Below are 72,089 nucleotides of genomic sequence, written 5' to 3'. Positions count from 1 at the left end.
CCCTTGGTTATCAATGAGGCCTCTACAGTTGCCTTGAATTCCGATATGAACTATGGTAAGATGGTGGCATTTTCTCAAGCCACAGAGACCCACAAATTGAAGAATAGAATGGAGCGTCAGAATAGCAGCAAGGCCCGGTCCGTGGGCAACTTTGGTGGTTCTTCCGGTGGTGGTGGTGGTAGTTCGGCGTTCAGAAGTGCGTCATCAAGACCTTCCCAATCATTCGCCCAGTCTTCGATGGGTGCACAGTCATATGGACCCAGTCAGGGCAATATGGGACCCCACCAGCAGGGTCGGCCCGACAGAAGGTTTCAGCAGCGGAGGCTTCCATGCCCTAAGTGTGGAAGGATGCACTTTGGGTCCTGCTTCATAGACCTACCCGTATGCTATGGGTGTGGTGTGAGGGGTCACATTCAGAGAGATTGTCGCTCATCCCACCGAAATATGGGCAGAGGTGCGGCACAACCAGCTAATTCTGCAGCTACTACATCCACAGCACCTCCAGCTCGAGGTACCCCAGCGCCCGCGGGGCGTGGTGCAGCTAGGAGTGGTGCACAAAATTCGGGAGGACCCAGCAGATTTTATGCTATGCGGAGACGTCGGGAATCAGAGGCTTCTCCAGATGTTGTCACAGGTATATTAACTGTCCAATCTCATGATGTATATGCTATTATTGATCCTGGTTCCACTTTGTCATATGTCACTCCTTATGTTGCTATGGAATTTAGGATAGAACCAGAACAACTTCATGAGCCGTTCTCTGTATCTACTCCGGTTGGTGAGTCTATTTTGGCCGCGCGAGTTTATAGGGATTGTATTGTCACGTTGCATGGTCGGGGCACCATGGCCGATCTTATTGAATTGAGAATGGTCGATTTTGATGTGATAATGGGGATGGATTGGCTTTACTCTTGTTTTGCCACGCTTAATTGCCGAACCAGAACTGTTAGGTTCGAATTTCCAAATGAGCCAGTTATTGAGTGGAAGGGTGATGATGTAGTTCCAAAGGGTAGGTTTATTTCTTAGCTTAAGGCCACAAAGATGATCAACAAGGGATGTATTTACCATTTGGTCCGGGTTATGGACACTGATGCCGAGGCACCTACACTTGAGTCTGTGCCTGTTGTGAATGAATTTCCGACAGTCTTTCCGGATGAACTCCCTGGGATCCCACCAAACATGGAGATTGATTTTGGGATTGATGTGATGCCAGACACACATCCTATATCTATTCCACCCTACAGAATGGCACCGGCAGAATTGAAGGAGCTAAAGGAACAATTAAGAGATTTGTTAGAAAAGGGTTTTATCCGGCCAAGTGTGTCGCTTGGGGCGCACCGGTCCTTTTTGTAAGAAAGAAAGATGGGTCACTGAGAATGTGTATTGACTATCGACAGCTTAATAAGGTCACAATCAAGAATAAGTACTCGGTGCCAAGGATAGATGACTTGTTTGATCAATTGCAAGGTGCCAGGTACTTCTCCAAAATTGATTTAAGATCTGGGTATCACCAATTGAAGATCAGGGAGCGGGATATTCCGAAAACAGATTTTAGGACTCGGTATGGGCATTTTGAATTTCTGGTGATGTCTTTTGGGCTAACAAATGCCCTAACACCTTTCATGGATCTTATGAATCGAGTTTTTAAGCCATTCCTCAACTCTTTTGTGATAGTGTTTATTGATGATATTCTTGTATTTTCACAAAGTCGAGAAGACCATGCCGATTATCTCAGGGTAGTTCTGCAAACCCTGCATCAGCACCAGTCATATGCAAAGTTTTCAAAGTGTGAATTTTGGCTTGAATCAGTCATATTCTTGGTTCATGTAGTTTCTAGTGAGGGAATTAAGGTTGATCCTCAGAAAATTTAAGCTGTGAAGAATTGGCCGAGGCCTACAACTCCAACAGAGATTCGCAGTTTCTTAGGCTTAGCTAGGTATTACAGAAAGTTTGTGGAGGGGTTTTCTACTCTTGCCTCTCCATTGACTAAATTGACGCAGAAGGCAATTAAGTTCCAATGGTCGGATGCTTGTGAAAGGAGTTTCCAGGAATTGAAAGCAAGATTGACTACGGCGCCGGTGTTGACTCTACCAGAAGGTATAGAGGAATTAGTGGTATATTGTGATGCTTCAAGAATCGGGCTTGGGTATGTATTAATACAACATGGGAAGGTGATAGCTTATGCTTCTAGGCAACTAAATAATCATGAAAAGAACTATCCAATACATGATTTAGAACTTGCGGCGGTGGTATTTACATTGAAAATTTGGTGTCATTATTTATATGGGGTCCATGTGGATATATTCACCGACCATAAGAGCCTTTAATATATTTTCAAACATAAGAAATTGAATCTGAGGCAGAGAAGATGGCTTGAATTACTCAAGAATTATGACATTGATATTTTATACCACCCAGGGAAGGCTAATGTTGTGGTGGATGCTCTTAGCCGAAAATTTATGGGTAGCTTAGCACACTTGGAGGCATATCAAAGGCCATTGGCCAAAGAAGTTCACCGATTAGCTAGTTTGGGAGTTCGTCTTGCGGACTCTAGTGAATGAGGGGTAATTATGCTAAATAGGGCTGAATCATCACTTGTAGTGGAAGTCAAAGAAAAACAATACAACGATCCATTGTTGGTGCAATTGAAAGAGGGGATTCATAAACATAAGACCATTGCCTTTTCTCTTGGCATGGATGATGGTACACTAAGGTACCAAGGGCGACTATGTGTTCCAAATGTGGATGGTCTCCGTGAAAGAATTTTGACCGAAGCTCACACTACTAGGTATTCCGTGCACCTAGGTTCTACAAAAATGTATCATGATCTTAAGAAAGTCTATTGGTGGAATGATATGAAGAGGAATGTGGCAGACTTTGTGCCAAGATGTCCGAATTGTTAGCAAGTGAAGGCCGAACACCAAAGGCCCGATGAGTTGGCATATAACATAGAAATTCCAATGTGGAAATGGGAAATGATTAATATGGACTTTGTGGTAGGATTACCGCGCACTCCGCGCAAGTTTGACTCAATTTGGGTGATTATGGATCGACTCACGAAGTCAGCACACTTTTTTCCGGTTAAGTTTACCAACACAGCGGAGCAGTATGCTCAGTTGTATATCAAAGAAATAGTCAGGTTGCATGGAACCCCAGTTTCCATCATTTCTGATCGGGGAGCACAATTCACTGCTAATTTTTGGAAGAAATTTCAGCAAGGTTTGGGTACTCAGGTGAATCTCAGTACAGCCTTTCACCCGCAAACTGACGGGCAGGCAGAGCGGACTATTCAAACGCTTGAGGATTTGTTGCGTGCTTGTGTGCTAGACTTCAAAGGTAGCTGGGATGATTATTTACCACTTATAGAATTTGCGTACAATAATAGCTATCATGCTAGCATTCAGATGGCACCGTTCGAGGCTTTATATAGTAGGAGATGTAGATCTCCCATTGGGTGGTTTGAAATTGGGGAAGCAGATTTGATAGGGCTAGACCTTGTGCATCAGGCTATGGAAAAAGTTAAAATCATTAAGGAGCGGTTGAAGACTACTCAGAGTCGTCAGAAATCCTATTCGAATGTTCGTCGTAGGGATTTGGAGTTCAAAGAAGATTATTGGGTATTCTTAAAAGTTTCCCCCATGAAGGGTGTAATACGATTTGGTAAGAAAGGGAAATTGGGTCCGAGGTATGTCGGACCGTACAAAATCATTCAGAGGATCGGTGAGGTGGCGTACAAGCTTGAGCTACCACCTGAGATGTCATTAGTACACCCGGTGTTTCATGTGTCTATGTTAAAGAAAGTAGTTGGAGACCCGACAACCATTGTTCCGGTTGAAACTATTTAGGTAAATGAAGAATTGACTTATGAAGAGATTCCAGTTTCTATTATTGATCGACAAGTCCGAAAGTTGAGAAACAAAGAAATTGCATCCGTGAAAGTGCTATGGCGAAACTAACAGGTTGAAGAGGCTACTTGGGAGGCCGAAGAAGAAATGAAGAAAAAGTATCTTTATATATTTGAATAACCATGTAATTATGAGTTGTGCCTTATAAAAATGCTAATGGATATTCCTATGAAACATGTATGACTTGTACATTTGGTGTTAAGGGTGTTCCTTTCTGAAAATATATTGCTTATGTGGCCATATTTGTTGTTGTTTTGTATTATGTTACATCTTTGGAATATGTATATGTTGTTTCGATGTGTTTCTGGGGCTCTCTGACAGGTGGATAGGCCTAATTACAAAGGAAACTCTGGCAAAATGTTTTAGTCAAATTTGGGGTTACTAGTGCGTGGTATGAAAGACTGAGTTGCATAAGATGCTAATAACAGAATTCGACCCTCATTCGAGGACGAATGATCCTAAGCGGGGGAGAATGTAACACCCCAAAAAATTTCAAAGTACTTAAGTGTAAAGCCCGGTAAAATATACAAAGAAAATAATGTTTCATGGGTTCGACCTCGGTACTGCTTTATCCTTCACCTCTGACCTCGACCTTTCGAAGTCACATGTCACCACCATCGTATGCTTTATTACAGTTAACTGGGCCAAATATGTCAAATGAAGTTTTTACTCATACAGTTAGTCCCTCCGCTTGTCGAGGTCGTCCTTAGGGATGGGCTGGATAAGTGGATAATGATGGACTTGGTCGTCGTCAAAGGTGGACGACATGGCTTTATGAGAGCCGCATATTTCGAATTCGTGTCGTCTTGATTTTCCCGGGTGACCTTTGGAGGGAACCTGACATGGCTGAGACGTGACGTCAGTCATCATGATGGAGTCTATTCCCGATGTGTCATGTTAGAACACGTGTAGCTCTCAGATTGGCTCTGCCATTTTGACTATGGCTGTAATCATGACGAGTCGTTTCAAATCCTAAGGTCCCTCTTTTAAAAGGGGCGGATGATCACCGCCATTTGAATTCATTCTTCATTTTCGCTGCCGGAATCTTCTTCATCTTTTCCAAATTTTCTTACTTTTCCCATTATCCTCTAAAGTTCTATTCCATTCTCTCAACTTTCTTCCTTTCTAAATTCCATATCTTCACAAGCATGTCTAGCTCTCCTTCTGGTGCTCGTGGCAGAGATGTTCCCGGTATGAATAAGGGGGATCCGGCCACCCCACTAACTTTTACGATCTCTGTCTGTGGGGGAGACACTGCCATTGTCGTTGAAGCATAGGTTCTTCCATCGGTGGATGAGATAATTCCTCGCAATCCTGACGTGAAATCGAACTTGCAACGGAAGGCAAAGGTGGTGGTTGAGGCTTTTCGGTCTTCTTTAACGGCAAAGTGTTTGGCGAAATTTAAGGTCAAATATGGTGTTCCCAACCAAGTGGAGCTCACACATGCGGGCGACGATGAAGTGTACACTCACCGTCCAGGGTACTGTGCCCTTTTTTCCTACCCCTTCACCATCAGCAATTCATTTCCTCTTCCCTTTTTGGTGGAAGAATTCTGCCGCTATTATCGGGTCTGCCCAACTCGCGCCCTTGATGTATAAGATAATCAAGATGCTGTCTAAGTTCGCTGAGTTGGCCAGCGTCGAGATTACTCTATGGCAGTTTGTGCACCTGTATATGCCTAGCTTCTATCGGGGCATGATGTTGAACGTTCTTCACCGCGGAAGAAAAAACATGGTCGTTAAGATGGATGACAAGGGTAGTCGGCAATTTTAAATTGACTTCTTCTTTGTCAAGACCGAGCCATTGTGGCTGATGTCACGAACTTCCCGGAGGCTTGGAACCGTGTTCATAAGTGTTTCTACTAGCTCATGTTCCTTTATATGATCATGTGTGTTTGATTCTTCTCGTTCTGCAGCTACTGCCCAGAACCTGCAGGTGGCGTCGCACCTTGTTGACTGGGTCAGGTAGGTCCTTCCTCATACTGTGGGGATCTGGGATTGGCCCAGCTTTTGGCAAAAATACAAACCGGCTCCCCCTCAAGAGGTAAGGTTAGTACTTCGTCTGCAGTTGATGTTGCATTCAGATTCGTCAGTCTTATTGTGTTTATCTTTGTGTTTCTTTCTAGGTCCCGCCAGGAGGGTTGTCAGGAGAAACTTGGCGCCGACACATCCTTTCAGGAAAAAAGAGTGGCATTGTCTCTTCTACTCCTGCCTCTATTTCTACTACTGCATATGTTCTCCTGTCGTCTCCTTCCCTGGTTGAGGACGACGATGTTTCCCCATGCGGCACGGACTTGAGGCCCCGAAAGAGGAAGGTCGTAGATTGGGGAGCTGGTGTATTTGCTGTGCCGAGGTGCAAGATGTTGCACAACCTTTGTCGAGGGGGATGTAGGGGTGGACCTAGAGGTGCCTCGGTTGGAGGAAGTCGACGCTGCAACTTCTTTGCGATCTGAAGGGAATGAGGCTGTCATGAATGTCTTTAGCGATGATCCCACCATTCCTGAGCGCGAGGAGGCTCCATCCGCCGAACTAGCCTAGGCAGCTTCCCCGGCTGATAAGGGAAAAGGCAAATTGCCGGCCGAGCACTGTGATGAGCGGGCTGAGCCCATTAGAGATGAGTCTTATTTTGACTAAAATCCTAAAGAGCTTGAGATGATTGATAGCGGGACGACTTAAATCTAGGTGAGAGTAGAAGGAGGGTCGAGGACCATCACGATCCCGGTGATTTACGACCTGCTTAAAAATACTGAGGATGTGATTCAGGCATTCAACCCATTCTATTCCGATGTTGAGCATCAGACTCTCGGGAAGTTGAGTGAAAACACTCTTTATAAGAGCATCGCCGGTCTTACTCTCAAGGTAAGTAGCCATTTTGTTTTCTTCTCGGCTTTTGGTTCGCTCTTGAATCTTATTTTGTTTCCTCTTTTTTTTTTTATGTATACGCCATTATCTTGGAGATCGAGAGTGTGCGGAGAGAGCAGAAGCAAAAGTAGATCTACTACAAGATGAGGGCGAAGTTTGAGGAGTACCGAGGGCGGTACAAGGAAGTTGAGAGAAGGCTCCGTGAGGGGGTAACATGACCTCCCTGACAGAGGAGCTAAAAAAGAAAGATGAAGAGTCGATCGTATACGTGGAACGACTCAGTGCTCTAGAAGGGGCATTGAAGAGAAAAGACGAAGAGCTTGAGCTGAGCAGGGGTGCTGAGGCTCTATGCCGTGATCTCCAGAGTCGGGTCGACTAGCTGCATGATCGGTTGGATGAGCGCTAATTTGAAGTGGACGGGCTCAGGGAAGAGGTAGCTGGTAAGCAGAAGCTGTTCGAGGAGATGAAGTCTTCCCCGAGACAAGCTCGGGGGAGGGATGCCCTTTTTGAGTTGGTAAATAGAAGTCTCTGTCTGACCGGGATAACGTTCAGTCGACGATTAATGCTAAAGAGGCTCAGCTTGAGGAGAGGATTGGTGAGTTGGATAAAGAGAATGTTGAGCTATATAAACGGGCTTCTGTTGTAGAGAGAGAGAATGCTAAATAGATTGAACGGCCCTCCACTTCTCATGCCTTTGAGTTCCCGACCATTCCGCGAGAATAGTACATGAGGTGGACTCTTGTCGAGGCTCGAGTAGAGGTGGTCCGATAGTTGGGCCAGACGAGCTTCGTCTATGAGACTACCTTGGAGGAGGCTCGAGTTAAAGCTCGTGAAGCTCGGTTGACTTGCGGCATGTCACGACCCAAACCGATAGGCCGTGATGAGTGCCCGAGTTCTACCTATCGAACACCCATAAGCATTCGTCTAAGATATAAACATGAAATAAGTGTAGGTCATGTATAACGTCTGAAAATAAACTATTAATTCATATGAACAACCTACTGTCACGCCCCAAAACCGAGGAGCGCGACCGGCGCTCAACCGAGTGAACCCGACCGAGCAAGCCTATTAGATTCCTTCTACCCAAACTCATTCATGAATAAAGAGAATATATGTTTTCCTTAATTAAACTATAAAGTGGTCATGTCTGCAATTACCAATTTCTTACCAATAGTTTCATCATTTTTAATGTCTCAAATGGACAAGTAATACAACTACAACATAACATAGTTTGTCTTTCCCCAACACCAATACACAACCCACACTATGTCTACAGAGCCTCTATAGATAAAGAAGAGTACAATGATAATGCCGGCAACAAGGCCCCGGCTATACCTCAACCATAATACATAAAGATCAAAAGATACATGACCCCGGAATGAAGTAGGGCTCACCAAGTCAGCTGGGAAGAAGGTGTACTGCTATCACTTATCCATGTCTCCTGTTGTGGAACCACCTGCATCCATTTAAAGATGCAGCGTCCCCGGCAAAAGGGACGTTAGTACCGTCGAATAGTACTAGTATGAAAACTAAACACCAATTTAAGAATTTAGAAATATAAGATAATTATGATGAACCAGTACGGCAATAGAATAATATAGATAACCATCTCAACCATAGCAAGCTTATTAAAAGCTATCAACAACATTTATAGGATTTAAGATGAGATCCTATGTAACCATCTTCACACAAAGCGGCCCCGCCGCCTCACCCGATGTATGCAGGTGGAGGTGTACGTACAATACCACAACTCTAATCAAGCGGCCCTGCTGCCTCACCCTAATGTATGCGGGTGGATATATAACCACAGTAGTAAGAACTTATACAAAGCGGCTATGCTGCCTCACCCCAATATATACGGGTGGTGGTGCCACAACAATACCAAAACCATACACAAAGCGGTCATGCCGCCTCACCCCAATATATATGCGGGTGGAGGTGTATCACAATCGCAATCTCTATATCACAATCCCCATACAAAGCGGTCATGCCGCCTCACCCCAATATATGCGGGTGGAGGTGTATCACAATCACAATCTCTACACAACTTGGCATAATAACTTTCACATAAATTACGACTAGAAATTATAACATGTGGATACAGAATCCATAGTTTGGGACACATGCTCAATTTATAATGCAATATGATAAGAGCATTTGAAATACGGATTGAACATATATCTTCATCACAAAACTTATCGGGATACTCGATTTATAATCAACATCTCTGAACTTATAAGGATAATGGGAATTCTAATTCTCAAAGAAGAGTTTAGCCAACATACCTCACTTGAGATTCCTTACACTCTAAATGTTTCAAAATTTTTAGCAACTTAAATCTATTATAGAAATATACAAATTAAACCAAAATTAGGAAGATGATCATGGTTCTAGCTCATTTGAGCATTTTATCAAACACTATATGTGCATTAAGGTTTCAAGATCCTTTTATGGAGGATTCCATCATCCCACAACCCAACCTTTACCATTTTTAGCTCAACAATCTTTCTACACCCTTTGATAACACATGCATATAAAATATCCAACCCTCTTGCCTAGAAATTATCTTGCTTATTATCCATTTCTACACAAAATTCGAAATTGAGGGTTAGGGTGTAGAATCTTACCTCTAGGATGAAGACCTAGTGAGTTTCCCTTCTCAATCTTCCAAAATTTGAGCAAGAATTGAAGAACAATTATTGGAGAATACCTTCTCACTCTAGGGCACCCTCTCTCACTCTAAAATGTCAGATAATAGCTCAAAAATGACCCAAAGAGTGTATTTAACGAAATAGAGTTGGGTTTTAAAAACCCAAAAATGAAGCTCCGGAACAGGTTCTGCGGTCGCATATGCGACCACATAATAGTTATGCGGACCGCATATCGGTCGCATAATTGGTTACAAAATAGCCAAAAGAACTGCCTATGTATGCGGTCACTATGCGGTCCACATAACTGTTATGCGGTCGCATAATGCACTGCATAACAGTTTTGCGGTCACATAATCGACCGCATAGCTGCTTCCAGAATAGCCCTCTCCTGCTTACTTCTGCGGCTATTATGTGGCCCGCAGAGTGATTATGCGGTCGCATAATGGACCGCATAAACACACTTTTTCGGCAAAAATTTTTCTTTACTTCCTTGTGACGTAAGGCTAGTTCGGCAGGTTTGACAGATGACGAGGACGAGCATTTATCCTAGACATGAGGTGATGGCTAACCTTAGAATTTAGATTCCCTAGGGAATATTCTATGGATATTCCCTTCTATTGTACTATCTAGGGTTTTGTGGCTCATGTGCTCTTATAAATAGGAAGAGATGTAGATCAAAAAAGGATTTTGGATCTTTGGTAAAGAATTTCATCAACATTCTCTGTACAAGATTCCCACTTTATTGAATAGAAACAAAGCTTGATTTTACACTCTCCTTTTATCCCTCTCTCCTGATCCAAGAAAGATCGGAATATACGGCTGTTTATCATCATCCATCATTATCAGAAAGACATATGGGGAACTCATCCTTGTCGGGTTATCTTTGTCTCATTCACTATTTGAAATTCATTTATTGTCATTTATTGCTCTCTTTTATATTTTCAAGTCATTATTGCTCCATTATTGTCCCAAGTTGTTTTCTTTAATGTTATATATTAAATATTCACGGTAAAATATTAGATCTATTCTTGGATATTAATGTTGATTATGATTAACCCTATTTTTCAACAAATCTAATTGGATAAAATCAAAATCTTTTTTGGTTCATACAGCATGCCACACATCCGTTGTCCAAAAATAAATTTTTGACCTGTTGGTACAAATATTCAACCACACATCTGTTGGTACAAATTTTCGATTAAATATACATTGTCGAACAAATTTTTTTACACTATTACGTTGTCCAAAAAATATTTACATAATACATGAGTTTAATAAATCTATATATCTATATAAGGTAGGACATAAAGGAATGATATGGCATCTCCAATAAATAAATCAGTATTCTATAAAGCTAGGACATAAAGGAGTAATGTGGCACCTCCCATAAATCAGTATCCATATTTTTCTTTTTCTGGTTTGTTTGGTCAAATTTTTTCCTAACCGAATGTTCCATCCGAAGCTGTTCTCTCATCCAATTCGTCTGGTGGGTCTGTCGGCATTTCGGAGTGTCAATACGGTTGACACAGTTAAACTTTTGATTATTATTTTTTGTTTCTGTTGAGAATCTCAAATAAACAGAAGTTCTGCTAAAAAATAAAAAGAAAAGTATATTCCTCAATCATCCAGTAGCCAAGAATACGTTCACATTCTCTATTTTCTGTCAGTTTTGGAATGTGATATGCATGCTCTGGTTTATTTCATTCCTTTGGGTTTGTATGATTGTGAAATGACTTTTGGTTCTTAAAATTCTTGCGTATAACTCAATGACATGTTAACAAATACTAAAATTCTTGTGTATTACTCGGCCAAAAAGGATTATGGACTTATGGCTAGCTAATATTGCAGAAAGGCCAAACCTTAACGAAGGGTTTAATTTACCTTCTTCAAATGAGAAGGGTTCTGAACATTAGACCAATGACTCCGACAAAGTAAGCGTTATTTTGTTGTTGACAAACTCTTTCTTCTTCTTTTCTTGTGAAAAAGGTAATGTCCACGTCACTAACAAATATATCTTTAAGGAGGTGCTTTATGTATTTGATTTTCAATTTAACATGGGTAATGCTGCACAATATTTTTATTGAAGTCCATTCACATATTAAAAGATAGTCTTACGTGATTAGCTCAGCCTTAATCAAGAATTCAACATAAATCAAGGTACGTCTACTCTACCTTATCTTAGAGAGGAGCGTTGTGGGATTTGAAAAGATTTTGTGTAAATGCAAAAATGGTCAAAGATCTCCCCCCCCCCCTCCCCCAAAAAAAAAAAAACGCGAGAGAGAGAAAAAGGTTAGCTATAGTATTAAATTCCTTATTTAATGGGATTTCTTAATTGTGGAGGCGGTTTATTTTGGCTATATTAATTATTTATTTTTTCTAGCAATATGCATAGATTATACATTAATTATATATAATTATACACATACAATACATAAATTATGCATATATTATACCTTTACCGGCAATTTTTAATTTAAGTTATTGGGTGGACTGTTATTTGGGTTAATTCTTTTTTATTTTTTAATCTTTCACATAATCTTTTAAATATGCTAACTTCGTAAAAAAAAACCGTTATTTATAGAAAAAAATAAAAAGTAATGTTATTAGTAAAAATAATATTAAATAAACGATCATCAGTGTAAAATGTTTAGTAATTTTGTTATACTGGTGTATTCAAAGATGTATAAAATATGTATATATATAATAAATTGTATTTATGAATTTTGTCAAATTTAAGAGGGTAAACATAAGATGTTTGCACAAGAAACTAGAGGAGAAAGAATGAAGATTTTTTTTCAACGAAAGAATGAAGATTCAGCGGCGTGAAAAAGGGGAGTAACGTGGGAAAGTTTTCTTTAAGGAAAAAATGGTAAGAAAAATAGAATTTAAGGAAAAAATAAAAAAGAAACTGTATAAGGAAAAAGAACAAGAAAAGAAGCACAAATCTGAAATGTAATTCAATGGATATGCACTGCAAATGTTGCCACTTGTTTCATTTGTTTCTTTTCTTTCCATTTTTAGTTACTTTACTTTTTATTTCATATTTATTTTATTTGAATTAAAAAAAATAAGAGTTTTATTTAAAAATAAAAATTCAATATAACCGGGCGAAGCGCATATGACTTCTCTAATCTATATATATATATATCTATTTATATCTATATGCCAAATACTTAGACAACTCCTTAAATTAGACTCCAATTTTTATTTTGACACTTTAATTAAGCCCATTATCTATCGAATATTTCACCCCAAATCAAAGTAGCCTATTAACCATAAAAGTTGACATAGCAAGAGAACTGCATTTCACCCCCTCTTAGGCGCGTGAATTTAATGGGTTTGAGATCATGTTTTTCTTTTCTTTTTTATTTAAATCAAAATTGACTTTTTTCTAAAAGGCACCCATAACCACCTTATCTCCACCATCACTATCACTCCGCCGCCATCACTGCCGGTCTGAGTCAGAATATCATCACTGCACACACTAGTCAATTCTAAGAATAATTAACCCAATCAACATCAACATCAAAAAATTAAAGAGAAAAATCAACAACCCCAAAATTGATTCACCAAATTGCGCCTTCCTCTGTAAGCATGCATCTCATTATTGCTCTATTTTGCTGCTTATGAACTCTGACAAAAGAAAGACCGAAGAATGTTTCTTTTTTTCTCCAACAATAAATTTAGGAAAATAAATATATTAATGACTGATTTTCCAGATTCGGCTCACCATCTTCTTCAGCTTCGCCATCTTCTTTCAACACAAATCTGAAATTTTTTATTATTATAGCAAAAAAATTTCAAAAACAAAAATGATTTGCTCAACTGTCAATTTTAGATTTGTTCACCGACGAGTGAGGGGGTTCTGAACGAAAGAAGAAGAAGAACATGGGAGGGGGAAAGGAGATGACCAACGACACAAGGGAATTACAGAAGAAGATAACCGGTGACACGATGGGAGTGGAGAAGATGAACGATGATGGGTAAGGGGTCCAGCGGCCAGGTTGCTTTTTTACAACAGAAAAAATAATAGCATGGCTATTGTTTTTACTGATGTGGCTTGTTTTAATGATCTAGCATTTTTTCATTGGTTATATTTCTACGCAAGCGGCGTTTGAGCTTCACACATTTTTTTTTTTTTGGGACTAAGTTTTTGTGTTCAATAGGTATACTTTGATTTGGGTTAAAGTATTCAATAGATAATGAGCTTAGTTAAGGTGTCAAAATGAAAACTAAAGCCAAGTTTAAATGATCGTCTAAATAGGGTCGTCTAGGTATTTGGCCATATCTATATAATAAACACAGATGACGAGGGACGTGGCATATCTCATAACCCAGTAATTCTATTTTCTTAGATTTTTGCGTTTTTTCCCTCTTATCTAAGTGCTCTAAATAAAGTTAAAAAAACCAACAGTCACCACAATTATAACCATATTAATTACGCCTCTTCGGCTTCTCCACAACCGTGGTAAATGTTCATTCTTAATGCACATATCATCCACACACTACGCCTCTTTCTATACCCAATGTTTTTGCATAATAACACCTCTCATCGTCTTTTTTTCTCCCTCTTTCAGCGGTAAATTAAATCTCCTCCGTTTTTTAACTTCTTCCTCCAAATCATCTGTGTGGAGTATGACTAGCCCTTGTATTTATAGTATCTTTTTACCTGCCAATATTTCGGACGTTAATAAATGGCTTTGTCTTTTCTTCCCTCTTATTATTATACAGGGGTTGGTTACATATGATGATCGACCCTTGAAAATTAATAGCCAAAGGAAGATTATATTGTTTGTATCCAGTCATTATCCCAAGCACTTCTGAGGTGAATACCCTTTTTTGTCGTAACTTAATTATAAAAATATTTTGTAACCATTACAGTATATGATATTGTTCTAAGCGTTCAATTTTCTTCTTTTTTTCTATTGCGATCTAATTACAACTTTATTTTTATTTTGTTGCTTTTAAATTATTTTGTTTTGTAGATGTCACCATCTTTGGTTAAGAAAGCGAGGTCTTAATGCAATTGAGACCTAAATTTTAGAATGCCCACGAGCCACTATATCGTCAGTTTCTTATAATCAGTTTTAAGAAAAAAAAATTAGCAATTGTTTTCTTTATTCTGTAATAATAATTTTTACCAGGTAGTTAGTAGTTTGATTTTTTGCTGAATTTGCATATTGTAAGGTTCATCAAGTTGATAAAAGATGAAAGCCTTTATGCAATATTGATAGCTGGAATCTTAATTATGTTTGCGCTTAATGGTATTACATTAAGTTTGATTGGTGTTTCAGAAATCTTTATTCACGAAGTTTTATCTGAATTTTTTTGCTGAATTCTATTGGTGCTCCAACTGAAAAGTTTTCTTGAATTTGTTTGAGTTTTATCGCAGGGTCTGGGGGTTTGGTTTTCTCAAATGGTTGGATCAACATGATGAATTGTTCTTGAATAATTATAGTTTGAAAGATCAAAAAAGGGGAGAAAAAGGAAGAGTTTCTTTGTAGAAGATAATGTTACTGTCTCCTGGGTCAGTTAGTTTTGATAGGATATGTATGTCTAAGAAAGATATTGAATTGTATTGCACATCCTCGGGATGTAATTGTCATTTGTTTATCTTCAGAATTACTTTTTAATTTTTTGTAAATAACACAAGCAGCTTTTTTGTTTGTAAATATGTATGTTAAGAGAAGCGTTTGTCAGAATAATATTTTATTGCTTTTCTTTATTTAAATAGTAGTATATGAACCGTTACAAAAATTTTGTACATCAAGAAAAAGGAATAGTCTTATTACTTTCTCAATCAATTGAACTTTTCTTGTTTCTGTTAGATTCTGATGATTTTGATATATTGATGTCGTATTAAATACGTGCCTTTGCTGCTGTTGTTGTACTTCGAGCTAAGTTTGTTATAGTTGTTATAAAGTAGTTATACCTTATGCTTTAATGAACAATGTAGTTTACTACTATGTCCCAATTGAGCCGTCTCATTTTATTGGCAAAATATCTTAAATCACCCCTAAACTTGGCTCATATTATTAATATTCTTCCCGAACTATGTTCGGTCCTAATTACCCCCTACACTTGACTATATGAATTTAGTAACCCCTGATCTGTCACATGGCATAGCAAATTATATTAAGTGGACTATGGTACGTGAGAAAGCTCTCAAACAGGAAACAAACCCCAAAAATAACATCCCAATGGCTATAATCCCTCTTCCTATTTTTAACATCCTCCATTGGAGCCAAACTCAAGTTCATGCCTTTCCCTATAGTTCTTGATTTTCTTCTTTAATAATTAAATTACTTAGTCCTATTTCCAGATTTCTGTCCTATTTTTCTTCATCATACATCACATTAAAGATGAACATACTTTATAGATGTGGGTATTGAGCATGTTTAAATTTTTTTTAGCCAAATGCTAATCCCGACCAGAGATTTCTTGGATGGAAAAACTATAAATTTTGAATATAGTGAGATTAGTGCTATTTAGAAAGTTCAATTTTAATATATTTTTATTGGGTTTGTTATATACATTTTTTTCTTGTTTCTAATTTTCGTTCATTGTCACAGGTTAAAGGTCGATTATCTTATAAATTTTTTGAGTGGTATGATCCATAATTTCCGGAACAAGCAAACAACCACACTTGGAATCTTTTTCACTAGATTGGAAGCCACCCACACCGATTCAACTCCAATCTAACTAAATAAAACTGGAAAAATTACCTAAAATCATTTATCATAAATTTCTACAATAGTACCCTAAGATTTCTAAGTAAATCGAAAGGAAATCTTAGGTAAAATGGGGAAAACATTAAGAGAATTTGAGAGAAAGTTCGAGAGAGAGAGAGAGTGGGGAGAGCAGTACTGACTTTTTTCTTTGGAGAAACATGATAAACTATTCCTAATGTTGTATTTTAATTCATTTTCTTTCTTTTGATTTATATTTATAAAATAAAATAATATTTTCTTTGTCCTACGTGGAGTAAAATTTCCAACTTGGACGCTCGGGGGCTTTCTAAACTCATATAATCAAGTGTAGGGGGTAATTAGGACTGGGCATAGTTCAGGGAGGACACTAGTAATAATATTAAGGGTGGTCTAAGGAATTTTGCTACAACTTTTGAGTTGTAATTAGCCACTTAAAGCCGTTCTTCGTAAACAACACCAGAAATGCTACAACTTTTGAGTTGTACTTGTTGTGAGCACCTAATTTTTGATCGTGTTTAAATTTTTGATTACTCATCTCACCAATACAATACTTTATCTCCACTCTATTTTTCATTATCCCCGTACTTGTCCCCCACTCACAAACCTCATATTCTATTTTCAGCCATTAAAACAAAAGTAACGGCGGCCAACCCCCAAGTAGATCTGGCAAAATAAAACGAAAAGGAAAAAAAAGAGAGCTAAAAAAAAAACCTAGCAGCAAACAACAGTCCATTTATAGAAGCTGCAATCAAGCAAGCTCAATTGGTCTCCTTACTGTATTCTCCTATGGCGACCGCCATATTGCTCAGATTTCTTCGTCGCCATGACATTGCCACCTCTTCTCGTTCTGCTTATAAAACTTAGAGTTTGTGAGGTCGTCGTTCGAGTTTTACGGCGAGGTTTTGAGTCGCCGGCGAGGTCCTCGGTGAGGTTTTTGGTTCCGGATTTCGTTCGAATTTCACTGGCATAGATTTCAGTCTATTGAAGTATTAGCTTTGAAGCTTTTGTCCGGTGTTTGTCTCTGTTGTAAAGCTTTGTAAAAGGAGCTTTTCTCTGTTCAATTAAAAATACACTTTTAGCTTCACTAAAGGTCCGTTCTAAATTCTTCTCAACTTTTAAGTTGTTTTGTTCCGTCAAGTGATGAGTTAGTTTTATTTGCTTGATTCTATTATTCTTATGGGATTTTTGGCTATATTAGCATGTGTTTGCTTAAATTTATTTTATGATGATTGCTGTGTGGTTTGATGGTAAAGGGAAAGGATGATATAATGGACTACGTGTCCTGTTATGGCTCCTGAGATAAGATTTTACTTGCTTCCATTTTAACGCCAGTTTGTTCTCAAATTCCTTGCTTTCTTTGTGGATTTATATGCAAATAATTTGTGATGCCAGTTAGGGAATGAATCTTAATATTTTTTTTTTTTTTTTGTCTTTTTTAGTAAAACGTTTCTTTGGATAGTTAACAATAATAAATTGGGACAGAAATTGTTTCATTTTTTGTGGAAAAACCATAGCTAGGGCGTTCAAAACCGAACCGAAACCGAAAACCGAACCAAAATCGAAGCTTAATGGCTTATTGGTATCGGTTTAACGATTTAACGGACGGGGAACGGATTGAATTTTTTTTTATTAACGGCTTATCGGTTTGGGGATGAATTATTCAATTTTCTTAATGGATAATCCGTTAACCCGTTAAGAATATATATATATATATATATATATATATATATATATATATATATATATATATATATATATATTAAATAATAAAAAATCCTTCTTCCACTTCTAGTACTCTATCTATTACTAATTTACTATTAGACATTTAGTTATAATTTACTATTCCAGTTAGTTACTATTAGATAATTTTGATGTCATGTGTTATACCCAGTGTTCTCTTCTATTTCTTCTGATAATTATAAGTTGTTAATAGGCTCATCCCCAGAGATGATTCTACTGGGAAATAAGCTGGAATGTAGCTCTATATTTCTTCTATTTAGCTCTCTTCTTAGGTGCCATATTCTATAGACCGGAATATAGTCTGCTGAGCATAGAAATTTTATTTTGAGTCATAGCAGTCAGCAAACAATCCGATAAACCACCCGATAACCGTCCGATAAGAGCTAAACCGATACCAATCCGCCCGATAAGCAGCCCTAACCATAGCCATGATAACTTTGTTTTCTTTCGTGACTGTCGCTCCTTTTAATAAAATTATCCTTCCCATTATGTTTTCTCATTTGTTTAAATCTAATTTAATTTCTGAAAGTGTGTGTGCTTTTGAAAAAATAGTATGTTTTCCCATTTTAGTTTATAGTTCACGTTGGTTTACTGTTCTATTTGTTTAGTCATATAATCATCGTGATTATGAGTACGATTCCTGCGGCATAATCATGATACGTAATCCCCAATTCAAGTGCGCGTCTCACGCGACTTGACCATAACTTCAAATAATAATAAAATAAATATGTTGTAAATCGTGGGTGCATTTCACGTGACGCGATTCGCAACGTGTTCAAAAACATAAGTGCGCGACATCACGACTTATTTAAATAAATTCCATAAATATTAAAAGCGATAAAAGGTAAAATGCACATAGTTTCTAAAAATACGTAATTAACAATTAAGCCAAATGCAGTCAATAAAGCGACCGTGCTAGAACCACGGGACTCGAGAAATGCTTTACACCTTCTTCCCGATCAACAGAATTCCTTACCCGGACTTTATTTTTGCAGACCAATAATAATAGAGTCAAACCTTCCTTTGACTATGGATTCAAATAAAAGGTGACTTGGAACACCCAAAAATTCAATTCCAAGTGGCGACTTTGTAAATAAAATAATCCTTACTCAAGTTTGTCACTTTAATTGGAAAAAGTCTTTTAACCCACAACAATCCTTATCATATATCTCTTTTGGATGTAAAAAGGGGTGTGACACTTGTTCCTGTAATTCAACTTACTGGTTATAAATACTTGGTCATTCCCTCATTTTTTTCTTACGAAACTTCTGAAGCCTCTTCTTCTTCTGCATTACTTTCAAATGAAAAGTAAGTATTGTCATTTGTTTCTTTCAATTGAGTTTGCTGATTATTGGCGTTTGCAGTATCACTGCACCAGTGAGATTAATTCATTTTATGTTGGGAGAAAATAATCCTAAACCTCAGGTATTAGGAGGGGATTAATTTTCTTAAGAAAATAATGTATAATCAGTGAGCTCAGATTATTGTTCTTCGGTTGTTTCTAGTTCTGTTTTACTATTTTAGTTTTATTTTCGAATAGGTAAAAGATAATAATCTTAAGGAACTTAAAAATATTTTGTTTTGTATTCATTTTAATATATTGTTATTTCAAACTAAAACCTTTGTGATTTTCTACTCCCATTGTTTGGAGATTAATATCTTTGTGATTTCTACTCCTATTTTGGAGACTAAAGCTTTAGTGATTTTCTACTCCTTTATTTTATTATTTATATTATTTTTATTTCATATTTAGTATGTTCATCAGAGAGTAAAATTCTGGTGATTTTATACTCTATTGAAAATTAAAATCTACTTGATTTTTTTCTCCAGTTTTATTCGATTTGAAGATTAAACACTTTATCGTTTATTGAATCTATTTGTGACAATTACGACAAAAATGAAAAGGAATGTCAAACAATAAACTATTCCTATCATGATTGTCAATGGCACGTCAAATCGCACAATGACTGCACCCGGTACTGACACCGACAGAAAAGCTCGAAAAAGTCTTTGGCATTGGTTTCAAGCGATGGCAGTATAAGGCATTCTTCTATTTGACTACTCTAAGCCTATAGAAGTTCATTAAGGATGATGTTCCGGTTCTGCCAGAAGAAACTCCTGAAAATGACCGCTTCCTTATGACTGAGGGTTGGAAGTACTCTAACTTCTTGTATAAGAACTACATTCTTAGCGGATTAAAGGAAGACTTGTACAACGTCTATAGTAGTGTGAAGATTTCAAAAAAACTGTGGACTACGTTTGAAAAATATAAAATTAAAGAAGTAGGGTTGAAATTTGTAGCCGCCGAATTTCTGGACTACAAAAATAATATTTCATCCGTTTCAATTTATGTGAACCTATTTCCTTTTTAGTCTGTGCCCAAAAGAATGATCCCTTTCCCTATTTGGAAATAATTTACCTTCATGCAATGATTTATAGTCACATAAAATATATGTGCCTCATTTACACCACAAGTTTAAAAGTCTTCTCTCTTTTATTAAACTCTGTGCTCAGTCAAATGAGTTCACATAAATTGAAACGGAGGGAGTAGATAGCAAGTATGTCATTACCCAAATCCAAGAACTGCAAGTTATCATTCAGGATCTCCTAGCTGAAGGTATAATCCAAATTAATGCTAATATTGTTGAGGATGCTCTACCAAATAACAAAAATAGAAAGAAGCCTTCTGGACTAAAGAATAGAGCAAGAAAAAGTTCAAACCAAATCGCCACAACTGCTGAAAAGTTGACATTAAGTATACAGATTGTCGTCTCCCAAAGAAGGACAAGAAAAGGGTCAAGCAAATATGGTTGAAATGAACGAGGATCTAGATAATTCGTCTGTTATGCTGTTGGAATACAACTTGATAGGAAATTTTAAAGAATGATGGATTGATACTGGAGACACATGTCATGCTTGTTCTGTTAAAAAAATATTTGTTTTATATGCTCCCGCTGGACCCGAAAAGACGCTTTCCATGGGAAACTCTACAGTGGTCAAGATTGAAGGATATAGAATGATATTCTTGAAAATGACTTATGGCAAGGTGGAGAATCTAAATAATATTTTTATGTTCCTGAATATGGATGTACCTAGTTTCTACTAGATTCTCCAAGAAATTGGAGTCAACGAGTACATGAGCTTTACGAGTGTCGAAGTGCAATAGCATGAATAAATACAACATTGTCTGAAATAGACAACAATCTCAAAATAGGAAAATAAGGTGACTCTGAGGTCTGCAGATGAATAGGTTGCACTACCTCGAATCTCTTAGCACCACAACTGACCCAATGTACACATTAAGTATCAAGATTAACCTCGGCTAAGTAATAGCGAGATTGGTCATTTGATACTTACTATCATAACCTGAATACTCCATGAATAAATATAACACAACTATCTAGCAGAAACAGTGTATAAGATCTGGTAGAATTAACAAAAACATATCATGCTTTCATACTAGAAATAGTCAAAACTCACATTGGTTCATCGAATAAGCATTTAAAGATGATATGCATCACAAAGCAATATTAAAAATTTCAGGTATAAGGGTCAATAATGTCTATGCATCAATAAGACTAGCTTCAACAACCGACAATCCTCAAGTGTCCAACAAATTGGCGCAGACAGGGCTGAAGGTACAATGGGTAATCACCTGACTCTAGAGGGACGGATCCAAATTCATGCACTGCACGAATAACTCACATGCTCATAACAATATTGCTCGCATGGATAACTCACGTGCCTTAAATATACCAAAGCACAGATAACTCACGTGCCTCAACCTCAATCCATAGAAGAGTCTCCATAAATAAAATGTACATATGAAAAGTCTATAAACACTCTCCGGGCCTATCTAAGGTATCAAAACACATGAAAACATCACATCTAAGAATCAAAGTCCAAACCACATGTTGAACTCTATTAAGTTCATAAACTTCTAAACTTCCAACAAAGCATCCGATTCGTAACCTAGACACCTCGGATCCCAACTAAAATTTGCATGCAAATTAATTCAATTACACGAACATATCGTAGTCCTAATATACCAATTGGAGTCCGGTAATCTTAAAGTCAACTATAGATCTATGAACTCTCTAATTCTTCAAATTGCCAACTTTTGGTAAATAGAGCTAAAATCTTCTAAGAACGTTCAAAACCAAGTCTGGACGTACGTCTAAGTCCAAAATCACCATATGAACATATTGGAATCATCAAACTCCAATTTTGAAACCGTTCATCCAAAATTCAAACCTTGGTCAACTCTTACAACTTAAGGCTTTCAAAATAAAACTCAGAGTTCCAATTCACTCCCGAACCTTCTCGGAACCAGATCGACCATCTCCGCAAGACATAAAACATCAAATACACATACAAAAAGTATCAAATAGGGGATTAGGGCTCAAATACTCAAAACAGCCAATCGAGTTATTATATTCTCCACCTCTTAAATAAACGTTCGTCCTCGAACGAGTTTAGAAACATACCTGAGCTGCTGAAAGATGTGGATATATGCTTTGTATATCTGACTCGGTCTTCCAAGTAGCCTCCTCACTCGGGTGGCCTCTCAAAAGTACCTTTACCGACATGATCTCCTTCGACCTAGGTTTTCGAACTTGCATATCCAATATAATCACTGGTTCCTTTTTCATAAGCTAGATTCTCATCCAACTGCGTCATGGTGAAGTCCAAAACATGCGACTTTTCTTCACAATACTTCTAGAGCATAAAAACATGGAATACCATATGAAACCCTTAAAGACCAGGAGGCAAAGCAATCCTATATGTAACCTCACCAACTCCCGCCAACACATCAAATGGACTGATAAACCTCATACTCGGGTTGCCTTTCTTCCCAAACTTCATCATGCCTTTCATGGGTGAAATCTTCAGAAGTACCTTCTCGCCCTCCATAAATGCCACATACGAACCTTCTTGTTTGCATAACTCTTCGGCTTGGACTGAGCTGCCTGAAGTCGCTCCTAAATCAATTTCACCTTCTCCAAAGCATCAAGAACCAAATCAGTACCCAAAAGTCTAGCATCACCGGGCTCAAAATAACCAATATGAGAATGACACTATCAACCATACAAGGCCTCATATGGATCCATCTGAATGCTAGACTAGAAGCTGTTATTGTAAGCGAACTCCACCAATGGTAGGAATTGATCCCAATGGCCTCTGAAATCAATAACACATGCTCTCAACATATCCGCAAGGATCTGAATAATCCGCTTGGACTGACCATCTATCTGTGGGTGAAAGATTGCGCTAAGATTCATCGGTGTGCCCAACTCAAGCGGCTCTCCAAAAGTGAGAAATAAACTGAGTACCCCGGTCTGAAATGATAGAAACATGCACACCATACAACCGAACAATCTCTCTAATATAGATCCGCGCCAACATCTCTGAAGTATATGTAGTTATGAAATGCGCGGACTTAGTTAATCTATAAATAATAATCCAAACGGCAACAAATTTCCTCAAAGTTCGTGGCAAGCCTACCACAAAGTCAATAGTGATGTGCTCCCACTTCCATTCCGGTATCACCAACCTCTAAGTCAAATCACCGAGTATACTTTACTTGTTGGCAATTCAAACAAAGAGAAACATTCCCAACAATGTCTTTCTTCATCTTCCCCATCAATAGTGTTGCTTAGAGTCACTATACATCTTAGTGACACCTGGATGGATACAATACCTCGAACTGTGAGCCTCCTCAAGGATTAACTCCCTCAATCCATAAACATTAGGAACATAGATCTGCCCTAAAGCCAGATAACACCATCATCGTCAATAACTACCTTGTTGCACCATTTCTGTAACGACCCAGCCGGTCGTTTCGAGAGTTATAGCCCCGTTTCTCCCATTTCTGCTTCCTTTTGTGCTTTTTCAACTATGTTATGATATACCGGGTTAGTTGGTTTGGGTCCGGAGTGGTTTCGAAGTGGATTGAGACACTTAGTCTTTAAAGTAGAAGCTTAAGTTGGAAAAGTCAACTGGATGTTGACCTATGTGTAAACGATCTTGGATTTAAATTTTTATGGTATCGTTAGCTCAATTAGGTGATTTTAGACTTAGGAGCGCGTCCAGAATGTGATTTGGAGGTCCTTAGTAGAATTAGGCTTGAATTGGCGAAAGTTAAAAATTTGGTAATTTTGGTCGGCAGTGGAAAATTTGATATCGGGATCGGAATGGAATTCCGGAAGTTGGAGTAGGTTCACAGTGTCATTTGTGACGTGTGTGCAAAATTTGAGGTCATTCGGACGTGGTTTGGTTGGTTTCGGCATCGGTTATCGAATTTGGCAGTTTAGAAGTTCTTAGGCTTGAATCCGAGGGTAATTTGGTATTTTGATATTGTTTTGAGTGTTTCGAAGGTTCGACTAAGTTTTTATGTTGTTATATGACTTGTTAGTATGTTTGGTTAAGGTCCCGAGGGGCTCGAGGTGATTCCGGGTGGTTAACGGATTGTTTGAAAAATGCAGCTCAGGCTGCTGCTACTCATATTTCCGTACCTGCGGAGGGGGGAGCCGCAGGTGCGAGGTCGCAGGTGCGCGTTGGAGTTCGCAGATGCAGAAGGGAGGAAAATGACTGGCTTCGCAGATGCAAAGTTTTACGCGCAGGTGCACAAGCGCACGTGCGAAAGATCAGTCGCAAATGCGGAACCTGTGATCCTAAGTGAGTTCCGCACCTGCGATGGAAATTCCACATGTGTGGTGTCGCAGAAGAGGAAAAAGGGGCCGCAGGTGTGATATTGCTGGGCAAAAAGCTCCAGCTCGAGGTTTTGTCTTTCATTTTCAATTTTTGGACTTGAAAAACTCGGGGTAAGTGATTCTAACCCATAATGGTATATATTTCGTGAATATATGGCTTTGTTCATCATTAATTAGTAGGATTTTTGAAGTGAAAGGAGGGGTTAGGGCTTGGAATTTTAGAGAGTTTAATTTAAGGATTTGAGAGACCATTGATGTCGGATTTTGATAAATTTCGTATGTATGGACTCGTGAGCGAATGTGCTTTCTAGTTTTGTAAATTTTGTCGGATTTCGAGACGTGGGCCCGGGAGAGGGGAGGGGGGAGGGGGGGTTAAGCCGATTTCGAGATTTTGGGCTAATTTGATAGTGTTTCTTGTGGAATGCATTCTATTAGCATATATTGATGGTATTGTACTGATTGTGAATAGATTCAGAGCATTTGGAGGCCGATTTGGGAGGCAAGGGCATCGCGGAGTAGGATTTTGCTTGGTTTGAGGTAAGTAACTGTTTTAAATCTGGTCTTGAGGGTATGAAACCCCAAGAAACTCATATGATGTTGATATTTAGAGGTGATGCACACGTTGGGTGACGGACGTGCGAGCATGCACCGATGGGGATTGAGACTTGGTCCGTCCCGGTAGTCTGTAAAGTCAAATACACCTTTGCTATTACTTGTTCACTCTTGTTTTCGAGTTATTGCCTGCCTTACATATTAGAAACCATGCTTAGGTCATATGGAAACCTTGTTGGGACCCACAGTGGTCGTGAACTTGTTGCATTGACTGTTAAATTGCTGACTTGTACTCAGTCATCGTTTGCTTACGTACTTTGTCCCGATTCTCTCTCTCCCATGATTTGATTTGTACTTGTTATAGTCTTTGTTTGGGCTGTTGTTGTGATAATTATGAAGCTGGAAAGGCTAGTGACTGATATAGGGCTTGAGTGCCGGGTTGAGAGCTGTGTGAGATATATTTTATCGGGCTGCATACCGCAACAATACCTAGATCGGGATGTGCGCTGCAGTAAATGTTGGATCTGGTTGCACGTCGCAACAAGCCTTCGGGCTATGATATTGGATCGGGCTGCACGCCGCAGCAGTGCTTGGGTCGGGCTGCACGTCACAGTAATATATGGATCGGGTTGCATGCCGCAACAGTATTGGGTCGGGCTGCACGCCACAGCAAAATAATGCTTGGGCTGTAGGAGCCCCTCTAGAGTCTGTACACACCCCAGTGAGCGCAGGTACCTTGAGTGTGAGTATTGAGGTTGAGAGCCGAGCGATTGAGCTGTCGAGATAGATGAGTGACAGTAGCCCCTGTGAGGCTGTGTATGGCTTTTATTTATTGACGCACATTGTTGCTAGTCATTTCTGTTGTGATGTTTTGAAGGACTTATACTGTTTCGCATGAGCTTAAACGTTTTGATTTTTAAAGCACCGGTTTGAAAGCATGCCTAAATTCCTTTACTGAAATTTCTGAAAAGAACTGTATTATGTGTAGCTCGGCTTTGTTTTCTCAGTTCCTTATTTATATCTGTTACTTGCTGAGTTGGTTGTACTCATGCTATACCCTGCACTTTATGTGCAGATCCAGGTGTGTTTGATCACGGAGGTCGTTGAGTTCGGGCATAATCGAGCACCAGAGACTACGAGGTAGCTGCCGGCGTCCGCAGGACCTTGTCTCTCCTTCTATATTTCTTTCTTTCTTTCTTATATTGATACTTAGATACTAGTTGTATTAGTTTGGTTATTTAGATGCTCATGACTTAGTGACACCCCGATGTTTGGGGCTAGTTTTCCGCATTTTGATTCTATATTGCGTTCAACTTTGGTTTTTATGAAAATTTTTGATATGAAAAAGTTTTAAACGACCTTTTATTGAACTACTGGAGTATTTTGGGAAAGTCGGCTTGCCTAGTACCATCGATAGACGCCATCACGACAGGTTAGGTTTTTGGGTCGTGGCAATTTTCTTAAGCACCAACAAATATAGATCATCATACTGGCGAGTTTTATTGCGCTCAAACACGGACGACTGCGCAACAACACAAGTAAGAATCCTAATAGGCTCAAAAATATCCAATCTAACAAATCTATTGGCCAAAGCCTAAACATCCATATCCAAAGGCCTCTCCTCAGCTAGAATAGATGCCAAAAATCCCATTCTCTCTGCCTTTCTACTCGAGGCATCCGCTACCACATTTGGCTTATCGGGATGATACAAGATAGTGATATCATAATCTTTCAACAACTCCAACCACCTCCACTGCCTCAAATTCAAATCCTTTTTCTTGAAGAAGTTCTGAAGATTTCGATGATTAGTGTAGACCTCGCATGACACACCATACAATTAATGCCTCCAAATCTTAAGCACATGCACAATCAGTTCCAACTCCAAGTCATGAACTGGTAATTCTTCTCATGAGGCTTTCACTGTCGTGTCGCATAAGTAATCACTCTTCCCTCCTATATCAACCTCACCAAGACCAACGCGAGAAGCATCACAATATATTGTGTGTGGCCCGAAATCTGTGGGAAACACCAATACTGGGGCTATAGTCAAAGTAGTCTTGAGCTTCTGAAAACTCTCCTCACATTGATCAGACCATCTAAAGGAAACACCCTTATGAGTCAACTTAGTCAACTGGGCTGCAAGGAATGAAAACCCATTTACAAAGCGACAATAGTAGCCTGCCAAACCCAAGAAACTCTGAATCTCCGTAGCTGAAGTAGGTCTAGGCCTACTCTAAACCGCCTCAATCTTCTTAGGATCAACCTTAATATCATCACTAGACACAACATGACCCAAGAACGAGACTGAATCCAACCAGAACTCACATTTCGAAAACTTAGCGTAAAACTTCCAATCCTTCAAAGTCTGAAACAGAATCCTCAATTACTGCTCATGCTCTTTCTTTCGTACTTACTACGAGAGTAGACAAAGATATCATCAATAAACACAATCACAAGAGTAAAGGTAAGGCTTGATCACCCGACCCATCAAATCCATGAAAGTCGCTAGAGCATTAGTCAAACCAAATAACATCACCAAGAGCTTATAATGACCATATCGAGTCCTAAAAGTTGTCTTGAGGATATCCGAAGCCCTAATCTTCAACTGGTGATTACCCAACCTCAAGTCAATCTTAGAGAATACCTTAACACCCTAAAGCTGATAAAATAAATCATCAATATGAGGCAATGGATACTTGTTCTTGATTATGAACTTGTTCAATTTCTTGTATTCAATACACATCCTTATAGAACCATCTTTCTTCTTCACAAATAATACCGGTGCACCCTAAAGATAAACACTAGGTGTAATGAATCCCTTATCCAGCAAATCTTGCAACTACTCCTTCATTTCTTTCAAATCCATTGTAGCCATATAGTATGTGGGAATAGATATAGGTTGAGTTCCCGAGACCAACTCAATACCAAAATCAATATCCCTATTTGGTGGCATGCCCGACAAATACATAAGAAACACCTTCGGGAACTCCCTTACAACTAGTACAGAATCTAGGAGAGGAACCTCTGCACTATTATCCCGAATAAAAACTAAATATGTTAGACAATCCTTCTCTACTATACGGTCAACCTTCGAAATGATATCACCTTACCTGTAGAATGATCAAGTGATCCTCTTCACTCCAACCTAGGTAATCCTGGCATAACTAAAGTCACAGTCTTAGCGTGACAATCCAAGATAGCACGATACGAGAACAACTATTCAATACCTAGAATCATCTCAAAATCCACCATATCCAACAATAAAAGATCATCAATGTATCAAAACCATCAATGGTAACCACACAAGATTGGTACACCCGATCAACTACAATAGAATCTCCCACTGGCATAGACACAGAAACAGGAATATCAAGAGAATCACGAGGGATACTCAAGTTTGATGCAAACTATGAGGACACATATGAATAAGTAGAAACCTGACCGAACAATATCGAAGCATATCTATGACATACCAAGATGATCCTTGTAATGATTACATCAGACGACTTTGCCTCGGGCCTACCGAGAAATACATAACAATGAGCCTGAGCTCCATTTTTAGGATGACCATTACATGTCTAACCTCCTCCTCTAGCTGGCTAGGTAGGTGGTGTAGAAACTGGGGACATAACCATCGCTTGAGTGCCCTGCCATAGTTTAGAACTTTGTAACTTGGGACAATGCATCCTGAGGTGTCCCAAATCTACACACTCAAAATATCCCTTCCTCTGGCGAGGCTGTTGAACCTATGATTGATCCAGACGATATGGATACCACTGAACTGACTTGCCCTGGAGGTATGTTGTAAGGGCCATAGGTTGAAGGTGCACTATATAGCAACTATCCCGAACGAGCACCGGGGGAACCATGACTAAATTGGGGTGTCGTGGGAGATCTGGAGTTCTAACTTAACTAGTCTAGTATGATGTCCTCTACCATAATGCCCCCTGCCTCCAGATGAGGCACTACTAAATCCTTCAGTACTACAAGGCTTCTTGGCCTCGCAGTCATCCCTACCCCGCATACAGATGCTCTCCAATCTCCTTGCAATCTCAACTGCCCGATGTAAATTGATCTCTTTCTTAGCCTCACGCGCTATCCCAATCCTGATACCAAAATGAAGACCATCAATGAACCTCTGCATATTCTCCTTCTTGGTGGGATGAGAAAAGCTACATAGCATGATAACTCTATGAACCTCATCTTATACTCAGTCATGCATACTACCCTAAACCAAATGCTCAAACTGGCTATGAAGCTCATCTCTCGGGGTGGATGGAATGAACTTCTCTATGAAGAGATGGAAAAATTAAACCCATGAGAGAGGAAGTGACCCAACTGGCCTACCCTACTCGTAAGAATGCCACCGCCTCTTGGGTGACCCTCTCAGCTGAAAAGTAGTGAAATCGGCTCCATTAGACCTCACAAGTCCTAAATTGCACAGAATCGCATGACACATATCCAAGAAGTCGTGGACATCCTCTAACGGACCACCCTCAATGTGCGGGGGCTGCAACTTCTGGAATATGTCCATCCTCTTATGCTCATCCACTAATATAGCGGGCCTAACGTCGGGTCGTGCTACAATGATTGGCTGAACCACACCAGCTGGTAGTATCCCCCGAAGTCTGATACCCTAAACCATCTTCTCTAGAGTATGTGTGACGGGGGTCTGAGCTCCTTCCCCATCCTGGGAAGTAGCTGGTGCCATATGGAGTACATCCACCTGAACCACGCTCTCCATGAAATCAATCATACGGACCAAGGAATCCTGAAGCACTGGGGTAGAATTAAACCCTCCGGAACCTGAGCTAGCCCTACCGGCTCATCCTAAATTAGAAATATCTCGCCATTCGGAGCTATTTCTGTTTCAACTGATGTCGCTCTAGCACAAGCATGAGCTGCTGAAGGTACTGTTGTACGTGCCTTACGATGGCCTCTAGCTCTGCCCCTACCTCGGTCACTACCCCTGGTAATGGCTATAACTTGGGGCTCTAGCTCCTGCTCAACTGCGGCTGAATCAATTGTCCTCACCATCTCTGAGAGTAAAAGAGTAAAATTCAAACCTAGGATAGAACAAAGTCGCACAATAGGGAAAGAAAGAAAGTGAAGTTTCCTAATTGTCCCATAGCCTTTCGAGATAAGCATAAACGTCTCCATACCAATTCGCAAAACTCTACTACACTTGCTCATGACTTGTGAGACCTATGCAACCTAGTCTTTGATGCCAAATTGTCATGGCCCAAAAACCCACCAATGATCATGATAGCACCTAACCCATCTAGGAGAACCAATCACACAACAACTAAATAAACAACAGAAAGAAAGCAATATAACAAGTCTAATAGAGGTTTCTAGCATAAATAAGTCTAGAACAACACCAACAAGCGAAAACAATAACATAATCCCGCAGAATCTGGTGTCAACAAGAACATGAGCTCTAAGAATATCTACAATAGCGTGAATAAATACAACACTGTCTGAAATAGACAACAGTCTCAAATTAGGATTATAAGTTGACTTCGAGGTCTGTGGATGAACAAGCTGCACTACCTTGAGTCTCCTAGCACCGCAATGATCTACTCCTCGACTCTGTTGGTGCCAATACCTGGATCTGCATAAAAATATACAGAAGTATAGTATGAGTACCACCGACCCAATGTACTTAGTAAATATCAATACTAACCTCGACGAAGTTATTGCGAGATTGGTCAACTGATACTTACTATCATAACCTGAACAGTCCATGAATAAATACAACACAAGAATCTAGCAAAAATAGTGTATAAGGTGATCTGGTACAATTAACGTGCATTCCTAAAACAAGAAGTGGATTATATAAGTTAGACATGGTTTCAAGGTAAAAGGCAAGATGTTAGAAAGGAGTGCTAATCTTTAAAAGATGTAAATTTCATCTGGATCACATTGGTGACCAAGTGTTGAATGTCCACGGATTGTGGTAATATTGAAATGATAACAATTTCTTAAAGGAAGAGAATGAAAAATATGGACATCGATGTTCAAAAATCGATGGCAAGTGAGTGTCACGAACTTGGTTTAGCTACGTGGTTAACAAGTTGGGATTTGAAGACATTCTAAACGTGACTGCTATAAAAGCTAGAAGACAGACTACATGCTATCGGTACAAACAAGGAAGAGAATGTCGTGCCTGCTTCTAGAGGAGTAAATGAACTTAGATGACTCTACCTCGCAAGGCTTCTCAAAAGAATGGACACATCACGGAATAAAACCCGTAAAGAGGGGTGGCATGATTTTGAAATCCTTTCCACGAGAAACGTTAGGAAATGAGGTCCGTGCTCATAAAGCAAAATTCCTACGTATGAATTTGATCAAAGAGTTTGAAAATGGAGTACAAGTTATGTAACATCACTTTAGGTGTTACGGTGAAACCTTAGTTCTAAAAGGACCAAAGGGGATGTAGGGATGGGAACATATATGTAACATCTCAAGTATAAAGTTGTGATTCTGATGGACATCAACGAGAACATGGGTTAAAGGTTGAGAATGGTAAATTCTTGATTTTAGGGTCAATTCATGAATGAAATTGAATGTTTTTCTGGATACAAGCTATACAAGCTATGGGCAACATTTATTTTCAAAAAATTTCAAATTCGGACGCGCTGGCTTGGGGTTGACTTTTTTTTTTAACTTTTCATGCAGGTTTAGGAATTATTTCTAAATGATAATTTATGGGTTCTTGAGTATGTTTTGATTGATTTGCACGTTCTTTGGCTAGTTTCGTGTTGTTCGACGTTGATTTGAGGTGTTAGAGCGGCGTAGGAGCCGGCATCGGATTTCAGAGCAAGATAAGTCTCTTATCTAACCTTGTAAGAGGAAACTTATGTTAGTAGGTACTATATTTGCTACATGCTATATATTATGGGAGCTACATACGTACGAGGTGACAAGCGTTCGTGCGTATGCTATATTTTGACACGTCCGGGTATACCGAGATTTATACCATGCTTTAATTGTGCAACTTGAGTTAATCTTTCCTGTTTAAATTCTTTAATTCATGTTTTAGCCTGATACTATACTTGCGTAGAGTAACAAGCTTTGCTATTCTAGAGATTTGGAGCGCTACCTGATTAGCTGTGGAAATTATACCTTCTCTTATGTATTTAATCCCGTGTTATACTTATTTGTCCGAAAGTTTCATGATTTCTTAACTTGTATTATATTCACGAATTGGGCTAGTGACCCGTCTAAACTTACACCATTCTTATGAGAGCGTTCCGTTCACCTCACTAGTATTATGAAATATTCTTATAGGAGCGGGTCGTTCACCTCGGCAGTATTATGATATACACTTATGGATCTGACCGTACGACCTCGGCAGTATCATGTAACACCACTCTTATGGGTCGAGCCACTCGTATCGACAAAAATCGTGCATAATATTTTGATAGGGAGTCAGTATATATATGAGTATTCTAATTCGGATTTGACATTTGCACCGGATATTGGTCACATATATTCCATTCGAGGCAGTATTTGGTAGTGGATGATTTTGTATTTATTTTTCTGTTGAGGATCATGTTATGCATATTTATCTATTTCGTTGCTACTTGCTATGCTTCAGACCTGTTTACTTTTATTTTACTTTGATTATTGGACCACTAGCAAGTATCGATGTCGATCCCTCGCCACTACTTCTTCGAGGTTAGACTAGATAGTTACTGAGTACGCATTAATATACGTACTCATACTATATTTTTGCACTAATTGTGGTCATATAGGTGCGTAAGCGCAGCTGTTGAGGAGACTTTGTGATTAGCTGCTTTCTATGTTATGATCCGCAGAACACAAAGTCTCTTTCCTATTCATTTACTTTATTCTATCTATTTTCTATCCTATATAGTTATTGTAGTAGTATTATATATCATAGTAAATACTTATGCACTTGTGACACTGAATTTTGGGATTGTGGACCGCTTGGTCGTATTTTGTATTAGCTGATTTGGCATTTGGCTTATAGTTGGATCATTGTACGAACTTTCTTTTGTGATACCTAAAATCTCCTGATTGGTTGAGAATGTTTTTCGATTATTTTGATTCTCAAATTGTTTTAAGATATACTGTGGACTATTCGTTGCAGATGTTTAGTTGTTGGCTAGCCTAGTGGCAGCGTTAGGCGCCATCACAACCTACTGTAGGATTTGAGTAACAACAGTTGAACAGGAAAACCAAAGGAAATTCTTTTTCTTTTCGCAATACTGCGTTAAGCGACTCGGTAATATTTATGATCGTCACTTCGTACATGTTTCCTGAAAAATAAAACATGCTCCATATGTTAAACCAAACCTCAAACTCCAGACATCTAGCTATTAGGGAGTATCTTTCTCGAAGTTGCTAAGAATGGTCAAAAAACTCATTTTTACTTCATGTGTGTGCTGCCAAATAATAGTAATAAAGATAATCTCCACACTTGAACCTTTGGCGCAGGTTTTCAACAAGATGCCTCATACAAATTTCATATTAAGCATGCTTATAAACCCGAAAATTTTCATTGGCTATGCTAAGATGCCTATTAGAGATTATGCACAGCTCAAAATTATCATCAAATATGGTCTTCAATTGCTTGAAAAAGAAAATTCATGTGTTATCGCACTTCTTATCCACTACACAAAATGCCACTGAATATATATGATTCTCGGTATCCTGTCCTACAGCAGTTAATAGAGAATACCACCATACATGCTTGTTAAAAAAAGTGCCATCAATAGCTAAAACCTTCCTCATGTTCATAAATCCTCTGATACAAGCTCCATAAGATACGAAAAAAAAAAAGGAACCTTCCATACGCATCAAACTGTAATGCAGTCTTACTGCCTCGAAATACGCATCAACCTTCCTCATTCACATGTTAATCATTCCTGATGAAATAAGGATCTGCTTTCAACTTACCATGCACATAATTAATTGTATAGCTAGTTAAAATATCACTAGGTTCATATTTTAACTTACCACATTTAGTTACGCTCTCAACTAACGCGTTAAAAGAACCACTCCAAGGCACATCACAACTAATGTCGACGTCGGCATAGACTATCATTTTCAGTATTTTACAGTCTCCACCCACTCACCCATATAAAAATCACCTACTACGGTATTGTCCCATCATATTTGGCAGATCAATCTAATTAACCAAGAATGGTCGATGACCAACCGGGGGCGGAGCTACAGTAATGGGTGCAGGTTCGGACGAACTCAGTGACTTTTTCCGGAATCCTGTATTTGTATTGAAATATTTACTAAATCTATATGAATATATACTGCCGAACCCAGTAACAAAAGGGGTCTTGGTTCAATGGTAAGGGTTGTGGGTTCGCTGGAAAAGATGGGGGTTCGATTCCCTCTGGACTGGTCGAGGATCATATCGTAAATCTCGGAACGGATCAAATCAGAAACGGTTAATTAGCTAATCATGGGATTTTCTTTTGTAATTAGAATTATACCATAAGTAAAATTCCTCTACTATTTAAAGGGGGGTTCTAATCATTTATAATACACATTGTTCACAGCTATCAAAGCAATATAATTCTCTTTCTCGTTTATACTATTGCTCATCAGCTTGTTATATTTTAATTGTTCTTGCATCAACCAGTTCGAGGGTATCCAAACTCGAGGGCTGAGTTCCATTCTAACACTGGTTTGCTTTACTTTATAGTTCATTTCTGTTATTAATCTTCATATTTATCAATTGGTATTAAGTGAAATCACTTGTCCTTAGAACCACATTATAAGTTTAATTGTTATCTAATTTTAAGGTTAAACAGTTTGGCGCCCACCGTGGGGCCAAGGATAATAGTGATTGCTTAATACTGATTCCGATAACACATACTGCTTTACACTTGTTCTCGTAAGAATCTTTGTTTTCAGGATAAACATGTCAAACTCACAAGCAGTGCCTACACATGGTGACAACAGTCTCGGTTTCACGGGGAAAATGACAATATAGCCGCCCCAGGGATCGAGGCTCCTCAGGCTGACCTCAAGGGAGTACCAATTAAAAATCCCGTCGATGTCAGTTCATATGTCGCCCTAAATGCAAATTTGGGCATTGATCCTGAAGGTAGCATACGCAGGGAAATTTGATTAGGTGGTCGAGGTACGCAGGACGGAGAAGATGGCGGAGTTAGCCTCCAATTGATATTTGAAATGTTACAGGCTCAACAAGCCGCTATAGCACAACTACAAAATCAGTACCGAACACCGAGTAGGATAGAACCAGAAGTCGTCCACAGGACCGAGCATGTGCTGGAAAGGTCGAACGCCAACGAATCGGAGACTGACCCTGCCATTATGAAAATGCTCGAGGAGCTTACTAAATGGATTGAATCGGGAGAGAAAAAAATCGAGGCAAATGATAAGAAAGTAGAGACATACAACTCCCGAGTTGACCAAATACTGGGGGCACCGCCAATTCTAAAGGGTATGGATTCAAAGAAATTCGTAAAGAAGCCTTTCCCTCCAAGTGCGGCTCCGAAACCCATTTTGAAGAAATTCCTAATGCTAGAAATTTCTAATTACAATGGGACCACCGACCCTAATGAGCATGTCACTTCTTATACATGCGCAATAAAAGGGAATGACTTGGAAGACGATGAGATTGAATCTGTTCTACTGAAGAAATTTGGAGAAACCTTGTCGAAAGTAGCAATGATATGGTACTACAATTTGCCGCCTAATTCCATCGATTCCTTCGCCATGCTTGCAGACTCCTTCGTAAAGGTATATGCCGGAGCAATAAAGGTTGCGACTAGGAAGTCGGACCTCTTCAAGGTGAAACAAAAAGACAACGAAATATTGAGGGAATTCGTATCTCGATTCCAGATGGAACGCATGGAACTACCACCGGTCACAGAAGATTGGGTTGTTCAAGCCTTTACACAAGGTTTGAACGAACGAAGTTCAGTGGCATCACGACAGCTAAAGCAGAATTTAATTGAATATCCAACGGTAACCTGGGTCGGTGTACATAATCGGTACCAGTCAAAGATCAGGGTCGAGGATGATCAATTGGGGACCCCTTCCGGTTCCGTTTATCCAAACAAACCCGTCGGCAGAACTCAAAGGGATATCGACAGAGAACCCCGATCGAACAGATATCGGTATCAACCATACAATGCAGATCGTAAAAACAGCGGCCCAGGACGCAATCCCATCCAAAATGATCGAAGGAACGATCGAGGACAGAGCTCTCGAGGGCTCATAAGCAAAAGTGGCTTCAATAAACATGCCGATCCCACAGAAGCACCACGATTATCAGAATACAACTTCAGCATCGACGCATCAGGTATTGTGTCAGCCAGTGGGAGAATCAAAGATACTAGATGGCCCAGACCCCTACAAACTGATCCATCCCAAAGAAACCCCAATCAAATATGCAAATACCATGGTACACATGGTTAGACTGTAGACAACTAAGGGAGGAGGTGGCCCGTCTATTCAACGAGGGTCACCTTCGAGAATTCGTGAGCGACTGAGCTAAAAACCATTTCAGAGACAGGGATGCAAACAGGAAAAACGAGCAGGAAGAACCACAACACGTGATTCACATGATCGTTTGTGGGGTCAATATTCTACAAGGGCCCGTGTTCAAACGCACTAAAGTATCAATCACCAGGGAAAAACGAACTCGAGACTATGTGCCAGAAGGCACTTTATCATTCAATGATGAGGAAGCAGAAGGGATCTCACAACCCCACAATGATGCTTTGGTAATATCTATCCTTATGAATAAAATTCAGGTTAAACGTGTTTTAATTGATCCAGGAAGCTCAGCCAATATTATTCGATCGAGGGTCGTGGAGCAGCTCGGCTTACAAGATCAGATTGTACCCGCAGCTCGGATTCTCAATGGCTTCAACATGGTGAGTGAAACAACTAAAGGTGAAATCATCCTACCAGTAAATGTAGCTGGAACTATTCAAGAAACAAAGTTCCATGTGATCGAGGGCAATATGAGATACAACGTACTGCTCGGAAGACCCTGGATTCACAACATGAGGGCGGTCCCCTCAACCCATAACCAAATGCTGAAGTTACCAACACCGGATGGAGTAAAAATGGTGTATGGGGAATAACATGCTGCCAAAGAGATGTTCACGGTCGACGAAGTAATACCGGTATCGGCGCTTTCGTCAACAAAGTGATCAGAGTCCAAAGGAAAACAGGAAGCTAAATAGCAACCACAACCACTAGCCTCGACTCAGTTGGAGAAGCAGGGAACGGATGAGGACGATGACTACTGGACCCCTCGATCCTTCATAATCTCCGAGGATTCCGACTCCACTAAATCGACAGTCGAAAAGCTGGAGCAAGTCATACTGATCGAGCATCTACCCGATCGAAAGGTATGCCTGGGTACAGGGTTAATCCCCGAGCTCAGGGAAAAACTCATTAAATTTCTTATCAATAATATGGATTATTTTGCTTGGTCCCACTTAGATATGATAGGTATCCCACCGGAGATCACTACATATCGACTGAGCTTGGACCCGAAGTTTCGCCTGGTAAAACAAAAGAGAAGGCCCCAGTCCGAGGTAAAACATGCATTCATTAAGGATGAGGTAGACAAACTTCTAAAAATAGGATCCATTCGGGAAGTAAAATATTTCGAATGGTTAGAAAACGTAGTCGTAGTCCCTATAAAGGGAAATAAACTTAGAATGTGAGTAGACTATAAAGATTTAAACAAAACATGTCCTAAAGACTTTTTTCCTCTGCCGAATATCGATCGCATGATCGATGCCACGGCCGGCCACGAGATCCTTAGTTTTCTCGATGCCTGCTCCGGGTACAATCAAATACAAATAAACCCGGAGGATCAGGAAAAAACTTCGTTCATCACTAAGTACGACACCTATTGTTATAATGTAATGCCGTTTGGACTAAAAAATGCTGGTGCCACTTATCAACGCTTAGTAAATCGAATGCTCGAAGAACAAATAAGTAAATCAATGGAGGTTTATATTGACGATATGCTAGTTAAGTACCTGCGAGTAGAGGACCATTTGGCATATTTGCAGGAGACCTTCGATATATTAAGAAAATACTAAATGAAACTCAACCCGGAGAAATGTGCATTCAGGGTCGGCTCGGGCAAGTTCCTCGGCTTTATGGTATCAAATCGGGGGATCAAAATCAACCCCGATAAGATCAAGGCAATTAAAGACATCACAGTCGTGGACACTATTAACGCTGTACAAAGATTAACAGGGCGCATAGCCGCCCTAGGCCGATTCATCTCGAGGTCTTCAGATAGAAGTCAGAGGTTCTTCTCACTGCTCAAAAAGAAGAAGAATTTTGCATGGACCCCGGAATGCCAACAAGCATTGGAAGAATTAAAGCGGTACCTCTCGAGCCCGCCACTGCTTCATACTCCGAAAGTGGACGAGCAACCCTACTTGTACTTAGCAGTCTCGAAAATCACGGTAAGTAGGGTCCTAGTTCGAGAAGAACTAGGTACACAATTTCCTGTTTACTATGTCAGTCAAACTTTAGGTGAGGACGAGACCCGGTACCCACACTTAGAAAAATTAGCGCTTGCCCTAATAAGTGCCTCTAGGAAATTAAAACTATATTTTTAGTGTCACCTGATCTGTGTGGTGACTACCTATCCCCTTCGCAATATTTTGCATAAGCCCGAACTTTCGGGCCGATTGGCCAAATGGGCCGTCGATATTAGTGGGTACGTAATCGAGTATCAAACCCGAACGACCATCAAGTCTCAAATCTTAGCGGACTTCGTGGCCGACTTTACGTCAGCCCTCGCACCCGAGGTCGAAAAGGAACTATTATTAAAGTCGGGTACATCATCGGGGGTGTGGACCTGCTTTACAGACGGCGCTTCAAACGTGAAGGGGTCCGGCTAGGCATCGTTTTGAAGCCGCCCATGAGTAATACAATTAGACAAGCAGCTCTCGTAGCTCAGTTGGTTCGTGCTAACTTAGAGCAATTCAACAGTATTTGAGGCTCCTTTACAATCAACCTCGAATACTGGAGGGCATCACCCTCGGATAGTTACAAGGAAAATACTTCGTGTCGACAGGGCCTTGATAGGTAAAGGACCAAACAGTCAAATGAACCGTGTCCATGTAGATTACTTGAGCCCTAATGGCAAAACATGTACGCATGTATAATCTATGGAAAGAAGTATTTTTCCTTACCAGATATTCTATGCCTTAAAGAAATTTATACTTTACAATTTCTTACTTATGATCTATTATGGAAACTGTCTTAAGGGCCGATCACAACTGAAGTTCAAACAATTTACCCTATACGCAGGGACTGCCGTCCAAAAACTCGACATGATCGAATTAGTAAACCTTAAAATCGTAAGACCATAAAGAGGCAATCCTCGATTTTATAGGCCATGGCCACCCCACTCGGGGACTGAAACTTCGAATGAGTTCGAAGTATATCAGTGAAATAAGCCTAAGGGGAAAATCCCAAACTAAAGGCTACGACCAAACTAACATGGTTCGGAGATGTACGAATTCCGTTATAAAACAGGCCTTCAAATATTCTCAAAAACCCGTTAAAAAGGGCAACCCTTGGCTGAATTACTAAGGGTCTCGATAATATCGACCCTCGAAAAACCCTAAGGGGTATCGAATTGTTCGAACTCCCGGACAATTTTGTGCTAAGGCATAACAAAGCAAAGGATTTCGATAACACCAATCCTCGAAAAACCTAATGGGTACAAATTTATCTCGTGCTAAGGCATGAAAATTTTTTATGATTAATTCTTCAAGCCGAAAAGGGGAAAATCCATTCTTTTGAGGCCATATCGGCCTAATTCAAGAGCCTAAGGTCCATTTTATTTCTTGAGTTCGAGAAATTGTCCTTACTAAACTAAAACCTAAGGGTCACTCTACTTCGAGTTCGAACAAGTACTCACTTGATTTTAAAGACTACACTGGACCGACTTCGGTCTAGTTGCCTAAAGTCCCAAACTTGTGAGCAAAATCTCTGTAAGGCATGAAGGCATAAATGAAATAGAATTTTCACGAGGCAGGAAATAGAATAAAGACAAGTCAATGAGAAAAAATATCTTTTATATATACGAAAATATTTACAAGGATCGATGAGGGTCCCACACAAAAAATAAAAAAATAAAAAGCTTAAGATTCCTAATTTTCCACAGGGGCAGCTTCTTCTCCATCGAGGTCCTCCCCATTCTCGGACCCGCTCTTGCTGCCATCATCATCATCATCATCGAAAGAGGCCAGCGCTCTAGCATCAACTTCATGCTTTTTAGCCTTTATTATCTCGTTGGTAAGATCGAAACCTTGAGCATGGATCTCCTCGAGGGTTTCCCTCCGAGATTGGCATTTGGTGAGTTCAGCAATCCAATATGCTCGAGTTTGAGTGGTCTCAGCTACCTCTCTCGCTTGGACTTGAGCGGCTTCAGCATCGACCCGGTAGACGACCACGATCGCTTATGCCTCGGCCTTTTCCTTTTCAGCTTCAGATTTGGCTTTTGCAAGTTCGGAAGCCAACCGAGCCTCGAGCTCCTCTATTTTATTTGCCTAAGCTGGGATCTTCTCCTTCATGCCTCGAAGATGACTTTTGACCGATGACAATTGGGCTCGAGCAGCCTCTTTTTCAGCAGCAAAGCGATCCATACTTTCTTTCCACCCGAAGGCCTCCGCCTTCATCATGTTGACCTCATCGCGGAACTGCTCGATCCTCTCGACCTTCTGCTGCAACTGTGAGATTGAAATGTTAGCCACCGTTCCCAAATCGAGCCCATGAGCTTTTAAGATTTTCATTACCTGCTCGATCAGGTCGGTCTGATCTTGGTGAGCCTTGGCCAACTCGGCTCGGAGGTCCTTGATCTCCTCTTCTTTTTGCCCACTGAGACGTTTAAGGGCATTTCTCTCCTCCGTGAGCCCTCGGAGGTCGGCCTCACATCGGCTCAGCTCTGCCCGAGACTTTGAAAATGCCTCCTGATGGAGTGCCAAAGCCTATACAGAAAAAAGAAAAGAAATTAGACAGGAAGATAAGAAATAAACTAAGTATGATATCGACAAAGGGAGTTGAGACTCACCCGATTCAAAGCTTGTTGAGCCTCATCGATGAGACTCACTCAGGTCGGTAGCATCCTCGACCCCGATAAAGTAACCATGGAAGGGGTCTACCCCTCCATGGGCCCCGTCTACTTCTGGAGTCCTCGTAGCTTGGGCCTCCCGAATTGCCTCCTTCAGACATACCCGCATTTTGCTCATCTCGACAGGAGGCATCTTCGATCTTCGACGACTCGAGGACTTTGCCCGATTCCTTTTCCAAGACCCCCTCGGCTCGAGGCGGAATCTCCTCAACCACCACCGACTCAGCGGCCTTTGGGGCTTTGATGGTTTTCTTCACTCGGGCCACTAGTTCCGAGCCAACGTCTTCATCTTCTTCTTCTTCCTCCCCTAGCCATTGAATCACATCCGCAGGCAGGGCAACAGTGTCTTTCTTCGGCTTACGAACCAGATTCTTCTTAAGCTTTGGATCCTCAGAGGTTGAGGTCCTTTTCCTCTTCTTATCCTTCGCCGGCTTACGAACTGGGGTCGAAGTCTCCTCACCAGACGGGGGCCTCATGACCGCATCCTTGCCCAGTCCTGTACACAAGAAAATTGAATAAGTAAAAGAAGGGCATCTTAATCAAATCATCAAATACACAAAAAGTGGGCTTACCATGATTCTTGGCCTCCCATCGGCCCTTTGCTAAATCGTGCCATGAGCGCTCGACATATGTAGAGGTCGAGGACAAGTTCCGAACCCAGCTCTCGAGGTCAGTAATAATACGGGGCACCCAAGAGACCACTACATCATGGAAAAATAGATAAATGAGAAAATACAAAGGAACAAATAATACATGGAAGCTAACAATGAGACGGTACTTACGATTTATGTTCCATTTACTAGGAAATGGCATTTTCTTGGCTGGGATTAGGTCAAAAGTCCTCACTCGAACGAACCGGTCCATCCAGCCTCGATCCTTGTCCTCGTCTATGCTCGAGAACAACACTTTGGTAGCCTGACGTTGGAGTTTTATTAACCCACCTCGATAGAGGCGGGGGATATACAATCTGATAAGGTGATCGAGGGTGAAAGGGAGCCCATCAACTTTGCTCACGAAGAATCGGAGCAGAATAACAATTCGACAAAAGGAATGATGGATTTGGCCTAGGGTTATTTGATATTGACAGCAAAAATCAACGATGACGGGGTCGAGAGATCCCAGCGTGAAAGGGTAAGTATAAACACTTAGAAATCCTTCCACATGGGTGGTGATGTCTTCTTCGGGGGTTGGGATCACTACCTCTTTGCCCTCCTAGTTGCAGTCTTTCTTTACCTGCTTAAGGTATCCCTCAGTTATCGAGTATATATACCTCGACATTGGCTCAAATCGACCAGAAATTGACGAGGCTTTATCGGTCTTGAAATCGGAGTTTAGCGCGCATCTCCTAGGAATGCATTACTCAAGATGGGGTTCCACCGGAATTTTCCCGCCGGCCGGTTGAGAAGATGAAGCAACTTATTTTTGTGGTACCGTTTTTGATGTTTTTACCATTTTTGTGTAAGTTTGAAGAAGAGGAAGATAATAGGACTTGACGTTTGAGAAAGGATTAACAACAAAACTTGAAGATTTGTATAAGGGAAGAACTTAAGAGATGTAAAAGCTTTGGAGATTAGAAGGAAGTGAAAGTAAAGTTTGGATCAATGAGAAATGAGTCTATTTATTGGATTCACGGCGACGGTTCAAAGGTACTAGTGGCCGACCACCAACTGACACTCACTAATGACTTGGGAAACTGTACCGACGGGACGTTTCGATCACTCCCGTCGCTTACGTCACGAGGTTGACGTTATGACAGGTCGAGGTAGAAAATCGAAGGCTCATTTCGTTTCTTGTCATTTCACTCCAAAAAATGAGGGGACTATATGTATACGGTTAAAATCGGGCCCACCCGATTTTACTATTTGACCGAGACCGGGAGGTTGCATCGAAGGGCGGCCTCGTAACGGAACCGACTAAATTACGAGGATAAGGTACCGAGATCAGAATCAAGGTACCTGTCGAGATCGAGACTAGTAGCGATCGTACCCAAATGAGACAGACATCGAGCAAGATTGAAGATAGCACAATAACAGAAAAGGCGAGATATCCGTGACTGGTCGAGGATCATGGCGTAAATCTCGGAACGGATCAAATCAGAAACAGTTAATTAGCTAATCATGAGATTTCCTTCTGTAATTAGAATTATACCACAAGTAAAATTCCTCTACTATTTAAAGGGGGGTTCTAATTATTTGTAACACACATTGTTCACAGATATCAAAGCAATATAATTCTCTTTCTCGTTTATACTATTGTTCATCAGCTTGTTATATTTTAATTGTTCTTGCATCAACCAGTTCGAGGGTATTCAAACTCGAGGGCTGAGTTCTATTTTAACACTAATTTGCTTTACTTTATAGTTCATTTCTGTTATTAATCTTCATATTTATCAATTCGTATTAAGTGAAATCACGTGTCCTTAGAACCACATTATAAGTTTAATTGTGATCCAACTTTAAGGACAAATAGTTATCGACAAAAATCTGAGCTCAATCAATTAACGAATTTGACCGAAAGCTCTGCTAGAGCATGCCAGAAGCGGGGGATTTATGGAGAGAACTGATTTGATTTTTTCATTTTTGGTAAAATATGTTTATTTATATTCTGGGCCAAATTGTATTTTTCAAGACTTTGGGTGTACGGTAGAATACACCTTTTCACTTTGTTAATCCTAATTTTCCTTAATCTTAAAAAAAATGCCACCTTGTAAATAATATAACTTGAGGGTTAGTTCCCCAAATGAGTTTGTAAAAGAGGCCGATCACCCGACAGACTTGGCATACTTTTACATAAATATAAGAAAATATATTGGCACAAATAAGAATAATCAATGACCATTGGTTTATAGTAAGAGTTAATATATCCACCCATATATAAAAAGCTATTTAAAACCGTTGAAAAAAAGGATAAATGTGGAGCTACGACAATAGTAAAAACTATATAAGAATAACAATGTATTATAAGCATTTAAATTTTATTAGATTTAAATTTATAGAAAAATTAAATTATATTTTTAAATTAATATATATTACTCCAAATAAATATTATAAGCTAATATAATTGAATTAATTATTTAAGTTTAATAAATATGAATTGTGATGAACTAGTCTAATTAATTGGACTACAAATTAATAATGACCTCCCTTCTAAGTCCAAGTTGTCATCTTATCTTAAAGGTCCAAATTTGTACTATAGGACAAATGATGTGGCATGACAAGTCAAATTGAAGAGTCAATAGAATCACACCACATATTAAAAAACGTGATATGCCAAGTCAAATCAAATAAGCCAAGGAAAATATGCCATGTATGCTTATCACAACCCAAAATCCAACTAATAGTGATGGCACCTAACCCAAACCGCTAGGTAAGCCAATTAGCAACAATCCACTTCAAATGAGATTTACTAAGAGAAGTAATGATAATACAATTGAACTTTTATACAATAAATTCCCAAGAACTGGTAGTACAAATCATGAGCTTCTAAGATTTAGAGTTTACAAAGGTGGTATGAAATAAATATATCATCTGTTTGAAATGTACATAAACAGATTCATAAGTCTAAAGCTACCAAGAACAAAAGGCAGCTATAACTGGAACGCAGATACATCTTCAATGCCAACTCCCGCCACATATAAAAATATCAGCTCCAAAATCTACACGCAAGGTGCAAAAGTGTAGTATGAGTACAAACGACCACATGTACTCAATAAGTAACAAACCTAACTTTAGGTTGAAAGCAGTGACGAGATTAGACAGCGATCAGAGTCCAACACTAATAGTCAAGAATAACTCGTAATAATATAATAAAAACAGTACAAGTAATAACTCAAAGATGTGATGCTCAGCTCGTTCATAGTTACGAAAAATGGGCATGTTTTTCAGGTATAACAATAAAAATCTAAATCTTTCACCGAAATCACCAACATATGAGTATTCAGAAATATTTCATTCTGAGATAGCATGGGGAAAGTAAGTCTTTATGCCTACATGTCCATGTGCATGTGAAGTCATGAATGTCACAATACCGTATAGCATGAGGAAATGCATCTCTATGCCTACATGCAAAGTATGCATGTCAAATGTAATGCATCACAGTGATGAACTCATGTACTCACACTGTCAAAGTACTCAATCTCATTGTCTCACACTCAATCACTCGGTACTCTCAATCACTCGGTAGTCGGCACTAGGTATCTACGCTCACTACTGGTATGTCAGACTCCGGAGGGCGGATCCTACCCAAGCGCTAATATAAGCCAACATGGCATGCTGCGGCGTGCAGTCCGATCCTAACATAAATCAATAAAGCCTGCTATGGCGTGCAGCCCGATCCCATAATTATCACTCACAATCAGGCCCTCGGCCTTACTCAGTCATCAATCTCTCCAGTTTCTCAGGCTCACAAATCTCATGCCAATCAGCCCAAACAATGATAACATGATATGACAACAAATGATAACAGAGACTAAGATATGATATGCAAATGAAAGAATATGATTGAGTATGAAATTGCAATTTAAACAAATAACTCAATAACAGAAATGACCTCAGTGTGTCCCAACGGAATAAGTATGGAGCCTAAACATGATTTCTAACATGGATCACAGCTCAATTACTCTAACACATAGGAATTTCATGGATAGAAACAAGATTAGATAACGCCCACACGCCCGTCACCTAGCATGTGCGTCACCTCAACACCAACACATAACACGTATATTCAAGGATTCATACCATCAACACCAAGTTTAAAAGTGTTACTTACCTCGAACAAGCCGAATTCAATACCGAGCAAGCCGAATAATACTCTAAAAATGCCATCCCATGCGTACTGACCTCTTACGGCTTGAAACTAGCCAAAAGTAACTCAAGAACATTAAATAATGCCAAAAAAAATAAACCCAATCGATAAAGGTTGAATCTTTAATCGAAGCACAAATTCAACTTAAAAGTCAAACCTGAGCCTGCACCTCAAATATACTCACAAAATCCGACAACCCATTCAATTACGAGTCCAACCATACTAGTTTCACTCAAATCTGACTTCGGATCGATGTTCAAAATCCAAGAATTTGCTTTAGGAAAATTTAGGCAAAAAACCTCAATTTCTCTTTAAAATTCATAATCCAAATGATAAAATCGAAGGTAGAGTCACGAAATATAATCAAAACCGAGTATAGAACACTTATCCTAATCCATGTGGTGAACATCACCTCCAAAATTGCCCAAATCCAAGCTCCTCAATTCAAAATATGACAAAATGAACAAACCCTCGAATTAATATTGTTTTGCCCAGACCTTTTCGCGTCTGCGATGAATGAGCTGCTTCTGCGGCGTCGCTTCCACGACAAGACATCCACTTCTATGAAAATAGCTAAAAAATCGACCCTCGCACCTGCGGCCAAAATATTCGCTTCTGCGACAATGCAAGTGCAATGAAAAGCTCTGTATTTGCGCCCTTCCCGCTTCTGCACCAAGGCCATCGCATCTGCGCCTTCACAGATGCGAAGAAACCTCCGCATTTGCGTACTCCTGCTCCCAGCTGCACTTTCCGCTCCTGCGCTTCGATTACCGCTTCTGCACCTAAGGTTCCGCAGGTGCGGTCACACCAGAATCCCTGCCAAACAAGCATAGCCAAAATGATCCACAACGATCCGATCCTCGTCCGAAATTCTTCCGAGCCCCTCGGGACCCTGTCCGAATATACCAACAAGTTCCATAACATAACACAGACTTAATCAAGGCCCCAGATCATGTATAGCAATATCGAAACAACGAATCGCACCTCAAATCAAACTAAATGAACTTTTTAACTTTCAACTTCCAAAACACGTGCCGGACCATATCAAATCAATCTAGAGAACGAGATATCATCAAAGTCAACTCTCTATTAAACTTATGAACATTCCAAACCTTCAAATTTCCAACTGTCGCCAATTAGTGCAAAAACCTTCTAGAAATATCCAAATGCAAATCCGGGCGTACGCCCAAGTCCAAAATCATAATCCGGACCTAACGGAATCATCAAAACTCTGATCTGAGGTCAAATACTAAAAAGTTAAACTTGGTCAACTCTTCCAACTTAAAGCTTCCTAGTTGAGAATCATTCTTCCAAATCAAATTTGAATCACCTAAAAACCAAAACCGATGATTCACACAAGTCATAATGCATCATACGAAGCTACGCATGCCCTCAAGTCACCGAGCGAACTGCAAAGGCTCAAAACGACCAGTCGGGTGGTTACATTTTCCCCCACTTAAATATACATTCGTCCTCGAATATGCCAAGAGTCGTTCCAAGGCCATCAAATCACCATATAACCTTACCATGCACATACCTGGGGGGTGATCCCACGTCACCCCAATCCATGTAAGCCTGACAACACAACATAACTGAAGATCATTACTTTAACCTTAGTTTGTAAGCCTTAGAACCCAATTTCCAATATCTGGAATTCCTTACAAGACCCGAATCTCGCATCTACACATTGTATAAGTCTGAGGAAGATGTATCAAGCCATAACCATAACCCAAGATGTAATCACATAATATACCACACAACTCGCATACTCGTAGCAATAATTTTCGATCACAGTAGCTGCTCAAAACAAACGTGATAGCGGTAGTAAACCTAATATCAAATAGAACCTCGTTCAAAAACTTTGTACACTACCGATGATGAAAGAAATATGCAGAAACTCATAGCCACTCATCATATCAACAAGTCATAGAGCTCTCTCTCTCTCTCTCGTCCGACAAGAACCCAAGCCAAATCCTAAGCTGACTTCCGATATTATTCTTCCAAACATGCCGTAATTAAATATGATAGTATCCATTCTAGGTCTAATGACCTTATCTCATCAAACACAACTATTCTATTGACATGCAACACAAATACAACCTAAAGCCACAACTGTGCAATCTGTGCACCAATAAGCAACAATTCAAATGTACTCAAACATGGAAAATGACTCAAATGAGAGAATTGTCTCGCAAGCTTAACAAGTGCCACCACAAATGCAATTCTACGAACCCATCACACATAGTAGAACCGAAACACACGAATCTAACTCAAAAGATCATATCTCAACATAACTCCGCTGCAACGCGTGACCCCATCCAAACACCATTCGTATGAAATACCTCAAATCACAATGCTCAAAATCAACAACCACACACAATTTGACACCAAGTACACTAAGTGCATGACCATAACCATAGAGAAGCGAGTAACACAATATACCACAGTCCGGGAAGACCATAGCCAAGGCGCAATCAACCATTCAACACCCCAATAACCATCTCGCTCGAATTCCACGACAAGACCGCAACAAAATCGCATCGGGTGTGCACATAACCAACAAATCACAACCCCTCGTAGCATAGAAGAGTAACACATAGAACATATCAGAACACGAAAAAGCTCAACTTTAACCGAAAGACACACCTTTCAGCAATAACGGTGCTGAGTCAACAAATGGGCCCCCAAATAAACTCCGGTCATCCCCAAATGGATAAATGGCCCTCCAAAAGTCCATAATGATTTATCCATAACATATACCACCATTTGGATAACTTTGGCTACATTTTCACAGTCCGCAACCCTGAAATAATCTGCTTCTAAGAACTCTCAGTCTCCAAATCCATAGAACACACGAATCACCAATAGCCGATTCCAACTCCACCACTCAAATGATTAACACATCTCTCATACACAATCATCCCACGAGAAATACTTCTATAATTCTTCTGTGCCACATAGCAGAATCTGAACATTAGCAGTCGATCAACCAAGTGAGTACCGCAATACCGATAAAGCATCTGTAAGTCAAAACACAGTACGCCTTCTGAAATACGCACCTTTCTCAGGCAATACCAAGTAGTAATAGCATTCATCCAGTCGTCTTAAATCATCTATGTTGCCTAGGAATTCATGACCTTCTCTTCAAAACTGAACTGTGACTTAGCATATGCAATTCTCAATCCCACACAACACACCGCATCTATTATACCATCATATGAAAAGCACGAGAATCTCATAATCAACTCTGAGTCACCAGCAAAATACATATTTGATAGATCAGAAACCTTCCATTTGATCACATCCAGGAGAAAATCACATTACGCAACATGATTCTCATTCCAGTAGGAAATATCCATCTCAAACCATGGTATAAACCATCGAGAACTCCTCGAAACCCATTTGCACATAACCAAGCCATCAGAACTTAATCTATCTAATTCAACCAAGCCATGTAGGTCGTCATACCCAAGAGTATTGCTACAAAACACCTGTAGAGACTTACCACATCATAAGTACCCAAAGAATCAATTTTATCCATTACCGTGCTGGTCCAACCTACTACCAAGCTGTCATATTTCTCCGAGTTCCTTCCGAATTACCCTCAAGTTGTCACTTATCCTTTCCAGAACATCACGCTCCTTACTCAATGCTCACCATAAGAGATCCTAGCATAAAACTGCACCGCCCTAAGGTCATTCCCTCTTAAGCACCCCAAGAGTACCACAACCGAGACATCCACTCTCAAGAGACCTTCTGTGAATTTAAAGTTGTTCATTTTACCTTTATCTTACTGAAATGTAGAATTTATAGTGATAGAGAAATATCGCAAGTCCTGACACCATCAGATGCAAATCTCAAATTCTAGCCATACACAAGTTCAGAAAATTCTCAATTGCCACATATAATCTTGAATCCATTACAACCTTCTCGAGAGTCATCTATTCAGCTAACATCCCAATTATGTCACATCTCTTTTTTATCGAGGGATCGGGAGTTTTTCCATTTAAAGTGACATTATTCGAAATTGGATTATTTATTTATTCAGAGTCGCCACTTGGAATAATTTATGGTGTCCCAAGTCACCTGTTTATTTTAAATCCCAAATCGAGGAAGTTGACTCTGTTTTAAAGTCTGCGAAAACCAGAAGACCGGGTAAGGAATTCTGTTAACCCGAGAGAAGGTGTTAGGCATTCTCGGATTCCGTGGTTTTAGCACGGTTGCTTTAATCATACCTGGCTTAACTAATTTATTTAATTACGTATTTTTAGAACCTACGTATATTTACCACTTTTAATTATTGAATTATGGATTTATCTTTGAAACGGATCACATGTGCGTAAATCCATTTTATTTGGGGCGCTAAAATTATGTCACGTGAATGTGTACATAATTAATTACGCTTTATTAATTATTAAGATTGTTTGGCCAAAGTGGCGCGAACGCGTACTTCGGTATTAATTTTGAAAATCATAATTATGTCACGCGAACGTATACATAATCACGATAGATTAATTAAAATTGCGCCTAAAGCACTCTAACGTATTCATGGATTATTTTTCATACTTTAAAATTATTGTAAAGGCCATAGGTTATGGAATTATTTTGGAAGTCAAGAAATATTTGGCAATTTACAGTATTGACAAGTTATTCTATTTAGAGATATTTACAAATTACTACTCTATTTTTGAAATTATGAGATAATTATCTATTATGGAAGAGTGGGCTAACCACTAATCTATCGACTAAAATCAATGAGGCCTGACAGATTAAACTTGTTCGGCCCAAGTGCTTTCGAAACCAAGCAAATATTCTTGAGGTAAAAGTCTGGTTTTAAGACTTTTAACCAGCAACCCAAACGGTCCAACTTCAAATTAAGCCACACGACCCATTTTGATTTTTGCAACATACAACACTGACCTACGAGCATAACGCTAAATCTTCTCATTCCCTAATTCTAAACCAAATTCAATTACAATAAATTAAATTCATTCAACTAATCTAGCATGTAGCTCAACAAACAAATGGAATCGAAAAGCCCTACTTGCTACTACTAAATTGTAACTGTAAAGCTAACAAAATGAAACTGAAAATCAGTATAGCATCACAAGAAATCTAAAACTAAGAACGATTCACCACATAAATATAAAAATATTGAACAAGCAATATAAAGGTCAGCATATTAAACAAGAATAAAAATATACACGAACTAAAGATCTAGAGTAGAAATAGACCTTGAGTGAAGCAATTTCAGATTTGTAATTATAGGAAGAACCTCGTACAAATGAATTCAACATCGGCAAATCCGTCGAAAATTGGACTAGAAGTCAAAATCTACGATCATCTTTTAAACCGGAACCTCGAACAAAATTGACTCGTTGGACCTTTTGACGGAGTTCAATTACTCGGCTGATCTTCGCCGGAGTGGGGGGGGGGGTGTTTAAAGGCCGGTTTTCATGGAGTTTTGAGGAAAGAAAGTGAAGTTTTGTGTGGATGTAAAGATGGAGAAGAGCTGGCTTTAATGGAGTTTTATGCCCGTGCTTTTCATGGTATTCCCACGGTGAAGGTGAAACCAAGTAAAGAAGAAGGGAAGAAGAAATTTACCGTTGTTGCACACGAGAAGAAGAAGAAGGCACTGCTTGGTTTTTAGTCCCCAAATTGTTCCCTTTTCCCGGATCTCTTTCCTCTCTTTTCCATTTTTCCCCTGTTTTTGTTTCCTCCCTCTCTATCTCTATTTCACAGGTGCTCTCTGTTTTTATCTCCTCATTGTTTCTATCTTTTCCCCCCACTGTTCCGCTCCTTCTTCTTTTGCTTTTCCGTTTTTTCCTTTCCTTTTCAAGTGAGGTCGGTCATGGTTAGAGAATGAGGGGGTTGGAATGCTAGGAATTGGGAAATTGAGAGGAGCTGGTCTTTTATGTGTGTGGGGGGCCTCTGGAAATTAGGTCTTAGGGATTAATTTATGGCCAAGAAAAAAGAGTGTGTATGTACATATGAGCTTTTTGAGGGAGAGCATGTGAGTGAGTTTGTTACAAAAGATAAGGAAGAATCTTGCCACATGAAAATGACTCATTGGCTCTTGCTTTAATTAATAATTTTTCTTTTCTTTTAAGTGTGTAAAATAAAAATACTAGCTAAATATTTTAAAATCAAGAACATATAATTTTTTTGTGATTTTTAATTTTCTTAAATAAAACTTATAAAGGTGAAATAAGATCTAAAATATGTAGATTGAACTTAGAAACTATTTAAATACTAAAAATGATTAAAAGAAACTAAATATGATCAAAATTTAGGTGCTCACAGCATGCCTCTCTTTGCTTGGAAAAATAAAGAGTTTTTAAGCAAAGACAAGGTGAGCCATGTGACTAATTTTTGACCAAATATTTATTCAAAAGGGAATATAAGCAAAGGAAAGGGTGCAACCGAGTCCTGGTTTTGGACAGCCTACATATCTCGAGTCATAAGGGAATCAGGTCGTGTGTAGTTCAAGGAGAACGATGGAATGATGAGTTCGAGATTCGAATGAGGTTCCGTCGAGGCTCCGGTCCATTGTCCTGTTATTACATCAAATTAAAATCAAAAGAAACTAAACAAACCTATCAGCTATGAGTTACAACATTCTTATCTATAAGTCTTCTGAAACTTGATCTTGAGTCTTGACTGGTTCTTCACGCAGACTCTGATCTGAACCTTGATACTTGCTAGCTGCAGGTGTTAGTTCATTCTTCTAAGGCTTCTTCTGATCAAAACGGGAAATGTAATGCTCGTGACTTCAGTCATGTCTTGAGCAGTCCATATCCTTTTCATCTGCTTCTGCATATGGATTCACTTTTTTTTCTTTTCTTTTATTCTGGATTGAGACTTCTTCTTTTGATCATCTCGAACCCTGTGCCTCGAGGTAAAACCTGTTCAGATACCAAAACAAACAAACAAACAAACGAATTTTTTCTGCCCCAATTTTCACTAGAAAAATTTCGTGAATTATTTGTAACAAAACTCTAAACTACTTTATTAGCAGCAATATAAAGTCGGGAATGGTGTACCCCGAAAAGATCATGATGATTTATTTTTTTTATTTTTGACTGTTTTTTGGATGGTGCTCCTTTATTGTCAAAAGGATGTCTCAACTAAGGATTGGTGTACCTTATGTTGGAAAAATATGGCAAGGAAATGATATACCCTATATTGGCAAAGATATCAGGGAGTGATGTACCCTGCATTTAAGATCAAATCAACTAGGGAGTGGATACCTTATGTTGGAAAGGAGACTAGGGAGTGGAGACCCTATGTCTAAAATAAAATCAACTAGGGAGTGGAGACCCTATGTTAGAAAAGAATACTAGGAAGTTGAGACCCTATGTCTAAAATAAAAATCAACTAGGGAGTGGAGACCCTATGTTGGAAAAGGAGACTAGGGAGTGGAGACCCTATGTCTAAAATAAAATCAACTAGGGAGTAGAGACTCTATGTTGGAAAAGGAGACTAGGGAGTGGAGACCCTATGTCCAAAACGAACCAAGAAGGATTTTTGGTTTTGTTTTTACGATTTTTTCTTCTTCTTTTTTTTTTTGAGAAAAATCATTTTCATTTTTTTTTGTTGAGAAAAACATTCTTTTAAACAAATTGCCCCGACGCTTATTTTCTGAGGGCATGAACAAATGATCTTTTTTTTTTAAATTCAGACTTATTATTATTATTATTTATTATTATTATTATTATTATTATTATTTTAATTATCTTACGAGAAAATTCATCAGACTAAAGTTTTTTTATCTTAGGAGAAAGATTCATCAGACTAAGACGTCTATCCTAGGAGAAAATTCATCAGACCAGGTTTTCTAATTTATTATCTTATGAGAAAGATTCATCAAACTAAGATTTCTATCCTAGGAGAAAATTCATCAGACTAAGTTTTCTTATCTTAGGAGAAAGATTCATCAGACTAAGATTTTGTATCCTAGGAGAAAATTCATCAGACTAGGTTGTTTTATCTTAGGAGAAAGATTCATCAGACTAAGACTTTGTATCCTAGGAGAAAATTCATCAGACTAAGACATTTATCCTAGGAGAAAATTCATCACACTAGGTTTTTTTTCTGTTATCTTAGGAGAAAGATTCATCGGACTAAGATTTCTATCCTAGGAGAAAATTCATCAGACTAAGACTTCGATCCTAGGAGAAAGTTCATCAGACTAGGTCTTTTTTTTGTTATCTTAGGAGAAAGATTCATCAGAATAAGATTTTTATCCTAGGAGAAAATTCATTAAACTAGGTTTATTTATCTTAGGAGAAAAATTCATCAGAATAAGACTTCGATCCTAGGAGAAAGTTCATCAGACTAGGTTTTATTTATCTTAGGAGAAAGATCCATCAGACTAAGACGTCTATCCTAGGAGAAACTTCATCAGACTAGGTTTTCTAATTTATTATCTTAGGAGAAAGATTCATCAGACTAAGAATTTTATTTGGAGGAAAATCTATCAGAGTAGGATGTATTACCCTAGGAGGAAAAATGTGAAGAGCAATGGCAACATTTTATGCACACTAGAAAGACAAATAAAGGCAAATATTTGAGAAACTTCCCTTTGTCGGCTCTTCTCTTCTCTTCTTTTTCTCTTTTTTTTTTACCACTTTCCTTGCACTGCTTTGTTCCTTTTTCAAACAAAGAAAATTTTGTCAGTTTTGAAAGTGGTGGTCGATTTGTGGCCTTGAGTCTTGGACGGCTTGGCTTTGTGATCATCCAGCTTTTGGAAGAGCGACTGTATTGGTAATTGGCTGCACTGCTGGGAGACTCTGTTGTTGCTTTCAAGGGACCTTTACTTTCTGTATCAACCCTGACTGTTTCGCTCCCAGTGCCATTTGTGTTTTGTAGCTCAATCAACCTTATCTCAAAAGATATTTCTTTGCTTAGATAACCTTTTCTAATATCTTGAATGACTTTTGCTTTTGGAGTAATTTGTCTGTTATAGAGAATCACAACTGGTAAGTGCCTTTTGCACGATGTGCATACTTCATAGTCCTTGCTCGGTACTATAGAGAATCCCTGATTAACCTTGATATTATCTTTGCTTGCTTTAGCCAAGTAAGCTGACAAGAGTCTTTTGGGGGGAGCCTTTGCATGAATCCTCAAGGCATGTAGACTGTAACAACTCAGTGTGCTGGCCAAATTTACTTTGTGCAACTGAAATGCTGGTAGCATATTTTGAAATATTTTTTTGCTTGTTTTGACAAGGACTGACTCAAAGTGAAGGACACAATAATGCAAAGAAAAAATATTAACAAGAAATGCTCCTGTCGGGGAGGAAAGAAGGAAGAGTTTTTTTTCTTTTTTTCTTTTTTTCTTTTTTTTTGCGGTAACTAGCCATAATGATCATGACATGCATTTTTGGACTTAACGGACCGATCTATCAAACTGATTCATTCTCTCCTTTTACCATTTTTATGCCTTTTGAAGTCGGGCTTGTTCGTGCCAATTCTTTGACTCACTTTCGACTAGTGGTGCCCCGAGGGGTTTTCACCAACAAGTCTTTCTCATTTATTCATCTCTGCTTACCGTCGCCTTGTAGTGCCCGTGAGGGTTTTTACCAGTAAGACACTCTCATTTTTTCTTCTTTATTTTTCTTTTTCTTTTGCTTTCTTGTGTGAGCAACTTGACAGTATCCTATGTCGCGTGACAACCATTGCTCGTTGCATGCTTCTCTTGACATTCTTGTAGGCTTATCGGGAGGTCTTATTAGGAAGGTTTTTGGATAGGGTTGGAAAGAAAAAATGACATGAAGGCTCCAAGTAGACTCAATATGATGGGGTTGTACACTTACAACTCTTGGAATCGACTCTTTAAAAAAATTAAAACAAACTCATGCCACAGTTTTACATACTAGGGATTTTTGGATTTTTTTTATTTTTCTTCTGAATTCTTATTTGATTGGGCCGAACCGTGTAAGGCGTTGCTACGTATCCTTTTTTAAAGAAATCAGGTCAAACATAGTTCAAACCTAAAGAGGGTTGTCAAAAAAAATAACACATGCTCAAAAGGGATAACAAAGGTATAAAGTATTTGGGTAGCAGAAAAAGAGTCTCGCAGCCTCGAGAATGCCAAACATAGTATCCATTCGCGCGATCACATCATTGATGAACATGTATGTTTTCTCGGTGTGTCGTGGTCGAAAGACACTTTCAATCCATTAAGGTCAAACTTTCCACTAATCTTCAATTGCTTCTTCCTCAAACCCGGTCTTCACAATGATTTGAAGATAAAGATCATTAACCTCCACGGGTATGACTTTTCTAGTTCCATTTGAATTTTACTCGAGCTTAATTCCAAGGTATTTCAACTCTTTTTCATCCTCAAAAATGTCTTTTTATTAGTTATCCAATTCAAGCTTAAATCAATTTTCTAAGATCTGGCCAAAAATTCCGCATGCATGTCATGTCACTAGAACTAGCGGCGAAAGAATTAAGCATGGAATGACACAAAGGACAAACTGTATCTCATTGAATAAAGGATGGAAGAGTTTAACAACAAGACAAACAACCTAAAATCCGAGCTACAACCCTAAAATAACCCGGATAATGAAATTAGCAACAGAACAGACATACAAGACTCACATAAACAGAATAGAGGGATGGAAGGGTTTGACTCAATAAAACATAAAATTCTGGATCACAACCCTGAAATAACCCAGATAATAGAAAAAACATCAAAACAAGCTACCAAAATTCCTTCCTAGTGAGGAGGGAATGACTTTTCAATTGCTAAGCTTGACATTTAGCCACAAAATTGCTCATTTGAGTCACCAGGGCCTTCTCCAATGTCAATATCATTAACTTCAATCAGCAAGTTCCCGTGAGGATACTCATACTCTGTGTCACCACGCATCATCCCCATAAAGTGTGCATCATCATGTGCAGGTAAAGGATTTTGCACGATATTCTAGGTGTCACTGTCTTGGATCACAATCATTTTTTTCTGGATCATCCTTTCAATTTCTCTTTTCAAATCCTGACAGCTTTCAACATTATGCCCCTGGGCATTGGAATGGTATTCACGCCTTTTAGAAGGGTCAAAGCTTCTTGCACGTTGGTCCACATAATTTGGAGGGATAGGTGCAATCATGCCATAATGCTTTAATTTCTTAAACATGCTTGCATAGGACTCTCCTATTGGTGTAAAATTATCTTTCAACCTTTGTTCCCCTCTATACCCCTGGCTTGGATATGAGTTATAGGGCACTTGAAAATTTTATGGAGGCTGGTAGAGATTTTGCGGTGCTGATGCTCGCCTTCTGGGGTGTGTTGGTGGCTGGACAACATACTGAGGTGAAGCAACAAAGTGTTATGGGTTCTGAGGCGGGTAGTAGTGCTCAGGGGAATCGTCGAAAACCAGACAAGGGTGGTCATACCTTGGAGATGTTCTCCTAGGACCTCTTCTCGACCCTGATGACATCATGGTTTCTTCATCCTTCTCATTCGTGTCACTAAAATTAACAGATTCAATTTGGACAGCCTGAGTTGCGGCTTTGAGAACAGTTTGACTTATAATTCTGCCTGTCTTAAGGCCATTCTCAACCATTTCCCCAATTTTGATTGCTTCCGAGAAGGATTTTCCCACTGCGGATATCCTATTTTGAAAATAATATGGCTCTTGAGCCTGAAGGATGACAGTGATTAGCTCGTGGTCATCCATGGGTGGCTTAACTCTAGCCGCTTGCTCTCTCCATTTAATGGCATATTCCCTGAAACTTTTAGTTGGTTTCTTCTTCAGGTTGGAAAGGGAATTGCAGTCTGGGGCGATGTCGATGTTGTATTGGAAGTGTTTGACAAAGTCCTGGGCCATTTCATCCTAGACATACTGGCGAGATGTGTCTTGATCCATAAACCATTTGGAGGCTACTCCCGTAGGGCTTTCCCTAAAATAAGCCATCAGTAATTCTTCATTTCCTCCCGCACCTCTTAGTTGATTGCAATACCTTTTCAGGTAGGCTATGGGGTCTCCATGTCCATCATACTTTTCAAATTTGGGAGTCTTGAAACCAAGTGGCAAATGAATATCAGGGAACATACATAGATCCTTGAAGGCAATACTCTTCTGACCTGCCAACCCTTGTATGTTTTTCAACTGTTGTTCTAAGCTTTTCATTCTTTGGGTCATTTCTTCATGTGCCATCTTTGGGCAGGCTTCTCAATCTTTGCAGGAAGATCAAATAGGTACGAGTGGTACTTAGGAGAGTGGTACTGTTCTTGCTGGGTAGCAAATTATGACTCATGAGTTTTCCTCTACACCACTGTCGGTTGTGGGATGGTGAAGACGTGCATAATAGTAGTGGATGTCTGATTGGTTGTCAATGGCAAACTTTGGGAGCACGCAACAGAAGTTCCAGCTGTAGTCATACAGTTGGGATAAAGACTGAACCCAGGTGGATAGGATTGATCATGCAATGAGACCAGAATGGTAGTAGTCGAAATGGATGTAAACTCTGGAAACCATGAATAGAAAAAGGCGGTCCTTGGCCATTGGCCCATGCTTGACACATTTCAGTCATTTGCTGCTTCAGTACACTATTTTCCTCAACCACAGTAGACTCTTGTTGAACCCTCTGACCTTGAGCCTCTTGAGCACTCGTAACAACTTCGATGTCAGTTGTCATTTTTCCTTGGATCTTGTGTTGCCAGCTTACCACAAACCGACCACCTCAACCTTTCTTTACAATTCAAAATAAGAGATACGTTAGAATGGACTAAATAGGTCCTTATTATTATCATCATCAATTTTTTAACACTATTTTTTTATGGTCGATCGAACCTAATGTGGGTTGCCTATGTATCATGTGGGAACATGATTCAGATCTTGCGTAGTTCGGGAAGAACATGAATAAAGGAAATAAACTAACTCTTTTTGTTTTTTGGATTTTGAATTTTTTTTTAAATTTCCGAAATAAAGACTTATAAAGAAGAAAGAAAATATTTATTTATTTTGAATTTCGACTTTTTTTTTCTTCTTAAATTTCGAAAGAAAAACTTCTAAAGAAGAAAGGAAATATTTTTGAATTTTTGGACTTTTATTTTGAATTTATGAAAGAAATACTTCTAAAGAAAAAAGAAATTTTGAATCTTAAATTTTCTTTTCAATTTTCGTAAGAAGAATGAAAATTTTTGGATTTTAAGAAGAAATTAAAAGAAAATATTTTTGTATTTTTTAAAAATTGGGGTCTAAAAGAAAAACTTTCTAAAGAAGGAAGTAAAGGAAAATATATTTTTTGGATTTTTTATTTTTTGAAAATTGTGGGCCGGAACCGATGAGGTTTGCCTACGTATCTCACATCCGGTGAGAATCAGACCCGCGTAGTTCGTCAATTTTGACATAACTGGGAGAACATGATATTGACTCATTTTGAAATTCATTTTTCATTTTTTTTAAAACATTTCGGCAAAGTTTCGGGACATTTTCAAATAATGGGGTTTTCAGAACCGGGTGAATTTTCTCTCCTACCTCACTCTTGGCTTTTCTCTTGATTTTCTTTCCTTAGCCGAACAACATGCAAGTCGAAACAAATAAATACACAAATAGCACGTAAGATGGATCAGAATGGTCTTTTATTTCGGGTACACATGTCCTAGCATGTATTGAGTCCCCAAAGTCAAATGCACGCGATGCAAACAAACGTTTCTACTAGGGATCCGGCATGAGGCTATATTATTCTAGGTTTAAACCTAGGGTGTATTCTAGACATGGCTTACCCAAGCGGACAGCTCAAGCCGAGGTGGGGGCAATGTACCGGGAGCACGAAAGTCTACCCGCCTAGTTGTTTATCCAGCCTCGTTCTATTTGGTACAACCTCCAACAGAAAAGTGGGCCACGCGTACGTGTGCACAATAATTTCAGAAGACTTAGAAGGGAGGCGTAAGAAGACAGTTTATACAATTCAAATAATATCAAAACGGTAAATGAGCGACAATTAGCACATTAGGCCCACAAACACAACAATATCAATAATCAAGAAAGCCAAGTATAGATAACATTACAAGCTCGAATTCTGAACCATAAACCAAAGATTCTGGGTTCTTTTCCCCACCAGAGTCGCCAGAGCTGTCACACCTCCTTTTTCCCGAAGGGATATGAGAGTTTTTCCATTTAAAGTAACATTATTCGAAATTGGATTATTTATTTATTCAGAGTCTCCACTTGGAATAATTTATGGTGTCCCAAGTTAGCGGTTTATTTTAAATGCCAAATCGAGTAAGTTGACTCTGTTTTAAATTCTGCGAAAATCAAAAGACCGGGTAAGGAATTCTGTTAACCCGAGAGAAAGTGTTAGGCATTCCCGGATTCCGTGGTTTTATCACGGTTACTTTAATCATTCCTGGCTTAACTAATTTGTTTAATTACGTATTTTTAGAACCTATGTGTATTTACCGCTTTTAATTATTGAATTATAGATTTATATTTGAAACGGATCACATGTGCGTAAATCCGTTTTATTTGGGGGCCTAAAATCATGTCACGCGAACGTGTATATAATTAATTACGCTTTATTAATTATTAAGATTGTTTGGCCAAAGTGGCGCGAACGCGTACTTCGGTATTAATTTTGAAAATCATAATTATATTACACGAACGTATACATAATCACGATAGATTAATTAAAATTGCGCCTAAAGCACTCTAACGTATTCATGGATTATTTTTCATACTTTGAAATTATTGTGAAGGCCATAGGTTATGGAATTATTTTGGAAGTCAAGAAATATTTGGCAATTTATAGTATTGACAAGTTATTCTATTTAGAGATATTTACAAATTACTACTCTATTTTTGAAATTATGAGATAATTATCTATTATGGAAGAGTGGTCTAACCACTAATATATCGACTAAAATCAATGGGGCCTAGCAAATTAAACTTGTTCGACTCAAGTGCTTTCGAAACCAAGCAAATATTCTTGAGGTAAAAGTCTGGTTTTAAGACTTGTAACCAGCAACCCAAACGGTCCAACTTCAAATTAAGCCACACGACCCATTTTGATTTTTGCAACATACAACACTGACCTACGAGCATAACGCTAAATCTTCTCATTCCCTAATTCTAAACCAAATTTAATTACAATAAATTAAATTCATTCAACTAATCTAGCATGTAGCTCAACAAACAAATGGAATCGAAAAGCCCTACTAGCTACTACTAAATTGTAACTGTAAAGCTAACAAAATGAAACTGAAAATCAGTATAGCATCACAAGAAATCTAAAACTAAGAACGATTCACCACATAAATATAAAAATATTGAACAAGCAATATAAAGGTCAACATATTAAACAAGAATAAAAATATACACGAACTAAAGATCTAGAGTAGAAATAGACCTTGAGTGAAGCAATTTCAGATTTGTAATTATATGAAGAACCTCGTACAAATGAATTCAACGTCGGCAAATCCGTTGAAAATTGGACTAGAAGTCAAAATCTACGATCGTCTTTTAAACCGGAACCTCAAACAAAATTGACTCGTTGGACCTTTTGACGGAGTTCGATTACTCGGCTGATCTTCGCCGGAGGGGGGGGGGTGTTTAAAGGCCGGTTTTCATGGAGTTTTGAGGAAAGAAAGTGAAGTTTTGTGTGGATGTAAAGATGGAGAAGAGCTGACTTTAATGGAGTTTTATGCCCGTACTTTTCATGGTGTTCCCACGGTGAAGGTGAAACCAAGTAAACAAGAAGGGAAGGAGAAATCTACTGTTGCTGCACACGAGAAGAAGAAGAAGGCACTGCTTGGTTTTTAGTCCACAAATCATTCTCTTTTCCCGAATCTCTGTCCTCTCTTTTCCATTTTTCCCCTGTTTTTGTTTCCTCCCTCTCTATCTCTATTTCACAGGTGCTCTCTGTTTTTACCTCCTCATTGCTGCTATATCCCCCCCCCCCAACTGTTCCGTTCCTTCTTCTTTTGCTTTTCCGTTTTTTCCTTTCCCTTTCAAGTGAGGTCGGTCATGGTTAGAGAATGAGGGGGTTGGGATGCTGGGAATTGGGAAATTTATAGGAGCCGATCTTTTATGTGTGTGGGGGGCCTCTGGAAATTAGGTCTTAGGGATTAATCGATGGCCAAGAAAAAAGAGTGTGTATGTGCATGTGAGTTTTTTGAGGGAGAGCATGTGAGTGAGTTTGTTACAAACGATAAGGAAGAATCTTGCCACATGGAAATGACTCATTGGCTCTTGCTTTAATTAATAATCTTTCTTTTCTTTTAAGAGTGTAAAATAAAAAAACTAGCTAAATATTTTAAAATCAAGAAAATATAATTTTTTGTGATTTTTAATTTTCGTAAATAAAATTTATAAAGATGAAATAAGAGCTAAAATATATAGATTTAACTTAGAAACTATTTAAATACTAAAAGTGATTAAAAAAAATGAATATGGTCAAAAATTGCATCGCCCAAACGGGCCGAACGACTCCTGCCCCATTAGCACAACAACACCCAAAGAAGTAAACCATACCTTTAAGCAACCGAACGAATCCTTTTTTCTTAGTACATTGCATCCATCACGAACATCAACCATAGACCATTTCCAAGACTTCCATATATCCATAAAGTGCAATGTATCATGCATCTAGAAATTCCTTACTCAAGTCATCCTCAAAGCCAACCTCTGCGAGTCATAACCAGTCCATAAGTATGCCTCAGACCGAAACCAATATAACACATAACCATGCAATCAAATCGCCGATGGAAAACTCCCCCACTTGGCTCAAATCCATAGAACAAAAACACTTGATAACTCACAATACCCATACTCTATTACTACCATAATCCGTAGTGAGATTCAACTAAATCCTTCACAAGTTCCTGCAACACAACCGACAAAATGCCACAAATCATCTACTAAGCTCGTGACCGTCAGGTCAACTTTCACCATGGATCCAAACTCAAATCGCAACACATATAACCCACTGATGGAAAGAAACTCTCCACACAATCATTATAAGGATCACGCATCCGTAGATTACCTCGCAAGTGATAACCCACCTGCTTAGCCCTAAACTGACATCTCTCTATGCCCTTTAACGGCCACAACTACTACGCAATCACTTAATCTTCCTGAGTCTGGACTCATCAACAAGACATGAAAATCTACTTCATTCCAAAAATGAAATAACACGAAATATTCTCTCAAAAACCTTCATAACTCAAGACTGTATAACACATGCAAAGAAATCGAGCATACAATAGTCCTTTTCAAATCTCAAGCAAACTCTTCCCGTCACATTGAAATCATCTGAACACATCCCCCAGTCACATGATACACATCATATAGCCATCCAACCACTCACCGAGCCATAATTTCCACTCATAGGGATACTACCAGATATATAAGTCCAAAAGCACATGCTCACACAACTGAGACTACCGAGCCTAAGTTGTGGTCTAAACCTGGCCTCAAGTCCTCCAGACTGGCCCATCGCCAAAACATAGAAATGCATCTCACACCTCATCCGTGGAATCCACAAATCGTCGATGCACAGTTGATACCGAGCGCTCACATGCACATACGAGTGAGTGGAAGGAATTCAAAGAGTTACGTTTCAAGCTGAATCAATGCCACACGATAAGGAAAAAAAGATGGAAAGTTTATCCTAGATGCCATGTAGCCTCTCGAAGATAGGTATGGACGTCATCATTCTAATCCGCAAGACTCTACTAGTCCTTTGCTCATAACTCATAGAACCTATGAACCTAGAGCTCTGATACCAACTTATCACGACCCAAAATCCAACTAGTCGTGATGGCACCTAACCCAAATCGCTAGGTAAGCCAATTAGCAACAATTCAATTCAAATGAGATTTACTAAGATAAGTAATGATAATACAACTGAACTTTTATACAAAGAATTCCCAAGGACTGGTAGTACAAATCATAAGCTTCTAAGATTTAGAGTTTACAAAGCTGGTACGAAATAAATACATCTGTTCGAAATATAGATAAACAGATTCATAAATCTAAAGCTACTAAGAACAAGAGACAGCTATAACCGAAACACAGGTACATATTCAATGTCAGCTCCTGCCACATACAGAAACATCAGCTCTAAACTCTGCATGCAAGATTAAGAAGTGTAGTATGAGTACAACCGACCCCATGTACTCAATAAGTAACAAACCTAATCTTAGGTTGAAAGCGGTGATGAGCTTGGACAACGGTCAGAGTCCAACACAAATAGTCAAGAATAACTCGTAACAATATAATAAAAATAATGCAAGTAATAAATCAAAGATGTGATGCCCAGCTCGTTCACAGTTACAGAAAATAGGCGTGATTTTCAGGTATATTAGTAAAAATCTAAATCTTTCACCGAAATCACAAAACTATGAGTATTTCAGAAAACTGTAATTTTCCAAAAATCTTTCAACAATAGATGAGATATTTAATTCTCAAATAGCATGAGGAAAGTACGTCTCTATGCCTATATGTCCATGTGCATGTGAAGTCATGAATATCACAATACCGTACAACATGAGGAAATGTATCTTTATGCCTACACACCAAGTATGCATGTCAAATGTAATGCATCACAGTGAAGAACTCATGTACTCACACTCTCAAAATACTCAATCTCACTATCTCACACTCAATCACTCGGTACTCTCAATCACTTGGTACACTCAATCACTCGGCACTCGGCACTCGGTATCTATGGTCACTACTGGTATGTCAGACTCCGGAGGGACGGAACCTGCCCAAGCGCTAATATAAGCTAACATGGAATGTTGTGACGTGCAGCCTGATCCCAACATGAATCAATAAATCTTGTTACAGTGTGCAGCCCGATCCCATAATCATCACTCACTATCAGGCCCTCGGCCTCACTCAGTCATCAATCTCTCCAGTTTCTTGGGCTCACAAATCTCATGCCAATCAGCCCAAACAATGATAACATGATGTGACAACAAATGATAACAAAGACTCAGATATAATATACAAATGAATGAATATGACTGAGTATGTAATTGCAATTTAAGCAAATAACTCAACAGGAGAAATGACCTCAGTCGGTCCAAATATACAACCTAAACATGATTTCTAACATAGATCACAGCTCAATTATTCTAACACATAGGAATTTCATGGATAGAAACAAGATTAGATAACTACACAGTACCAAAGAATCAATTGAGTCATCATTCACACGGTGCACGCACACACGCCTATCACCTAGCATGTGCATCACCTCAACACCAACACATAACACGTATATTGAGCGATTCATACCCTCAGCACCTAGTTTATAAGTGTTACTTACCTCGAACAAGGCGAATCCAATACCGAGCAAGCTAAACAATACTCTAGAAATGCCATCCCGCACATACCAACCTCCGAACGGCTCGAAACTAGACAAAAGCAATTCAAGAACATCAAATAATGTCAAAGGAAACAAACCCCAATCGATAAAGGTTGAATTGTCAATCAAAGCCCAAAGTGAACCAAAAAGTCAAACACGGGCCCGCACCTCGAAACCCGACAAAACTCACAAAATCTGACAACCCATTCAATTACGAGTCCAAGCATACTAGTTTCACTCAAATTCGACTCTGAATCGATGTTCAAAATCCAAGAATTCGCTTTAGGGAAATTTAGACAAAAACCCTCAATTTCTCTTCAAAATTCATAATCCAAATAACAAAATCGAAGGTAGATTCATGAAATATAATCAAAACTGAGTATAGAACACTTACCTTAATCCATGTGGTGAAAATTGCCTCCAAAATCACCCAAATCCGAGCTCCTCAACTTAAAATATGACAAAATGAACCAACCCTCGAATTAATATTGTTCTGCCCAGACATTTTCGCATTTGCGATAAATGATCCGCTTCTACGACGTCGCTTCTGTGATAAGACATCCGCTTCTGCAAAAACAGCTGAAAAATCAACCCTCGCACCTACGGGCAAAATATTCGCTTCTGTGATATCGCAGGTGCAATGAAAAGCTCCGCATCTCCGCCCTTCCCGCTTCTACACCAAAGCAACCACATCTATGCCTTCGTAAATGCGAAGAAACCTCCGCATTTGCGGAATCCTACTCCCAGCTGTACTTTCCGCTCCTGTGCTTTGATTACTACTTCTGCGGTGCCGCACCTGAGCCCAAGGCTCCACAGGTGCGGTCACACCAGAACCCCCCCCCCCCACAAAACCAGCATAGCCAAAATGATCTAAAACGATCTGATCCTCGTCCGAAACTCCTCCGAGTCTTTCGGGACCCCGTCCGAATATACCAACAAGTTCCATAACATAACACGGACTTACTCGAGGCCCCAAATCATGCATAACAATATCAAAACAACAAATTGCACCTTAAATCAAACTTAATGAACTTTCAACTTCCAAAACTCATTCCGAACCATATCAAATCAATCCGGAATGACCTCAAACTTTGTACACAAGTCCCAAATGACATAACGAAGCTAATTCAATTTCTGGAACCACAATCTGAACACGATATCATCAAAGTCAACTCTCTGTCAAACTTATGAATATTCCAAATCTTCAAATTTCTAACTTTCACCAAGTAGTGCCGAAACCTTCTAGAAATATCCAAATGCAAATCCGGGAATACGCCCAAGTAAAAAATCACCATCCGGACCTAATAGAACCATCAAAACTCTGATCCAATGTCAAATAATAAAAAGTCAAGCTTAGTCAACTCTTCCAACTTAAAGTTTCCTAGTTGAGAATCATTCTTCCAAATCAATTCTGAATCACCTGAAATCCAAAAACGATGATTCACACAAGTCATAATACATCATACGGAGCTACTCATGCCCTCAAACCACCGAGCGAAGTGCAAATGCTCAAAACGATCGGTCTGGTCGTTATAACACTACAAGTGACATATTCTGATCAATTAAATATGGCTTTATCACCGCTTCAATCTGATTGGTCAGTCACCCAAGTCAACCAATCATGAGAAAAAAAGTATGTCCTCATTGTAACACTTCTCTCCATTTATTATAAATAGAGGTTCTCATAACTTAAAAGAGAGATCATAATCCACAACAAGAAGCAAGAGAGAGTTAGTGGATCAAAGGCCACAAATTTCTCTACGAACTTAAGCAGTCAAGCATTTCTGCACAAATCAAGAAGTTGCAACGTAGATCACAAAGAGATAAGCACTCAAGCAATCAAGTTCAATTTCCAATCAAAAATCCAAATCAAGTTTTTGCAAGTCAAGATTCGAAGTGTGCGAGTTTAAAATCATTTATTCATGGTAGCTGAATCTCAAATCCTTGTTCGTGGTGATCATCAAATTGTTTGTGGCAGATAGGGGTGGCATGTGGGCCGGTTAGGACCGGTACCGGCCCAGGACCGCAAGCCCACATGGGCGGTGGGCCTAAATGGTCCTAACCGGATAGGACCGGGACCGTGGGGTGGTGGGCCGGGTAGTGGGCCGGTCTCATAGGGGAGGCCCGCGAGACCGGGACTGTTTAGGACCGGGACCGGCTCAGAAGTGGGCCGGTTCAAGCGATCCTAAACTGGCCCAATGGATAATTTTTTTAAAAAAAATTGACCGTTTGGCCATTTAAAAACTAGCCGTTTGGTCTGCCAAAATAGTCGTTGGCTATTTGCAAAATAGCCATTTAACCCCCCAAATTTTGTTTTAACCCCAAACTTTTTATAATTACACTTTTTCCCTATTTTCAACTATAAATACCCCCTCATTCTTTCATTTTTCTCACAAAATCATCAATCTCTCTCAATCTCTCTCTAATATTCTTCTATAATTGCTTACTTAACTGTTACAATTTGTGCAAAATTGTGAAGTTGGTGAATTGAAGTCTTCAAGTCTTCAACGATAATTATTTTTCAACAAGTTGTTCGTCAATTCGGTAAACTCGTTCCAACTCTTAAGTTTTAATATTATAGTTTGTTTGTTTTATTTGCTTTGCTTGATTAATTAAGATGGCTTATTCCCTAAAAATAATTTTTAGTAAAAATAAGGGAAAACCCAAAAGTGGTGAATCTAGTGGCCAATCTGTTCCTCCTCCACTTCCCCCGGCTCCCCGGCCAAAACCTGTTACCCGTCCTACACCTGCTATTCTTGATAGCGATAATAATTTATTATAATTTACCGAGAGTCAATTTTGCCATAATATTGCCCCCGGTGAACAATTAAACCATGAATATATGAATGCTCTTTATGGTAATCCAACTATTGATGAAAATGATGAAGAAGAAATAGATTTTGATGAAACGCAACCGGATAACGATACACTCACTAGTCCTGCTCCTGAAGTTAACCCAACTAATAATAATCCAAATGATCCCCCGTCTGACCCTCATGTTACTGCCCCTACTTTTTCTAGACAACCTTCTAAACGGGCAGAAACATCTCTTGTTTGGCCATTTTTTACTCAACTAAGAGAAAAAAATAGGGCTAAGTGTAAAACTTGTGGCAAAGAGTTAGTTTTTAAATATGTTGGAAGTCGGGGGGGGGTTTGACTAGACACATATTGCTACACCCTCAAGATAAAGCTAAATATTTTCGTATGAAAGCTTTGGCCGAGGGGACAAGTGCACCTAGTCAGGCTGACCTTAGTACCGGGTCAAATCAATTTCAACCGGGAATTAACACTGTTACCGATGGTATTTTATATTATGATCCAAAAAAAGATCGGGAAGAATTGGCAAAAATGGTTATTGTTATGTGCTTACCCTATAGTTTTCCTTCTAACCCTCACTTTGTGCATTATATTAGAAAAGTTTATAATCCTACTTATAAAAGTTTTTCTTGTACAACCGTAAAGAGTGATATTTATAAATATAAACATGAATATGAACAATATTTGAGCTATTTATTTACTCATATAAATTATCGTGTTGCTATTACAACTGATATTGGTAGAAGTGATAATGACTGTGATTACCTTACTGTTACCAGTCATTGGATTGATGAGGATTGGATAATGCAAAAGCGCATTATTGCTTATAGAATAATTAATTCACGTCACGCAGGGCAGTTTATTTCTAGCACGATTACGGATTTTTGTAGATATTTTTGCATTAGTGATAAAATAATGTCAGTTTCAATGGATAATGCTACTAGTAACACAAATATTGTAGTCTTGCTTACCACTACACTAAGTCCTGCATTTAGTAACATTTTTCATGTTAGATGTATTTGTCATATTTACCATTTAATTGTGGGTGATGGTATGCGAATTTTAAATGTTGAAATTGAAAAGGTTAAAATGGCTCTTAATTGGCTTTTTTATTCAAACCGTAGAAGTAGACTTAGAGAATATTTTAAAAGATGCGATGAATTTGGCCTAAGAGAAAGAAAGGTTCCTAAACCTTGTCCAACTAGATGGAATTACATGTATGAAAGTTTAGTTGTTGCATATGAATATAGAAACCCCATAAACTCAACGTTTAATGCTCATGTAAGTGATGATGATGAGCACCTTACAAATGCGGATTGGGCTAATGTTAAAATGCTTGTAGATTTTTTAGAAAAATTGCATATTGCTACAAATGAATTTTCTGGGAAATATTACCCTACTATTTCTAACTGTTTAGTTTATATTGCAGAACTTGCAAATTTGTTTGATCATTTTTCAGAGGGTGGGGAAATTTATCAACTTGCTATTGATTCTATGAGAAAAAAGTTAAAAAAATATATTTTTCCCTATTCCCCCTATTTATGGTATTGCTGCATTGTTAAATCCTACTATGAAATTAGGAGGTCCTCAATTTTAGTATGAAACTGTTTATAATGGTTTAACACTTGAAGATGAGGAGTTGTATATACTTCCGGACGCAATAGCCTCAATTAAAATAAATGTTCAAACTATTTATAATGCTTATCAAGTTGCATTAGATCATGCTAGACCAAATGTTCCAACTCCTTCTTCTTCTAGTTCTCAATCATCTAAAAGAACTGTGGGAGTAAGAGCACTTAGTGCTTGGGCGGGGTTCATGGGTTCTCAGGGTTCTAGTACTAGTGATTTTTTACTATTAAATGAGCTTGAAGTTTATTTGTCATAGGGAATTGAGGAAGTGAATCCCGACGACTCCTTTAATATTTTGAAATGGTGGAAGGACAAAGAAAAACACTTTCCGATTCTTTCAAGGATGGCCCGAGACATTTTAACTATTCAAGCTTCAACAGTGGCATCATAGAGCGCTTTCAGTCAAGCAAGACTTCAACTCGGTGATTATAGAGCGTCTATGAGGGAGAGCTTGGAAAAATCAGTACTTTTCAGAGATTGGATCCGTTCGGAAAGAAGAAATTTTGAACTTGCTGAATCACAACCAGAGGTAGACGAAGCTTATGAAGAAATGCAAGCTGAACTTGCGGAGGATGATGCTTCGCCTGAAAGAGGTGATGACCAAGCTTCATTTTCGCCACCACCAACAGAAATTCTTCCGGACCTTGAAGGATTTATGAAATTTTTAAAAGATACCATGTAAATTAATATGTAACTTGTATTTTGGCATATCTTGATTAGTTTCTTTTTCTTCTCAATGGTGGTATTATCACCTTGTTGTGCTCATTCCATAGAGGGGAGGAAGACTAAGAAAGATATTGCCATGATTTTTTAATGCTATAATAAAAATATAAGGCATTGCTTTGAATATCTCTTTACAATATTTTTGTCTTTTTATATACCTTAAGCTATACATATAGTATAATATAGTATATACTATACTATATATATATATATATATACACATCTTACTATATACATAGTATATAAGCCATATTCGATAGTATACATCTTACGATATACTATATATACATCTTAATATAGTAAGATGTATATATAGTATAGTATATATATATATAGAGAGAGAGAGAGAGAGCGAGAGAGAGATATATCTTAAGCCATATTCGATAGTGTATATATATATATATATATATATATATAGTATATAAATCGAATATTAATGTATAAATCTTAAGATGTATATATAGTAAATCGAATATAGCTTATATATCTTAAGATGTATAGTATAGTATAGTATAGTATATATATTATAACACATTACTTTGAATATCTCTTTACAATATTTTTGTCTTTAAATTTGAATTAAAAAATTTAGGTGACAATTCTATAATATAATTTAATAGGAATTGTCTTAGATATTTTTATTACCATTTTTTTCTCTAACTTGTATAAAAATAATTTAAAAAATAGAAAGTTTTCGTTGGGCCCGCTTAGGACCATTTGAGCCCGCTTAGGCCCGGGACCGACCCACTTAATACGGGACCACTAGTTCATGGTCCCGGTCCCGGACCGGTTCCAACGAGAAGCCCGCGAAGTCCGGGACCGCTTAGGACCGGCCCGCCTAGGACCGGGACCGCTTAGCCTACTTAGGACCGGGCACGGCCCACATGCCACCCCTAGTGGCAGATAATACAAGTTCAAGATCAAGCACTCAAGCCTAGTGACTCAAATTCAAAATTATAATTAAAGAACAAGCACTTGAATTAAAATCAACTCCATCAAAAAGATCAAGCATGGAGGCTCTTGAATGAAGTTTTAAAGAGAAGAATAAGAGAAGACTCTTTAAATTTAAGATATTATAGAGATTGTTAACCCTAATTATTTTTTGAAAATTAAATTTTGTTACCTAATGTCTTGTCTTGATTATTTCCTCGACGCAAAATTTTATTGTTACAAATACTTCAAAAAAGAATGTAATATCAGTAATTGTCACGATCCCAATTTCTCATCTTAGGATATTGTGATGGCACCTAGTCTCTAAGACTAGGTAAGCCTAATATTTAATAATAACTTAACAGAATTAACCAAACTGATATACTAAAATAAAATCGATAAACTCATATAAATTCCCAAAATAGAACATCAACAACATAATACCCAAAATCGGTGGAACTGGGTCATAAGCTCTATAGAATATTCTAAACCTTTACTACAACACTATCTGATAAAGGAAATAACAGTAATGAGATGATAATGGAAGGCGACTCTGAGGGCTGCGAACGTCGAGCGAGTATACCTTGAAG

The 72,089-nt window shown here is 38.8% G+C and overlaps 1 protein-coding gene and 1 long non-coding RNA gene across 3 annotated transcripts; one reads left to right on the top strand and one right to left on the bottom strand.

Annotated features, from left to right (window-relative positions):
• The first annotated feature begins 13,406 nt into the window (after positions 1–13,406).
• LOC108946952 (uncharacterized) lies at positions 13,407–15,106 on the top strand. 2 transcript variants are annotated; one of them, XR_001971338.3, is made up of 2 exons: positions 13,407–14,242; positions 14,810–15,106. It is a non-coding gene; the product is annotated as an uncharacterized lncRNA (long non-coding RNA). The 2 variants fall into 2 exon arrangements; XR_011412339.1 differs by having other exon boundaries at positions 14,403–15,106.
• Positions 15,107–57,410: 42,304 nt separating this feature from the next.
• LOC138901600 (uncharacterized) lies at positions 57,411–57,911 on the bottom strand. Its single transcript, XM_070189375.1, has one exon. The coding sequence runs from the start codon at positions 57,909–57,911 to the stop codon at positions 57,411–57,413; it is 501 nt and encodes a 166-aa protein (XP_070045476.1).
• Positions 57,912–72,089: the final 14,178 nt, after the last annotated feature.

Source organism: Nicotiana tomentosiformis, chromosome 11 (assembly GCF_000390325.3).
Source record: "Nicotiana tomentosiformis chromosome 11, ASM39032v3, whole genome shotgun sequence".
NCBI lineage: Eukaryota > Viridiplantae > Streptophyta > Magnoliopsida > Solanales > Solanaceae > Nicotiana > Nicotiana tomentosiformis.
This window is presented reverse-complemented; position numbering and strand designations above follow the sequence as displayed.

Bases quoted from the DNA above. Each gene is read 5' to 3' on its own strand.
- LOC138901600 (XM_070189375.1), bottom strand. From the start codon at position 57,911: ATGGCCCAGGACTTTGTCAAACACTTCCAATACAACATCGACATCGCC.